A 72,089-nucleotide genomic window follows, 5' to 3' on the forward strand; every position below is an offset into this window, starting at 1 on the left:
TACATGTTATGATCCGGCAACCCCGAAGTGACAATAATCAGGATCACTCCCGGTGATGACCGTAGTTTGAGGAGTTCATGTATTCACTAAGTGCTAATGCTTTAGTCCGGTACTCTAATTAAAGGAGGCCTTAATATCCCTTAGTTTCCATTAGGACCCCACTGCCACGGGAGGGTAGGACAAAAGATGTCATGCAAGTTCTTTTCCATAAGCATGTATGACTATATTCGGAATACATGCCTACATTATATTGATGAAATGGAGCTAGTTCTGTGTCACCCTATGTTATAACTGTTGCATGATGGATGCCATCCGACATAATTATCCATCATTGATCCATTGCCTACGAGCTCGTTTCATATTGATCTTTGCTAAGTTAATTCTCCGTTGCCACTGTTACAGTTCCTACAAAACCGCTACTATTACTTTTGCCACGGTTACCGTTACTTCCATACTACTTTGCTACTAAATACTTTGCTGCAGATATTAAGTCTTCAATGTGTGGTTGAATTGACAACTCAGCTGCTAATACTTGAGAATATTCTTTGGCTCCCCTTGTGTCGAATCAATAAATTTGGGTTGAATACTCTACCCTCGAAAACTGTTATGATCCCCTATACTTGTGGGTTATCAACATGGTTCGGTCTATGATGAGCAAATTGGATTTACCCTTGTCATTATGGGGATACGCTCTAGAAACTGCAGCTTCCACACTTAACAGGGTACCATCAAAATTCATAGACAAGACACCACATGAGATGTGGACTGGGAAGAGTTCCAGTTTGTCTTTTCTGAAGATTTGGGGTTGTGAAGCATTTGTCAAGCGACTTATGCTAGACAAGCTTACACCAAAGTCAGATAAATGCATATTCGTGGGATATCCGAAGGAAACCTCCGGATATAGCTTCTACAACCGGGAAGAGAACAAAGTGTTTGTTGCTCGTAACGGGGTTTTCCTTGAGAAAGAGTTTCTTAGTCGGGAGGACAGTGGGAGGACAGTCCGACTCGAAGAAATTCGAGGACCACTCGAGGATGGTTTAGCTGATGATGAGATCATACAAGAGTCAGTCCAGGAACCTGTAGTGGAAGCGGCACCGAAACCACAAAGGTCAAAAAGATTGCGCAGAGTGTGTGATGTATTGTTGCTATAAAGCGATGAGCCGGCCACCTATGCGGAAGCGATGGTGAGCCCAGATTCTGAGGCATGGCTAGAGCCATGAGATCCGAGTTAAAGTCCATGGATGAGAATCAAGTATAGGACTTGGTTGATCCGCCTCCTGGCGTAACGTCCATTGGTTGCAAATGTTTCTTTAAGAAGTAAACCTATGTGGATGGAAATGTTCAGATCCACAAAGCTCGGCTTGTCGCTAAAGGTTATCGACAAGTTCTACGACGAGACTTACTCGACCATAGCGATGCTGAAGTCGATGAGGATCGTACAAGCTAGCTGCATATTTCAATTACGAGATATGGCAGATGGATGAAAGACGGCTTTCCTTCACGGAAATTTAACCAAGGACATGTATATGATATAGCCCGAGGGTTTAGTAAGGTATCCATGCTCAAGAGATCAATTTATGGGTTGAGGCAAGCATCTCGGAGTTGGAACATTTGTTTTGACGAGGTCGTCACTAGTCTCGGTTTCATCAAAAGCAAAGAGGGCACTTGTTTATACAAGAAGTTAAGTGGGAGCTCGATAGAGTTTTGATCTTATAGGTGGATGACATATTGTTGATTGGGAACGATGTTTCGATGCTGAACTCGGTCAAGGAGTCATTGAATGGAAAGTTTTCGATGAAGGCCTTGGTGAGGCAGTGTATATTTTAGGCATTAAGATCTATTGAGATAGATCGAGGAGGCTGCTTGGCTTAAGCCAAAGCTCACGTACATAGATAAAGTGTTGAAGCAGTTCAACATGAGTGAGGTGAATAAAGGGTTCTTGCCACTCTCACATGGTATAAGGCTAAGTGAGACTCAGAGTCCTTCGACATCTGATGAGTGAGGCAGGATGAGTAGGATTCCATATGCCTCGGCAATCAGATCCATCATGTATGCCATGATATGTACAAGGCATGATGTTGCTTTTACAATAAGCCTAACAAGCAGGTACCCGGCTAACCCCGGTGAGAGTCATTGGGCAGCGGTGAAGAATATTCTAAAGTACCTGAAAAGGACTAAGGAAATGTTTCTAGTTTGTGTAGGTGAGGAGGAGCTCTGTGTAAAGGGTTACACCGATGCTAGTTTCCAAACCGACAAAGATGATTGTCAATCACAGTCCGGATTTGTGTATGTCATGGACGAAGGAGCAGTGAGCTGGATGAGTTCCAAGCAAGATACAATGGCCGATTCTACCACAGAAGCCGAATACATTGCGGCTTGTGAAGCTGCAAAGGAAGGTGTTTGGATCCAGAACTTTCTAGATGATCTTAGTATTTTCCCAGCCTCGGTAAAACCGTTGGACCTTTATTGTGATAATTCTGGTGCCATCGCACAAGCCAAGCAGCCGAGAAATCACCACAAGGTTGGACACATAGATCAGAAATATCACCTGATACGAAAGATCATAAATAATGGTGATGTAGAGTTATGCAAAATTCACACGGATGCAAATGTTACAGGTCCGTTGACTAAGCCGCATCCACAGCCCAAGCATGAGGGGCATGTTAGAGCTATGGGCATTTGATGTCTATTTGATTGAATCTAGTGCAAGTGGGAGGCTGTTGGAGATACCTGAAGCTGAAATTTCCACCATGCTTGCAAATTATTCTTTTAAGGGTGAAGTACCTAAGAAACTAGGAGATCCAAGAATTCCCACTATACCATGCTCCATTAAAAGAAGTTATGTCAAAACTGCTTTATGTGACTTAGGAACCGATGTTAGTGTTATGATTTTCTCTTTATATAGAAGACTTGATTTGAATGAGCTCACCCCTACTGAGATATTTGTGCAAATGGCTGATAAATCAACTGCTATACGGAATTTGTGAGGATGTGCCTGTTGTAGTTGCAAACGTTACCATCTTAACAGATCTTGTTATACTTGATATGCCCGAGGACGACAACATGTCATTTATCCTTGGAAGACCCTTTTTGAACACAACAGGGGCTGTTATTGATTGCAACAAAAGCAAGGTTACTTTTCATGTCAATGGTAATGAGCATACGATATAGTTTCCAAAGAAACAAATTCAAGTGAATGGTATCAATATTACTGAAAAGAGTGCAATGATCACTATTGGAGGTTTCAAATTCCCTCTCCCTTCAATCAAAAAGAAATATGAAACTCTTATTATTGGGGAGATGCATATCCCCGTTGAGGTAACCCAGTGTTATATGAAGATTCTTTAGTTTCAGGTCATTCGAAAATCGTTTGTTAATAAGACTTGATCAACCTTATTAATGGATTCTTTTTGAGGGGCATGTGGTCGATGAATTTAGTAAGCACAACTTTCTATACCCACTATTTTCTCTCTATTATTTAAAGCTAACAAAGTAGAAATGCCATGATTATCTTGTTTTCTGAATTTTTGTGCGATAAAAAATGACCCAAAAATAAAAGTTCTCAAAACGCCCTAAAAATTTAGTATGACTTTTTGTAGAATATTTTAGAATTTTCGGCACTGAACACACCCCAGGGGGTACACCAGGGCACCACAAGCCTGGGGGGCGCGGCCCCCCCCCCCCCCCCCCCCCAAGGCGCACCTAGTAGACTTGTGGGTCCCACAGGGACCCACTCACTTATCCCAACCGCCCACTCCCTTGTTCTTCCTCCAGAAAAAATCGCTAGCTTGTTCAAGCCCATGTCCTTGCTCCTTTGCCTGCAAACTTCGATCTCCTTCCTCAGAACTCAGTTTCTGAAACTGTTTTGAGAGATTACTCTTCGGTGTGTCTCCTCCATTAGTCCAATTAGTTTTTGTTCTAGTGCTTTATACATTGCAAATTTTTACTTCTATGGTGACCATGTTCTTGAGCATGGATTTTGAATTCATATGGTCCAAGGTAGTTTTGATGCATGATATAGCGTCTAGACACTTGTGGGAGTAGTTGATATCAATTTTGTTGAGTTTGGTTCACTTTTATTTTCAGTCATTAAAAATTTCAGAAATTTTCAGAAAAATAAAATGCTCAAGTGGAGGTTGAGAGGATCTTCAAGCCAGAGTCCTAAGGAGGCGTCGAAGCCCAAATACCATATTCCCCGTGCAACTGAGGTGCGACCATGCGAATAGTCGTGCAGCACGTTCTTGAGGATGCGGGAATTCTCAACGATTTTTATCATTTGGTGAACAATGCCGGTATTATCCCCTTCCTTGAAGATAAGTGTGGTTAGTACCTCCTCCTCACAAATACTTTCATACAAAGTTTTCACTTTCACTCTAGGAGAGAGCCACCCACTATTACATTCAACTTATATGATATTCCTAAGGAGACGACACGTGATGAGTTTTGGGAGGCTTGCTCGATTCCACCAGAGGGAAGCCCTATAGAGCCACACCGTATTTTATATCTGAAGTTACTGTAGGGAGACAATAGAAGTTTCTGAGGCTAGAGTTGCTAGTCTACATTTTTTCCGTTTTGCACTATTATTCATTATTTGTCGAGAGGTGTTTGACTAGACGGTGGGAGAGTGGATCACTCAGCTCGCCTGACCTTGCTATTTTGTGCCATGCTCTTTATAGTGATAGAACTTTTAGTTTGGGTGCTATGATTGCTCGACAGTTACACACTAACCGCTCGAAGGGGGTCATTTATGGTGGCATTTATGCTTCTCTCCTCACTAGATATTTTGAGATTACTATTAGGCATGATGAGGTTGAGGAGAAGCTTTTATCTGTTAGACACCTTGATTAAGCTAGCATGTTTCGACATGATTTTATTAATAATGGCAAGCCGCAATTTTAGTATAACTTAGTTTTCAGTCAGGGCACTCATGAGACTATCACCTTTCCTGCACCTTCTTTGTTTGATCTTTCTCTAGATAGGTACACTATTACGCCAAATGAAATTTACACTTATTGGGGCTTGGTGCCGCACCAAGTGGACGAGCCAGAGCTAGCACCTGAGATTGAGCCGGCCATAGAGCCTATTTACCAGTGGGATCCACAGGACCCTGTCTATCAGTGGGACCCGTAGGATCCCCAAAACTAAGGCGGATACTTTGACCCATGGCCATAGACAAACTTAGGCCAAAAGCCTAAGCTTGGGGGAGTATGCATTTCCCACCGACATTACATTCATGTTCACACATTTCATTCTAGTTGTCGGCATTCATCCTTTTTCATTGTAATATCCATGTTAGTTTTATTTTCTGCTTTCTTCTTTTGGTTTTGAAAAACTTTGAAAACCCAAAAATATTTCTCGTTTCTTTTTGTTTTTTCTTTCCTGTTTAGTAGTATGTGGTATTAAAAAGAAAACCCAAAAATATTTCTAGTTCTTATTTTTCTTGTTGAGAGCATTCCCGTGTAAATAGTTTTCTTGTCTTTTGTTTTCTTTCCTGCATTAATTTTCTTTCTTGAAGAAAAAACAAAAACTCCAAAAACATTTCAGTGTGTTTCTTTGAAATTATTTTCTTTTATTTGAGTTGTCGCAAGAAGAAGACCACGATGAAATTGTTGAGTGGCTCTCATATGCATTATTGTCGATCTAACAAAGAGCCCATTTTACCTTGTCTTCTCCTTTGAATAATTTTTTTGTAGATTCCAGCTTAGTCCATGACACACCTGCACTATTATTATTTTCATATCATTCAGTCATGCAAGTGAAAGGCAATAATGATGATGATTTCATGAAGTGATTGAGGTGAAGAAAAGTTGGTATGAACGCCTCATGTTTTTGTTTTTGTAAATATGTTTAGCTCATCACTTTTGATTCAACTTATTATGAGTAAACATGTTGGTGATGACAATTATAGATTATAGTTGCTCATGCTATGCTTAAATAACTAGGAGTAGATAATTATTTATCTTGAGTTTCAACATGCATTAAAATGGTTATGATATGGTATGATAGTATGGTATCTCCCACTGAATGATTTGAGTGGCTTGACTTGGCACATGTTCACGCATGTAGTTGATTCAAAACGAAAACATAGCCTCCACAATATTTATGTTCATGGTGTTTGATATCCTATACTCATGCTCGTATTCAATGTTAATTATTCTCAATGCATGTTAATGACCGTTTTCACACTCTGGTTGGTCGCTTCTCAATCTATTTGCTAGCCTTTGCCTATACTAAGCAGGAATACTGCTTGTGCATCCAAATCCTTAAACCCAATGTTGTTCCATATGAGTCCACTATATCTACCTATATGTGGTATTACTCTGCCGTTCCAAGTAAATTTGCATGTGCCACCTCTAAACATTCAAATAAGCATCTGTTTTGTGTGCTCGTACTGCTCATGGAGCGACAGGGGGTGGCCAGTATCTTCCATGCTAAACGGATTATTCTCATGATAAGTGTTTATTCACTTGTCCTTACACAAGAATGGTTGGTATTCGGGATGCCCAGTCCCATGATCAAATCACAAATTAATGAAACAAACTCCCCCAGAAAGTTGTTGGTATGGAGTGCACCCGAGGATTCGGCTAGCCATGGCTTGTGTTTGTCGACTGAGGGGACTAAACTTTACCTTTCCACTTGGGAATCACCACTAATGTGTTTAGCATGGAAGATATTGAAAACTCTTGGTCGTGATGTTGATAGTAAAATCATACATCTCAAAATTATATTCATCTATGTTTTAAGTTTTGAGCTCTGGCACCTATGCAAATACCTGCTTCCCTATGTGAAGGGCCTATCCATTTGCTTATGTCATTTTGCTTTGTTGAGTCATCACCTTCTCATTCAAGCACCAGCTAGAGAGCACTATTGTCATTCTTATGCATTGAGTATAGTTAATGTTGAGTGTGACATGACTGTATCTCTTTTACCATGAATTATAATGTTTAGTCATTGCTTGAAATTCAGAGGTGCTTTGCATTTATGTTTTGCGGACTCAGGAAGGGCTAGCGAGATACCATGTCATCATATTATATCATGATTGTTTTGACAAATTGTTGGCATCTGAGATATCTTATTATCTTTCGCTAGTTGGTTATGTCATTGGTATAAGTAAATGTGAGACCTAAATGTTATCATGAACATGGTTAGTTCATATTTTGTGCTAAAAACTTGATCATTAGTTAAGCATATATACAACAACAAGAACAAAAAGAGTTTGTAAAAGGTTTTCTTCAGAACTTTCAGTTTGTCAACTGAATTGCTTGAGGAGAAGCAATGAGTTAAGGTTGGGGAGTTGATACGTTTCAAACGTATCTACTTTTACAAACACTTTTGCTCTTGTTTTGGACTCTAATTTGCATGATTTGAATGGAACTAACCCGGACTGGCATTGTTTTTAACAGAATGTCGTGGTGTTTTTTTTTGCAGAAATAAAAGTTCTCGGATTGAACTGAAAACTTACGAAGAATTATTTCAGAATATATAAAAACACTTGTCAAGAGAAATACCAGAGGGGGCTACTAGGGCGCCATAAGCCTAGGGGGCGCGCCACCCCCCAGGGTTCTCTTGGCAGGCTTTTGGGCCCCTGGCAGCTCCCGCAACCCTAACTCCAACTCCATAAGTACCTATTCATCCAGAAAAAAATTAGAGAGAAAGAATCATCGCATTTTACGATATGGAGCCGCCGCCACCTTCCGTTCTTCATTAGGAGGGCTGGTCTGGAGTCCGTTTAGGGCTCCGAAGAGGGGGATTTGATGTTGTCGTCATCATCATCCATCCTCCATCACCAATTTCATGATGCTCATCAACGGGAGTGAGTATTCCTTCGTAGGCTTGCTAGACGGTGATGGGTTGGATGAGATTTATCATGTAATCGAGTTAGTTTTGTTAGGGCTTGATCTCTAGTATACCCACTATGTTTTGAGATTGATGTTGCTATGACTTTGTTATGCTTAATGCTTGTCAGTAGGGCCCGAGTGCCATGATTTATGATCTGAAACCTTTACGTCTTCACGAATATATTTGTGTTCTTGATCCTATCTTGCAAGTTGTATTAGTTATTACATGTTATGATCTGCATACCCCAAGGTGACAATAATTGGGATTCTTTCCGGTGGTTGCCGTAGTTTGAGGAGTTCATGTATTCACTATGTGTTAATGCTTTGTTCTGGTTCTCTATTAAAAGGAGGCCTTAATATCCCTTAGATTTCCTTACGGACCCCTGCTACCTCTTGAGCACTGCGTTGGTTTTCCCTTGAAGAGGAAAGGGTGATGCAGCAAAGTAGCGTAAGTATTTCCCTCAGTTTTGAGAACCAAGGTATCAATCCAGTAGGAGGCTCCACTCAAGTCCCTCGTACCTACACAAACAAACAAGAACCTCGCAACCAACGCAATAAAGGGGTTGTCAATCCCTTCATGGCCAGTTGCGAGAGTGAGATGTGATAGAGATAAAAGGATAAGATAAATATTTTTGGTATTTTTATGATATAGATTGAAAAGTAAAGATTGCAAAATAAAGTAGATCGAAAACTTATATGATGAGAAATAGACCCGGGGGCCATAGGTTTCACTAGTGGCTTCTCTCAAGATAGCATAAGTATTACGGTGAGTGAACAAATTACTGTCGAGAAATTGATAGAAAAGTGCATTGTTATGAGAATATCTAGGCATGATCATGTATATAGGCATCACGTCTGTGACAAGTAGATCGAAACGATTCTGCATCTACTACTATTACTCCACACATCGACCGCTGTCCAGCATGCATCTAGAGTATTAAGTTCATAAGAACAGAGTAATGCATTAGGCAAGATGACATGATGTAGAGGGATAAACTCAAGCAATATGATATAAACCCCATCTTTTTATCCTCGATGGCAACAATACAATATGTGCCTTGCTGTCCCTGCTGTCACTGGGAAAGGACACCGCAAGATTGAACCCAAAGCTAAGCACTTCTCCCATTGCAAGAAAGATCAATCTAATAGGCCAAACCAAACTGATATTCGAAGAGACTTGCAAAGCTAACCAATCATACATAAAAGAATTCGGAGGAGATTCAAATATTTCTCATAGATAAACTTGATCATAGACCCACAATTCATCAGATCTCGTCAAACACACCGCAAAAAGAGTTACATCGAATAGATCTCCAAGAAGATCGAGGAGAACTTTGTATTGAGATTCAAAGAGAGAGAAGAAGAAGCCATCTAGCTAATAACTATGGACCTGAAGTTATGTGGTAAACTACTCACAACTCATTGGAGAGGCTATGGTGTTGATGTAGAAGCCCTCCGTGATCGATTCCCCCTCCGGCGGAGTGCCGGAAAAGGCCCCAAGATGGGATCTCACGGGTAAAGAAGGTTGCGGCGGTGGAAATAGGGTTTCGTGGTGCTCCGCGATGTTTTGAGGGTATGCAAGTATATATAGGCGAAGGAGGTTGGTCAGGGGAGCCATGAGGGTGGGGGCACGCCCACCCCCTAGGGCGTGCCCTGGACCCTCGTGGCCACCTCGGCTGCTTCTTGACGTCCCCAAGTCTCTAGGATTGCGTTTGTTCCAAAAAGATCGCTGCCAAAGGTTTCATTCCATTTGGACTATATTTGATATTCCTTTTCTTCAAAACACTGAAATAGGCAAAAAAACAGCAATTTGGGTTGGGCCTCCGGTTAGTAGGTTGATCCCAAAAATGATATAAAAGTGTAAAGTAAAGCCCATAAACATCCAAAACAGGTAATATAATAGCATGGAACAATCAAAAATTATAGATACGTTGGAGACGTATCAACCCCACTGCCACGGGAGGGTAGGACAAAAGATGTCATGCGAGTTGTTATCGCAAGCACGTATGACTATATAAGGAATACATGCCTACATTACATTGATGAATTGGAGCGAGTTCGGTGTCACCCAAGGTTATGACTGTTACATGATGAATATCATCCAATATAATCATCCATCACTGATCCAATGCCTATCAGCTTTTCGCATATTGATCTTTGCTAAGTTACAAATGTTGTTACTGCTGTTACAATCACTATAAAATTGCTTCTATTTCCACTTCTATCAAATTATCATATTACTTTGCTACTAATCACTCTGCTGCAGATATTTAGTTCTCCAGGTGTGGCTGAATTATCAACTCAACTGCTAATACTTGCAAATATGCTTTGGCTCCCCTTGTGTTGAATTAATAAATTTGGGTTGAATACTCTACCCTCGAAAACTTTTGTGATCCCCTATACCCGTGGGTTATCAATTTAATACATCTTTCTCTATGTGAAATTTGAACTGACGTTACCACTTGACATGTCCTGATGGTTGTTCACTCCCCATTTCAAAATCTAGATGCCACGCCCTTTTGTACCTCCTATAGACACTACTTCCATACCCCTAGTGCACACATGTTCTCAAAGATTCAAACAACTTATTGTAGATGTGTTTTCTCACTCATTGTGGTACTTCCTTTTCAATTTCCATGTACTCATAACCATTTGAAAATCAAGTTGGTACGCCCTTTTGTACCTGCTACTAACACTACCTCCATACCCCTAGTGCTCACATGTTCTCCTTGATTCAAACAACTTATTATAGATGTGTTTTCTCATTCATTGTGGTGTTTCCTTTTATTTTCCATGTACTCATAACCATTTGAAATCAAGATGGTACGCCTTTTTGTGCCTACTACTAACACTACCTCCATACCCCTAGTGCTCACATGTTGTCCCTGATTCAAACAACTTATTGTAGATTTGTTTTCTCATTCACTGCAGAATTTCCTTTCATTTTCCATTTACTCATAACCATTTGAACATCTAGATTGTACGCCCTTTTGTACCTCGTACTAAAACTACTTCCATAACCATACTACACACATTTTCTCCTTAATTCAAAGAACTTATTATATATGTGTTTCATCATTCATTTTGGTATTTCCTTTCAATGTCAATGTACTCATCACCATTTCAAAGTCAAGATGCTACACCCTTTTGTACCTCCTACTAACACTACTTCCATACCCCTAGTGCACACATGTTCTCCTTTTGTACCCCCTAGTAACACTACTTCCATACCCCTAGTGCACATGTGATGTCTTGATTAAAACAGCTTATTGTTGGAACTTTTATATGGACAAAAGTGGTTTTCTTCATAATCATGATTCAAAATTTGGGTTTTTTGTATGGGGTATTCATATCAGCTTTTTAAACATGTACAGAATGTAGAGAAGAAAATGCAAACTCTTTGGGTGTAGTTTGCTTCGTAACGCGTACATGAATGAACCAAGATATGTGTGTAGTGTGCACAAGTAGAAGTAAGATGCATGTCACATTGGCCATGTCCACTTGTCAAATACATATACCATTCACTGTGATTGCTTGTTGTTTTATTAGAAAATTCAGTTGCAATTTCAGAAATTGGACATGCCTACTTCAGAACAAACAAATGACAGTTTTGTCACCACGTCAAATTTGGATAAATTTTGAAGGCATTTGCTACAATTGGTTGTTTATTTGTAGAAATCATATGGCTTTGTGCTCTTCATATGATTGAATAAAATAGGTTAAAGTCTGGATGGGAATATCAACATTTTCATCATAAAGTTCACTTTCTATTTCAGAAAGTGGACATGCCTACTTTAGAACAAACAGATCGCACTGTGGTCGGCATGTCAATTTTTGATGGATTAGCAACACATTTGCATGCTATTTTCAGTCTAAAGCACTCAAAGAGATAACGCATTCATTCCTCAAACTTTTTGGGCACGAATCTGAAGATAAAGGGTAAATACACTTGAGAGGAATTTATCCTCTACTCAAAACGTGCCCCCCCCCCACTAATACTACTCCTCGGCGTCTGCAACTACTTTGGTGTACTACCAGCTTTCATTGCCATTCCTTCCTATTCCCGGTGAGCTTGGCCGGAGATGTTGCAAATGTCATCGAGGGTGCGTTGTTCGTCGGCATAGAACTTCCACCTTGCTTCATCAGGGCCGTGGAAGTCCTGCAAGGCAATTTCGCAGGACCAGTGAAGGACGGAGGAGTCCTACTCACGATCAGTTTGATCACTAATGAGAGTCTCAAACAACGCCTACAAGGTGGCGGGCATATGCAGCTCCTCCTCCACCATTGGAGGTAGCTCCGCCACAATCGCTGGAACCAAATTGCTGACTGCGTGCTCATCGTTGTTGTACTCGTAGTTGTCGTCCTTCATCTCCATCTCCTCATGCTCGTCGTCAGTGTCCATCCTCTCATGGTCCTCCTCCATCAACGCCTCCTCTTATGCAACCTCACTCCGCATGGCTTTGAGCTCCTTCGGAGAAGGATCTAATGGGGCATATGGGGAACAAGGTGGAGAGGGGCATGGAGATGGACGACTGGATATTAGGTGATTCCATCTACCGGCGATGTTGTTGTAGGTGGTGATTTTCAGCCAAATCATGGTCGGGGTTTGTTATGTGCAAGATTTGCTCACCGGGATTGTTTGGCGCGAGGAGGTTCTATAGGTGGACAGGTGGCTAAAAATAAGGGAAACGCGTGAAGCAACTAGATGAGGGGAGGGAAGCTTCAAGATTCATGGGTGACGGCGCATTGGGGCGGCGACATGTGGTTAGTCGAGTAAGCCATAAAGGATGCGAAGAGGCATCCCATATCGCAAGGAGCAACTTCCTTACCGATAGCTCATCTAACAGAACTCCGAAGTTAAGCATGCTAAGGCTGGAGTAGTCTTACGATAGGTGACCGGATGGGAAGTGGCCTCAAGGTTAAATTAATTGATCGGATGGGGCACTATAAACATTTAAGCGTGTTAACCTCGAGGTCCTATTTTGAAATCTTGACAATTATTTTTTTGTTTTTTCAACACATGTTAATTGTCTTAAATAAGGTCTATCAGGTTATTTTATAACATGTTTCCAAAAAATGTGATATGAATTTTGTCAACTTACAAGTCTTGTCTGTCAAATTAACCTCCAAGTACTTGTTCTCAAAATTTTGAGAATGATTTTTTGTCAGCGTTTTAGTCATGTATGTTAAATTAACCTCCAAGTCATCGTTTTCACAATTTTGAGAATGATTTTTTTATGTTTCAAGGCATGTTTACTTGATTCTACACTAATGTAGGGTGGTGCTAACATGACACATGTATCAGAGACCTTTCGACCAAACTGTGTGTGATGCATTAATCGCAACAGTATACTAATGAAATTGTCACCAATAAGACGAATTGTGTGTGATGGCGGAGACATCAAATACGATTCAAAAAAGAGTTGCGTGTGCGATACGTGGCGTACAATTGATACATACAAATTGTTTGCGATCAGCCCAAACAACAGAAATGATTAGCCAAATTAGGGTGTGTGTGATTGGCAACATAAGGTCACTCGGATGAACTATTTGCGATGAGCGGAAACAGCACAAATGATTACCCAGGACAACATGTGTGCGATAGACGGCATACAAGTCAATCAGATGAACTATTTGTGATGATGCAGAAGAACACAAATGATTCGTCTTAACAAGATGTGTGGGATACCCAGCAAACAGGCAACTCAGATGAACTATTTGCGATGATAAAAAATAGCACAAATGGTTAGAAGTAACAAGATGTGTGTGATACCAGGCAAACAGGTCACTCGGATGAACTATAGCAACCCAACCCGAAATCGGTTAAGTCTCTGTGTAGCTGTACCATCCCAAGATCATGCTGGCACACATAGTACATTGATGAAAAGATTCAAAGTTCAATCACACCTGAATTTATTACACGATTCTCATATCGAGTCTTTATTACATCATAATAAATTTAGCCGAAGGCCAACTCATGAAAAATAAGCTTAAATAAAGCTGCGGAAGCGTAGACGAATAGCGAGTCCATCCGACTCCATAGGGCAATCGCCAAGCGTGGATCGTAGCCTCACTCCTGGTCGGAAAACTCCTCTACAACATAACACGTTGCAGCCGTGCAGGTCAGCATTTTGAATATGCCGGCAAGTCATGAAGAGAGAACAACAACGATATTACTAACACTATATGCAATTTGGCTGTGGATCTCTAAGTTTTATGTTTTTGCGAAAAAGCCATTTTTTCCTACAACAAAGGACTTGCTTGCAATTACTACAAAATGTTGGTTGTTATTGAGATGGTTCTGCCAACCAATGTATCATTCCCAATTATTAAATAACCCGTTAATTAATTTATTTTGTTCGGTGTTGAGATTTCAAAATACTCCAATTTCTAGAGGCTCAAATGTCCATAACCGGGGACACGGCTAATCGATTAGGTCTTCACTCTGCAAAAGTCTTGTGCACTTTACCCGCAACAATCGTTCCCTCCTTTAAGTCCTCGCACTACATGGTGTTTGAAGACGGGATGAATGAAACAGGGTCTTCCGAAGAGTTCATGTGGGCCACTGTCGGTGCCCATCCAATCCTAACGTTCTTCTATATCTCATAGCACCATTTCGGCAGAGTCACGCCTAGGGTCGACCAAGCCAGAGCCCATAATGGCTTGCGGCTGCACAGGTAAGCATCCGGTCAAGGGGTATCCATCCGTCTCTTCGTGGCTGGATGAAGCTTTCCGCAAGATGTCATGGCGCTTCTCCATGCATCTCGGCCATTCGCTGGTTGCTTCAGGGTGCCCGTCAACCGTCCTCCACCCAGTAGTGAATTTGAAGTCCATCTTGAGCTTGAAGTCATGGGGTTGTCATTATCTTGAGTCTCACATCTCCCTTATGAATCACTCAACCAACCCCGTCTACGAAAGCATAGCAATCAACTACATCATCCCGGGCATTGGTAACAAGGGGAAAAGGGTTCATCCTACCACATGATACTACTCAAGAACATAACTTAAAATTCTCCTAAGGCATGCATGGTGGGGAGGAACAATTCTAATGCAACAAAATCATAGGTATTGTAAAAACATGATCAAATGACTTGCTTGGTTGACGGTCTTTGAAAGCTAGCGACTCGTAATAGCAGGCCTCGCACTACAGGAATTCTATCGAGTCAAACATAACACAAATAAGTATACCACTATATAACATAACAACAAGCTAATGTAAATCACACAAGCACTCATACCAAAACCAAAGAGAACTCGAAGAACTCAAATCAAAGTTTTCATTACTTCAAGCAAACAACTAGGAAATGATTTTATCCTACTAAAACTTTTCTTAACGGAACCAAAATAAGGGTTTTGCTAACTAACACAAAGGAAAACAATACAAAAACTTGGTGCAAAAAGAATCACATTAAAAGATATTATAAAACTCCTTTTATGGCTAAAACAAAACTAGAAAGAAAAAATAAAACATTTTATCTTGTTGTAAATAAAAGTTCACCCTCTGTATCTACAAAAATTAATCTAAAATAAAATATAACAAAGGTAAAAACAAAATTTGAAAATAACTAAAGTAACAGAAAACAACAGCAAGCTAAAATAACTAGAAAAGCTTGTTTTTGTGTAAAACTAATTTTAATAAAAACTAATAATACCCAAATAAATTCCTACTGCTAGGCACGGTAAAAAAAGTAGTGGAAAAAGAATGTTTAAAAAAATCCTAGCTCAGTTTATAGCAGAAAAACTAATCTGACTAAAACTAATATAAAACAATTTTAGAAAACTTAAACATGGACGAAGCTATTTTCTACAGAAACTATAAACTAACAACAAGTAATCAACTAAAAATAATAAATAACCTAAAAGTTATAGCTTTTACAAGATCAGAACTATTCTGTTTTAAAAACAAAAACTAAAAAAACAAAAAAACTAAGCAGGCGCTACTGGGCCTACCTATCGCTCAGGCGATCATCAAGTAAAACATCCGCGCGGCTGAAATTGAAAAGCCGATCGGCCGGTTCAACTAACCCACTAACTAAACCGGAAATAAAATAACCAAACTAACTAGAAAAGACCATAACTAAACTGCTTTTCTAAAGAAAAATATAACTATTAGCTAGATCTAATCTCACGCATTGAATATCAATCGGATGGTGGAGAGGGGTCCGGTGGCTTACAACGGTGGCGACGGCGATGATGGATGACGGTGGCTCGGGCGACGGTGGCGATGGCGGCTCCGGTGGTCGGCGAAGGCGGTGGAGTGGTCGGTCGGGTGCGGCGTAGCAAGTGGAAGTCAGGGTGGAGTTGCTAGAGCTCGGAGACGACGGGGGTGGTGGCGACGTGCTCGAGTGAGCTCCTACTCCGGCGGGCGGCGGTCGAGCTCAGCGACGATGGCTTCGGGGTTTCCTGGGTGAGGAGTTGACGTCAAGGAGGTGCGGGAGATTGAGGGCAATCAGATGAAAGTGTTGGGAGGGCAGGGGGTTGCTCACTGGCATCGTAAGCGGCGGCGAACCAAGGCGGAGGCGGCGAGATGCGTTTGGAGATGGTGGTGGCTGTGGTCAGGTTTGAGCTAGGGTTTTAGGGGGGATCGAGAGAGGAGGCCGAGGGGTTTATATAGGGCATAAGCTGGGCGAGGGGTCGACTCAAGATCACGATCCCGAGAGGATTGGAACCGCGACGCCCTCTGGACGCGCTCCGAGCGGCATTGCGTGCGCGAGGGGGAAAGAGAAGAGGTGGGGCCAGCGGGTCAGTGAGAGGGAGAGGGAGAGGTGTGGTCGGGCGACCGAGATTGAAAAGGAGTCGGGCGCGACACTGCACTGGGCTGGCGCTGGTGGGCCTGGGCGCTGCTGGCTGGCGCCTAGCGTGCCGGGGTTTCTCTTTTTTTGAATTTAGAGAGAGAAAAAATAAATAAAGAGAAATATATAATATTTCTATATAGGACATATATATATCAATAAAATCATAAAACTAAATCCTACAACGTGAACATTTTTCCAAAGGCAAAACAGAAACTTGAAAAAAACATTTTTTGAACCAAATAAAATTTGAATTTGAATTCAAACTCTTTGGCAATATTTTCTTCTGACATTTTTGGAGTGTCATGTTTGCTGTTCTCATACTTCTGCACAAGTATTTGTCAGGTATTTTTGAAATAAATTTCAGATGCCAATTCAAATTCAAATTCAAATAAAACTCAAATGCCTCTGGACTTTCAAATGCCACTCAAATTCAAACACATGCATAGATGCTTAGCTAATAATTGTAAAACATTCCAAATTGGAAATTTGGGATGTTACATGAAGTATTTTGCGATGATGAAAAATAACACAAACGATTAGGCGTAACAAGATGTGTGTGATATCCGGCAAACAGGTCAGTAATTAGAATTGTGTAGTAACATAAACCGACAATAACGCACACGATCCCTGCTAATAAGCACGTGATTCAGAAAATGATTGCACAATTTATCGTTTGTACTCATACATAATCAACCAAATACATAATAGCAACATTGCATATCGGCAAGATTTAGAAAACAACTAAATATAAACAGCTACTTGATACGTCTCCAACATATCTATAATTTTTTATTATTCCATGTTGTTACATTATCATTCTTGGATGTTTTACAATCATTTTATAGCAACTTTATATCATTTTTTGGGACTAACCTATTGACATAGTGCCCAATGCCAGTTGTTGTTTTTTGCTTGTTTTTAAATTCGCGAATATTAGTACCAAACGGAGTCCAAATGCAGCAAAACTTTTTAGAGATTTTTTAGACCACAAGACACCCAGTGGGCCAAAGAAGTACCAGAGGGGAGGCCAGGGGTGAGCACAAGACACCTGGGCATGCTAGGAGGCCCAGGAACGCCCAGGTGGGTTGTGCCCACCTCGGTGACCTCCCGCACTGTCTCTTCACCCTATAAATTCCAAAATATTCCAGAAACCCTAGGGGAGTCAACGAAACACAACTCCAGCCGCCGCAAGTTCAAAAACCACGAGATCCAATCTAGACACCATCACAGAGGGGTTCATCATCCTCATTGGTGCCTCTCCGATGATGTGTGAGTAGTTCATCATAGACCTATGGGTCCGTAGTTAGTAGCTAGATGGCTTTCTCTCTCTCTTTTGATTCTCAATACAATGGTCTCTTGGAGATCTATTTCGTATAACTCCTTTTTGTGGTGTGTTTGTTGGGTTCTGATGAAGATCGAGTTTATGATTAGTTTCTATCCATGAATATTATTTGAGTCTTCTTTTGATCTCTTATATGAATGATTGCTTATAGTCTCGTATTTCTTCTTCGAATCTTTTGTTTAGTTAGGCCAACTAGGTCATTTTTTCTTGCCATGGGAAGAGGTACTTTGTGATGGGTTCGATCTTGCGGTGTTCTTTCCCAGTGACAGAAGGGGCAGCAAGACACGCATGTATCGTTGCTATTAAGGATAACAAGATGGGGGCTATTCCTACATGAATAGATCTCGTCCACATCATGCCATCATTCTTATTACATTACTCCATTTCTCCATGAACTTAATACACTAGATGCATGCTGGATAGCGGTCGATGTGTGGAGTAATAGTAGTAAATGCCGGCATGAGTCGGTTTACTAATCTTGGACGTGATGCTTATATAATGATCATTGCCTTGGATGTCGTCATGATTATTTAATCTTCTATCAATTGCCCAACAGTAATTTGTTTACCCATTGTATGCTATTTCTTGAGAGAAGCCACTAGTGAAATCTACGGCCCAGGGGTTTACTTTCCCATTATATATTTTCAGATCTATATTGACATTTTCCTTTTCTTTTATTTGCATATATTATTTTCAGATCTATATTACCAAAAACCCAAAAATACCTCGGTGAATTTTATTTGCCGTTATTTTATTTGCCTGTACAAATCTATCTATTTACCAATCTTTTACCCGAGAGGGATTGTCAACCCCTCTTACGCGTCGGGTTGCAAGTATTTGTTCTTTGTGTGCAGGTACCGTTTACATAGTGTTTCTTGGTTCTCCTACTGGATTGATACCTTGGTTTCATAACTGAGGGAAATACCTACTGTAGTTGTACTGCATCATCCCTTCCTCTTTGGGGAAATACCGACGCAGTTTCAAGCGACATCAAAAGGAATTTCTAGCGCCGTTGTTGGGGAGACATCATCAACATCTATCAGGTTCCTAATCAAAAATCTCATAGCCTTGCAATTTACATTATTTGCCAGTTGCCTCTCGTTTTCATCTCCCCCACTCACAAAAAAATGTCGTTTTATTCGCCCTCTTTTTGTTTGCCTTTTTATCGTCAGATATGATCAAGCAATCTTGTTTGCGTAATCACGATGACTCAAGAAACACCAAGTTGTGTGATTTTTCAAATACCAATAACAATGATTTTATTAGCACTCTGATTGCTCCTCCCACCACTAGTGCGGAATCTTGTGATATTATTGTCGCTTTGTGCAATTTTTTCATGAAATATCAATTTTCCGGTACTCCTAATGAGGATGCCGCGTCCCATATAAACACATTAGTAGAATAGTGTGATATGCAAAATAAAAAAGATGTGGACAATGATATTGTGAAGTTGAAATTGTTTCCTTTCTCCTTGAGGGATCATGCAAAATTTTCGTTTTCTTCTTTTCCTCGCAATAGTATCGATTCTTGGGATAAGTGAAAGATGCTTTTACTACTAAGTATTTTCCGCCCGCGAAAAATATTTCCCTTAGGACTCAAATCATGAATTTTAAGCAAATTAAGCATGAATATGTTGCACAATCTTGGGAAAGAATGAACCTACTCATGGTTTAAATCTTTGGATGATCATACAAATTTTTATGCGGGATTGAACTTTGTTTCTAGAAATCTTCTAGATTCCGTCGAGCGTGGTACTTTTATGGAAATTACTTCAGGTGAAGCTACTAAATTGCTAGATAATATCATATCAAATTATTAACAATGGCATACCAAAAGAGCGCCTACCAGTAAAAAAGTTAAATTCAGTTGAAGAAATTAATTCTTTGAGTGAAAACGTTCATGCTCTTATGAAAATGGTTGCAAGTAAAAGTGCTCCTATTGATCTTAATTATGTGCCTTTGTCTACTTTGATTGAGCAAAATAGTGATCTCGTAGATGAATTTTGCCTTGCGAAACAATTTCGATAACAATGCTTATAGAGGTAATTTTCCTAGGCCTTTCCCTGGAAATTCCTCTAATAATTATGGTAATTCCTATGGTAATTCTTCTTACAATAATAATAAGAACTCCTCTGATCTTGAGAATAATATTAAAGAATTTATCAATACTCAAAATGTTTTTAATACTATGATAGAAGAAAAGTTGAGTAAGATTGATGATATGTCTAGAAGCATTGATAGAATTTCTCACGATGTAGAGAATCTCAAGCTAAAAAATTTTGTACCCAAGGTTGATGAATCAATTAAAGCTTTACATGTTTCTATGGATGAAAGTAAGAAAAGAACCGCTATGCTTAGAGCTAAAAGAGAATTTTGGGAAAGAGCGTTTTCTAGTGATTGCTTTCATAAAAATGATGAACATCTTAAAGTAGTTGGTGTTTCTTCTATTGATTCCTTGTTTAGTAAAATTCAAATTGATGATAAAGGGACTAGAGAAGGGTCAACTTTAGTTAGAGGGCATCCTGATAATTCGGAGGGTGAAAATCTTGATGAAAAAATGATAAAAGTGGGTTTGGAGAGGTTAAAACTTTAACTAATGATGTGCCCACTCTTTTGGATTACAAAGACTTTAATTACGATAATTGCTCTTTGATTGAATGTGTTTCTTTGTTGTAATCCATGATAAATTCACCCCATGCTTATGAACAAAATAAAGCCTTTACTAAACATATCATAGATGCCATGATGAAAGCTTTAGAAGAAAAATTGGAATTAGAGGTTTCAATTCCTAGAAAATAACATGATGAATGGGAACCCACCATTAAAGTGAAGATTAAAAATTATGAGTGTTTTTATTTATGTGACTTGGGTGCTAGTGTTTCCACAATTCTGAAATCTTTATGTGATGTGCTTGGTCTTACCGATATTGAAGAGTGTTCTTTAAATTTGCACTTGGAGGATTCTACTATTAAAAGCCTTTGGGAAGAATTAATGATGTCCTTATTCTTGCAAATAGGAACTATGTGCCCACAGATTTTATTGTTCTTGATATTGATTGAATTCCGTGTTGTCCAATTATCACTTGGTAGACCGTTTTTACGCACTATAGGTGTCGTGGTTGATATGAAAGAAGGCAATATTAAATTTCAATTTACGCTAAGAAAGGGTATGTAACACTTCCCTAGAATAAGAACTAGGCCACCAGATGAATCAATCATGAGGGCAACCTATGGATCAAAAACTAAAGATGACAATACTTGAATCTATGGATTATGCCTAGCTAGGGGCATAAAATGATAGCGCTTGTTGGGAGGCACCCAATGAATAAAATTTATTTTTGTCTTTTTCTTTCTTTTTCGAGTGTTTGCACAATTATGCCTCTGTATGATTGTGTTTTTATGTTTTAATTAGTTTTTGTGCTAAGCCAAGTCTTTGGGATCATGTTGAGTGATAGTTGATCTGATCTTGTTGAAAAACAAAAACTTTTGCACCCAGTAGCAAAATTTTAAAAACTCACATAAACATGCTCTGATTTTTTTACAAAATATTTATATACAAATTTCCCACATTGTCCTAATTTCTCAGAATTTTTGGAGTTACCGAAGTATACGAAGTTTCCAGATTACTACAGACTGTTCTATTTTTTACAGATTCTGTTTTCGTTGCATTGTGTGCTTATTTTGATGAATATATGGATTGTATCGGGGGGGGGTATAAGTCATGGTAAAGTTAGAATATAGTAGGTATAATGCAATAATACAATATGAATGGGTTTGCAGTAGTACTTCGAGTAGTGATTTGCTTTCTTATACTAACGGATCTCACAAAGGTTTTGTTAAGTTTTGTGAGATTGAAGTTTTGAAGTTTTGGGTGAGATCACGATGGATGAAGAAATAAGGAGTAGCAAGAGCCTAAGCTTGTGGATGTCCCATGACACCCCAAGATAATATTCAAGGAGAAACAAGCAACTAAGCTTGGGATGCCCTGAGTGTCATCCCCTCTTTCTTCTAACGACCATCGATATTGTACTAGGAGCTATATATTTATTCGTCACATATCATGAGTTTTGCTTGGAGTGTCTTGTATTATATGTGTAACGCCCTCGATTCAATCGTACACTAATCATACACGCAAATGTGTACGATCAAGATCAAGGACTCACAGGAAGATATCACAACACAACTCTAGACACAAATTAAAATAATACAAGCCTTATATTACAAGCCAGGGGCCTCGAGGGCTCGAATACATCAGCTCAAATACACAAGAGTCAGCGGAAGTAATAATATCTGAGTACAGAAATAAGTTGAACAAGTTTGCCTTAAGAAGGCTAGCACAAGAGCAACAACGATCAAAAAGGCAAGGCCTCCTGCCTGGGAGCCTCCTAGCTACTCCTGGTCGTCAGCGGTCTCCACGTAGTAGTAGGCACCCTCAGGGTAGTAGAAGTCGTCGTGGGGTCGTCTAGATCCTGGGCTCCACCATTTGGTTGCGACATCCAAGAAGAATGGAAAAGGGGGAAAAGAGGGAGCAAAGCAACCGTGAGTACTCATCCAAAGTACTCGCAAGCAAGGATCTACACTACTTATGCATCGGTATCAATGAAAGGGGTAGTATCTCTGGACTAACTGCAGAATGCCAGAATAAGAGGGGGAGAAGCTAGTCCTATCAAAGACTAGCATCTTTTGGGAACCACCGTCTTGCAGCAAGAGGGAGTAGAGTAATATAACAGAAGTCATATATATGTTGTTGTCAACGCCCCGGGATCCTTTCTCGACTCCCGGAGCCACATATCCATTTCATGCCTCAGCATCCAATTCTAGTTGTATCGATCGGGATACAACTCCGAGTGTCCGTTACCGTAGGACAGGCTATCGATAGATGTATTCTTCCCTGCGGGGGTGCACTAACTTACCCACCACGCTCGATTAACTCTGACCGAACACACTTTCCTGGGTCATGCCCGGCCTCGGCCAAACAATACGCCGCAACCCGACCTAGGCTTAATAGAGAGGTCAGCACGCCGGACTAAACCTATGCCCCCAGGGGTCATGGGCCATCGCCCCGGGAACTCCTGCATGTTGCGAGGGTGGTCGGTGAGCAGACCTAGGTACCTCCTTAAAAAGGCAGGTGCTTACCAGTCCAACCCGGCATGTGCCGCTTAGTCGCTGATGTCTATTAAGCGTTGGCTGATGCATACAACGCAGAACACCCATACTATGCCCACGATATGGTTAGTGCTATCAGGTCAGAGGCCCCTCGGATCAAATATCCAAATCGTAGTGGATTAAGAACGCGCGATAACAAGTAGAGACTCATGAAATATGTGACCCCATCGCCCCATCTCGAGGACTTGCGGCAAGGGCTAGGAATGTCCGGCCACGTCTCGTAATTATCTCGCGGGCACCTTCCAGGTCAACCCGACTCCAAATCACTCGCAATTAAGCTCATGCAGGTACCCCTCAGGGCCGACACGTCTTTAGTAACATGGTTCAGTGTAAAGTCATAGCAACCATAGTAACTGTGTGTCTAATGCCAAGGGGAACCCTGAGGAACCACCCTTGATGGATTTCACTCGATGTAATCATCAAGGTGAACGTAAGAGGAACCACCCTCGAGGTTCACACTTGAGGGGTTGCATGACAGAGTCATATCGGAAGTGGTTAAGGCGGAATCACCCTCGATGACCACGACCGAATAGCTACACTATAGGGTTAACATCAGAAGTGTTGATGAGGTCTCACCCTCGACACTCAATAGTAACCCAGTAGTGTCGAGCAACTAAGGGGAATGTGATGTGGTGCCGGGGCCCGGTCTTCGATCACATTGATCGAGTCGTCGATGATGAAGCAGGGGCAACAAGGACAAGGTGGGGGTCACTAATGGATCACTAACCAAACTATACTAAGCAGTTTAGGATAAGCAGGTAGGTAACAATAAGCAGGTTACAAAAGCAGGCTATGCATCAGAATAGGAGCAATCAATTACAGTAGCAAAATCTAATGCAAGCACGAGAGAATGGAATGGGCGATATCGGGATGACCAAAGGAGGGGCTTGCCTGCTTGCTCTGGCAAGGAGGGGTCGTCAACACCGTAGTCGTACTCATTGGCATCATCGCCGATCTCGGGGTCTACCGGAGAAGAAGAGGGGGGAAAACAATAAATACGAAGAAAACAAAGCATCACAAAATATAACAAGGCAATATGCGGAGCCATGGGTGATCTAACGCAGGGATAGGTGATACCGGCGAAGGGGGAAACACCCGGGAAAGTATTCCCAGTGTTTCGTGTTTTTTGACAGACCGACCGGAGGGGAACGATTGCAGGTTCTCTATGTTAGGGACATGTGGCGGACGAACCAACTGCGTATTCGGATTCGTCTCGTCGTTCTAATCAACTTTCATGTACAAAATATTTTCATCCGAATTATGAATTATTTTATATGATTTTCTAAAGTTTTAACAATATTTAAAATTATTATAATTAGTTTAATCCGAATTGACCAAGTCAACTTGACTAGTCAAAAGGGGAGGTGGTGGCCCACATGTCACTATTTTAGTAATTTTAAAAAGGATTTATCTAAACTAATTAGATGGGACCCACTTGTCATATGCTAATAGGCTAAATGAGCACTAAACTAGTAATACTAAGCTAAACCTAGCCTAATTAAACAAGGGCCGGCCATTACTGGACATAGCCCAGCCAGCCACGCACACGGCCATGTACAGGGGCTAGTAGCAGCGGCAAGCAGCTTCAAGAACAAGCAATAGCACGTATCGGCAGCATCAGTACGCAGCGGCACCAGCAAGCAGAGCGGCGCGGCTGCTAGCAGTAGAGCAAATCAGCGGCACCAGCTTGCAGTAGCAAGCAACAGCACCAGCGCGGCAACAAGAGCAGCAGCGTAAGAGAGTAGCAGCAGTGTAGAACAGCAAAGCAGCATCATTTAACCAGTGGGCAGTAGGAGCGGCAGCAGCACTAGTAGCAGCAGCGACAGCGCAGCAGAAAGCAGTGGCGGGAGCAGGGCGCAGCGGCGGCCGGCAGCAGCAAACGGACCAGCAACGCAGCAGCCGAGAGCGAGCAGCAGCAGCGTAGCAAGCAATGCGGCCGTAGCAAACATCAGCAGACACAACGGCACAGGAGCAGCATAGCACGCACACACGCGTACGCGGATGTTCGGGCTCGACGGAGATGGCGGCCTACGGCGTCCAAATCGAAGGGCTAAAAGAGGGACCCGAGGGAGAAGCTCACCCTTGTTCTCGTGGAAGAGGTTAGAAGGCCAGAGGCGGCGCGGAGCAGTGGCAACGACGACGAGTTGGTGATGTCCGCGGCGGAGAAGGGCTCGATGTCGAGCACTCGGACCATCCCGGCTTGAGCTGGCCCCCGGAACGGACGGATCCGGCCGCGGCGGACATCCTGTACGTGCTCCCGCACACCGGAGACGATGGTGGCCGCGACGATGACGGCGAGGGCCGTCGGGCGCGAGTGGCAGAAGGAGAGGGGGCGCGAGGGGATAGGGGTTAGGGTTCTAGAGGAGAGGGGGCGCCCGGGGTCGGCTGAATAGGCGGGAGAGGGGGCCACCGATGGCCGCCACCGCGGCCATGGTGCCGTGGATGGCCGCCACGCACTCCTCTGCTCCCTGTAGCGGGAGGTAGGGGAAAACGAGAGGTGGGTTGGGGCCTGGTTGTTTAGTTAGATGGGCCAAAACGCCTAGTAGGTTAGGTCCTTTTCCTTTTCTATTTTTTTTAAACTTTTCTGTTTTATTTAAGTTTCCAAATTTTTTTTTAGTTTTTTGAAACATATTGTTAGCACCTAAATTAGTAATACTGATTATACAACTACCACATTGACCTTTACTCCTAAATAAAATAGTTTAATAATTTTTATAATTTTAAAAGCATTTAATAATGTTTTTAGCCACTGTTTTAAATACTTAGGAGCAATTAAACGCTTTATAAACATGTTGGTTCATTATGACAAATACCCAGGGATTATTTGCCACACCTCGAACATTTTTTTTCATGTTTGACAAATTTGAATTTTGGACTTTAATTTGAATTTGAATTCGACTAATGCCTTGGATCAGATGAGGATTAACAACAGTAAGAGTGATGACCTGGCATCATTAGCATGATTTACTGTTGTTTAATTATCCAGACGTCACAATATGAGTCTTTGCTTGTTTTGATTTTTAGGTTGTCACAAGTATCCTTGCTGGACACACCTATTTGAGAGAGTCAAAATTGTGTTATGATTTGTTAGAATTGCTCTTTATGCTCCACTTAAATTTTTTTAGCTATGGAATTGCTCTAGTGCTTCACTTATATCTTTTTTAGCACGATGTGCTTTAATAATTTTGAAGAAATCCTCTCATACTTCACTTAGATTTATTTGAGAGTTAGTAAATTTTTGAAGAAATTCTCTCATGCTTCACTTATATTATTTTGAGAGAAGAAAATTTTATGCTCATGTTCTTCACTTAGATTTATTTTGAGCTTGTCAAAAGCAATTGCAATATATAAAACTAGTCCCAAAGTGATAGATATTCAAGAGGGATATAATAAAAACTTTCATGAAGGTCGTTGGACAAAATAAACTTGATTCATTGTAATAGTTTTGGGATATGATGATAGTGATATGTGAGTCATGTTGGTGAGTAATTATGCTTTAGTAAGAATATTTGTGTTAAGATTTGTGATTCTCTATGCAAGCACGAAAGTCAATAGGTATGCAATGAAATTACATCCTACTTATGGTGCATTATTCGGTGTTAGTTATGCTTAATGCTCGCTTATGTGATTTTTCGTTTCTTGGTTGGTTGCTTCTCAATCTTTTTGCTAGCCTCCACTTGTACTAAGTAGAAATACTACTTGTGCATCCAAAATATTTAAACCCAATTTTGCCACATGAGTCCACCATACCTACCTATATGTGGTATTCTTGTGCCTCCTAAGCAAATTTGTATGTGCCACCTCTAATTTTCAAAATGAATTTCCTTTTTGTTTGCTTGTACCGCTCATGAAGCGGCAGGGCGTGGACAATATTTTCCATGCTAGATGTGTTATTCTCAAGATGAGTGTTTATTCACTATCATTGCATGAGAGTATGGAGGTAATAGAGATGCACTCCTGCATGATGCTGCTAATGCGACACTACGATAAGAGACCCTTTGATGAAACTGTGTGTGATGCATTAATCACAAACGGGGATGTAAAAACCCGTCAAAAAGATGCAAAACGTTTGCGATGGCGGAGACATCAAACACTGTTCAGATTTTAGTTACGTGTGCGATGCGGGGCATACGGTTGATGCATACGAACTATTTGCGATGAGGTAGAACAACAGAAATGGGCAGCCATATCAATGTGTGTGTGTGATATACGGCATACAATTTGCTCTGATGAACTGTGTTCTATTAGGGAATACAATAGAAATAGTCAGGCAGATTAAGGTGTGTGTGATATACGGCATACGGTTCACTCGGTTGAACTGTTTTTGATTAGGGAACAGAATAGAAATGGTTCAACTTACCAAGATGTGTGTGATATGCGGCAGACAGTTCACATAGATGAACTGTTTGTGATGAGCCAAAAAAACATAAACGATTCGTGTGAACAAGATGTGTGTGATACACGACAAACAACCCACTCGGATGAACTGTTTGCGATGAGAAAATATAACACACACGGTTACTAGAGTTAATTCGTGTGTGATTCAGTGTGTACTAAAAACATTGAAATGCATACTAGTTGCTTGCGATGGCTAGGAGTATTGTACACGATGCATGTGCGAGTACTCGTGTGCGATGATTAGTAAGTTACTGATACGTCTCCAACATATCTATAATTTTTTATTATTCCATGCTATTATATTACCTGTTTTGGATGTTTATGAGCTTTATTTTACACATTTATATCGTTTTTGGGACTAACCTACTAACCGGAGGCCCAGCCCGTATTGTTGTTTTTTTGCCTATTTCTGTATTTGAAGAACAGGAATATCAAACGGAGTCCAAACGGAATGAAACCTTTGGGAGCATGATTTTTGGAACGAACGTGAACCAGAGGACTTGGAGTGCAAGTCAAGAAGCAATCGAGGCGGCCAGGAGATAGGAGGGCGCGCCCACCCCTCCTGGGCGTGCCCCTGTCTCCTGGGCGCCTCGAGCGGCCACCAACGTACTTCTTCCTCCTATATATACCTACGTACCCCGAAAACATCCAGGGAGCCACCGAAGAAATATTTCCGCCACCGTAACCTTCTGTATCCGCGAGATACCATCTTGGAGCCGTCGTCGGCGTTCTGCCAGAGGGGGAATCGACCACGGAGGGCTTCTACATCAACACCATAGCCTCTCCGATGAGTTGTGAGTAGTTTATCACAGACCTTCGGGTCCATAGTTATTAGCTAGATGGCTTGTTCTCTCTTTTTGGATCTCAATACAATGTTCTCCCCCTCTCTTCTGGAGATCTATTTGAAGTAAACTCTTTTTGCGGTGTGTTTGTCGAGATCCAATGAATTGTGGGTTTATGATCAAGTTTATCTATGAGAAATATTTGAATCTTATCTGAATTCTTTTATGTATGATTGAGTTGTCTTTGCAAGTCTCTTCGAATTATCAGTTTGGTTTGGCCTACTTGATTAATCTTTCTTGCCGTGGGAGAAGTGCTTAGCTTTGGGTTCAATCTTGTCGTGTCCTTACCCAGTGACAGAAAGGGTTGCAAGGCACGTACTGTATTGTTGCCATCAAGGATAAAAAGATATGGTTTATATCATATTGCTTGAGTTTATCCCTCTACATCATGTCATCTTTCTTAATGCGTTACTCTGTTCTTATGAACTTAATACTCTAGATGCATGCTTGATAGCGGTCGATGTGTGGAGTAATAGTAGTAGATGCAGGCAGGAGTTGGTCTACTTGTCATGGACGTGATGCCTATATACATGATCATGCCTAGATAATCTCATAATTATTCGCTTTTCTATCAATTGCTCGACAGTAATTTGTTCACCCACCGTAATACTTATGCTATCTTGAGAGAGGCCACTAGTGAAACCTATGGCCCCCGGGTCTATCTTTTATCATATAAATCTTTCAATATACTTTTATTTGCATCTTTACTTTTTGCATCTATATTATAAAATACCAAAAATATATTTATCTTATCATACTATCTCTATCAGATCTCACTTTTGCAAGTGGCCGTGAAGGGATTGACAACCCCTTTATCGCGTTGGTTGCGAGTTCTTTGTTTGTTTGTGTAGGTGCGTGGGACTTGTGAGGAGCCTCCTACTAGATTGATACCTTGGTTCTCAAAAACTGAGGGAAATACTTACGCTACTGTGCTGCATCACCCTTTCCTATTCAAGGAAAACCAATGCAAGCTCAATACGTAGCAAGAAGGATTTCTGGCGCCATTGCCGGGGAGGTCTTCGCTCATGTCAAGACATACCAAGTACCCATCACAAACTCATCTCCCTCGCATTTACATTATTTTCCATTTGCCTCTCGTTTTCCTCTCCCCCACTTCACCCTTGCCGTTTTATTTGCCCTCTCTTTCCCAATCTCTCTCTCTTTTTCGCTTGCCTTTTTCTGTTTGCTTGTGTGCCTGTTTGTCCTTATGGCTTTGCCTAAGAGTACCGACCTCCTTCTGAGAAGGTTGGAAGAGATTGAATCGAATATTAGAAGCTTTAAGACTTTGCAATTTGAGCATAATAATTTCTTCAGAAAAGAACTTAAAGAACAAAGAGGTTTTTTGGGGTTTATGAATAAGGAGCTTGTTGATATGAATAAAAACTTTTATGGTGTGAACTCTCAAATTACCCGGCTTGAGGAGGCTATAACCCAAATTTTTGATAAGCAAGCCACCTTAGTCAATAAGATGGCTGCCAAACCAGAAAAGTTAGATGAAAATAATGATGAAGATCTTAAAGTTATTGATGTGTCTCCTATTAGATCTTTGTTTTGCAATATGAATCTTGATAATAATGGGACTGGAGACGAGTCAACATTATTTAGAAGGCGTCCCAAGAATTCGGAGTTTTTAGATCTTGATGCTAAATTTGGTAAAAGTGGGATTGGATAGGTCATAACTTTAAATAGTATTGAACCCACTATCTCGGATTTCAAGGAATTTGATTATGATAATTGTTCTTTAGAAAGTTGTATTTCCTTGTTGCAATCCATTGTTAATACTCCTCATGCTTATAGTCAAAATAAAACTTTTACCAAACATATCGTTAATGCCTTGACGCAATCTTTTGATGAAAAACTTAATTTGGAAGTTTCTATACCTAGAAAACTTAATGATGAGTGGGAACCTTCTATAAAGATTAAAATTAAAGATCATGAGTGTTTTTCTTTGTGTGATTTGGGTGCTAGTGTTTCCACGATTCTGGAAACTTTGTGATATTCTAGGTTTCCATGATCTTGATGATTGCTCTTTAAATTTGCACCTTGCGGATTCCACCATTAAAAAGCCAATGGGAAGGATCAATGATGTTCTCATTATTGCAAATAGAAATTTTGTGCCCGTAGATTTTATCGTTCTTGATATAGATTGCAATCTTTCTTTCCCTATTATTCTTGGTAGCCCTTTCCTTAGAACGATTGGTGCGATTATTGATATGAAGGAAGGGAATATTAGATTCCAATTCCCATTAAAGAAAGGCATGGAGCACTTTCCAAGAAAGAAAGTCAAATTACCTTATGAATCTATCATGCGAGCTACCTATGAATCAAGTGCCAAAGATGGCACTACTTAGATCTATCTTCGCTTTTATGCCTAGCTAGGGGCGTTAAACGATAGCGCTAGTTAGGAGGCAACCCAATTTTCTTTGTGTTTTTTGTTTTTGTTACTGTTTAGTAATAAATTTTGCATCTACCTTCTGTTTAGATGTGTTTTTATGTTTTAATTAGTGTTTGTGCCAAGTAGAACCTATAGGATAACCTATGATGATAGTTGATTTGATTCTGCCAAAAAATAGAAACTTTGCACTCACGAGAAACAATTCAATAAATCACAGGAACGAGCTTTTGCATTGATTCTTTTTGATGCTGATCAATAAACAACTTTTCCAGGACGTCCTATTTTGGTAGGAGTTTTAGAGTTCCAGAAGTTTGCGTTAGTTACAGATTGCTACAGACTGTTCTGTTTTTGACAGATTCTATTTTTCGTGTGTTGTTTGCTTATTTTGATGCATCTATGGCTAGTATTAAGTGGTATGAACCATAGAGAACTTGGAATACAGTAGGTTTAAAACAAATATAAATAAAGAATGAGTTCATTACAGTACCTTATGTGGTGGTTTTGTTTTCTTTCACTAACGGAGATTATGAGATTTCCTGTTGAGTTTTGTGTTGTGAAGTTTTCAAGTTTTAGGTAAAGCTTTGATGGACTATGGAATAAGGAGTGCCAAAAGCCTAAGCTTGGGGATGCCCAAGGCACCCCACGATATTCAATAATAGCAAAAAGCCTAAGCTTAGGGATGGCCCCGGAAGGCATCCCCTCTTTCGTCTTCGTTCATTGGTAACTTTACTTAAATCTATATTTTTATTCGCCACATGATATGTGTTTTGCTTGGAGCTTCGTGTATTATATTATTCTTTGATTTTTAGTTTACCACAATCATCCTTGCTGTAACACACCTTTTGGGAGAAGCCTACTTGATTACAATTTATTAGAATATGCTATGTGCTTCACTTATATCTTTTGAGCTAGATAGTTTTTGCTCTAGTGCTTCACTTATATCTTTTAGAGCACAGCGGTGGCTTAATTTTATAGAAATTGCTAGTCTCTCATGCTTCACTTATATTATTTTGAGAGTCTCTTAGAACAGCATGGTATTTTCTATGGTTATGAATTTGGTCCTAGAATGATGAGCATCCAAGTTGGGTATAATAAAAACTATTATAGAAAGTGCATTAAACACTAGGATCAGTTTGATGCTTGATAATTGTTTTGAGATATAAAGGTAGTAATGTTAGAGACATGCTAATGGGTAATTATGAAATTGATAAATATTTATGTTGAAGTTGGCAAGTCCCGTAGCATGCACGTATGGTAAAAGTTGTGTGACAAATTTGTTGCATGAGGTGCTCTTTTGATTGTCTTCCTTATGAGTGGCAGTCGGGGACGAGCGATGGTCTTTTCCTACCAATCTATCCCTCTAGGGGCATGCATAGTAGTACTTTGCTTCGAGGGCTAAGTAGACTTTTGCAATAAGTATATGAGTTCTTTTTGACTAATGTGAGTCCATGGATATACGCACACTCATCCTTCCATTTAGCATGCACCCATTATTTACCTTCCTCAAAACAGCCACCATACCTACCTATTATGGCATTTCCATAGACATTCCAAGATATATTGCCATGCAACTTTCCACCGTTCCATTTATTATGACACGCTCCATCATTGTCATATTGCTCTTTGCATGATCATGTAGTTGACATCGTATTTGTGGCAAAGCCACCTTCATAATTTTCATCCATGTCACTCTTGATTCATTGCATATCCCGGTACACCGCCGGAGGCATTCATATAGAGCCATATCTTGTTCTAGCTTTGAGTTATAATTCTTGAGTTGTAAATCAATAAAAGTGTGATGATCTTCGTTATTAGAGCATTGTCCTAAGTGAGGAAAGGATGATGAAGACTATGATTCCCCCACAAGTCGGGATGAGACTTCGGACTTTATAAAAATAAAAGAGGCCAAAGAAGCCCATAAAAAAAGGAGGCCAAAGAAGCCCACCAAAAAGAAAGAAAAAAGAAAAGAAAAAAGAAAATAAAAAAAAGGAAAATAAAAAAAATGAGAGAAAAAGAGAGAAGGGACAATTGCTACTATCTCTTTTCCACACTTGTGCTTCAAAATAGCACCATGATCTTCATGATAGAGAGTCTCCTATGTTGTCACTTTCTTATACTAGTGGGAATTTTTCATTATTGAACTTAGCTTGTATATTCCAATGATGAGCTTCCTCAAAATGCCCTAGGTCTTCGTGAGCAAGCAAGTTGGATGCACACCCACTTAGTTTCTTTTGTTGAGCTTTCATACATTTATAGCTCTAGTGCATCCGTTGCATGGCAATACCTACTCACTCACATTGATATATATCAATGGGAATCTCCATAGCCCGTTGATACGCCTAGTTGATGTGAGACTATCTTCTCCCTTTTGTCCTTACAACCACCATATACAACCATAGTGCTATGTCCATGGCTTGCTCTCATCTATTGCGTAAGAGTTGAAAAAAAGCTGAAGCATGTTAAAAAGTATGAACCAATTGCTCGGCTCGTCATCGGGGTTGTACATGATGGGAGTATTTTGTGTAATGAAAATGAAGCATGGCCTAACTATATGATTTTGTAGGGATAAGCTTTCTTTGGCTATGTTATTTTGATAGGACATGATTATTTGTTAGTATGCTTCGAAGTATTATTATTTTTATGTTTTATAAGCTTTTATCTTGAATCATTTGGATCTGAACATTCATGCCACAATAAATAAAATTACATTGAGAATTATGCTAGGTAGCATTCCACATCAAAAATTCTGTTTTTATCATTTACCTACTCGAGGACGAGTAGGAATTAAGCTTGGGGATGCTTGATACGTCTCCAACGTATCTATAATTTTTGATTGTTCCATGCTATTATATTACCTGATTTGGATGTTTATGGGCTTTATTTTACACATTTATATCATTTTTGGGACTAACCTACTAACCGGAGGCCCAGCCTGTATTGCTGTTTTTTTGCCTATTTCAGTATTTCGAAGAAAAGGAATATCAAACGGAGTCCAAACGGAATGAAACCTTCGGGAGCGTGATTTTTGGAACGAACGTGATCTAAAGGACTTGGAGTGCAAATCAAGAAGCAATCGAGGCGGCCAGGAGATAGGAGGGCGCGCCCACCCCTCCTAGGCGCGCCCCTGTCTCCTGGGTCCCTCGAGCGGCCACTGACGTACTTCTTCCTCCTATATATACCTACGTAGCCCGAAAACATCCAGGGAGCCACCGAAGAAATATTTCCGCCACCGTAACCTTCTGTATCCGCGAGATCCCATCTTAGAGCCGTCGCCGGTGTTCTGCCGGAGGGGGAATCGACCATGGAGGGCTTCTACATCAACACCATAGCCTCTCTAATGAGTTGTGAGTAGTTTACCATAGACCTTCGGGTCCATAGTTATTATCTAGATGGCTTCTTCTCTCTTTTTGGATCTCAATACAATGTTCTCCCCCTCTCTTGTGGAGATCTATTCGATGTAAACTCTTCTTGCGGTGTGTTTGTCGAGATCCGATGAATTGTGGGTTTATGATCAAGTTTATCTATGAGAAATATTTGAATCTTCTATGAATTCTTTTATGTATGATTGAGTTATCTTTGCAAGTCTCTTTGAATTATCAGTTTCGTTTGGCCTACTAGATTGATCTTTCTTGCCATGGGAGAAGTGCTTAGCTTTGGATTCAACTTGCGGTGTCCTTACCCAATGACAGAAAGGGTTGTAAGGCACGTATTGTATTGTTGCCATCGAGGATAAAAAGATGGGGTTTATATCATATTGCTTGAGTTTATCCTCTACATCATGTTATCTTTCTTAATGCGTTACTCTGTTCTTATGAACTTAATACTCTAGATGCATGCTGGATAGCGGTCGATGTGTGGAGTAATAGTAGTAGATGCAGGCAGGAGTCGGTCCACTTATCACGGACGTGATGCCTATATACATGATCATGCCTAGATAATCTCATAATTATTCGGTTTTCTATCAATTGCTCGACAGTAATTTGTTCACCCACCGTAATACTTATGCTATCTTGAGAGAAGCCACTAGTGAAACCTATGGGCCCCGGGTCTATCTTTTATCATATAAGGCTTTCAATCTACTTTTATTTGCACCTTTTATTTTTGCATCTATATTATAAAATACCAAAAATATATTTATCTTATCATACTATCTCTATCAGATCTCACTTTCGCAAGTGGTTGTGAAGGGATTGACAACCCCTTTATCGCGTTGGTTGCGAGTTCTTTGTTTGTTTGTGTAGGTGCGTGGGACTTGTGAGGAGCCTCCTACTGGATTGATACCTTGGTTCTCAAAAACTGAAGGAAATACTTATGCTACTGTGCTGCATCACCCTTTCCTCTTCAAGGAAAACCAACGGAAGCTCAAGCGTAGCAGTTACACATATGTTTCCTTATGTTAACACGTGTCTGGTAACACATGACACCGCATATGGTTGTCGGGTTGTGAGCTCAAGTCTTCCCGCGCTACAGTGAAGGATTCCCGCGCTCCAGCGAAGGCTTCCCGTGCTCCACAGGAGTGAATTGTAAAATCCCCAATCCCCTAGCCTGATACTTGCTATAAAAAACCACAGCAATGGCCGCCGCCGGTGACTCGCTACTGATCCACTTGCTAGCTAGTTACCCACACATACCGACATTACCCCCAACGGCCCACGACATGATGGAGTTGCGCGATGGGAACGGGCGCTGGAGATCATAGTTTAGGTTAATTAATTATACCTCCAGAGCCGTATGATTCCGGCACTGGATGTATAATTAATTAACATAATCTAAGATCAAATAACTAAAGATTTCTCAACCGCTAGCAGAGAGCGCGCGGAGGGACGACGCGACCCGAGGGAGACTTGGCACCTAAATGGCGAGGAGAGCGCGCAGAGGGACGCGGCCCGAGGGCGCCTAAACGGTGAGTAGAGCGCACAGAGGCAGGCGAGTAGAGCGCGCCGCGGCCACCTAAACGACAAGCAAGCACATGCATAACTATTTCATATAGCAAATGAACATAGCCGAGAATGGCCGTCCAACAATATTATTTTCGATGACATGCATTAATATATTCATAGTTAAATCTAAGGTCAAAGTTTGGTATTACAAAATACAAAGGGGGCCAATAAATAATAAACCATGACAGAGGTAGTACCTATAGGAACACAGACGCCCAGTATGAAAGAAAATGTGGGTCAAACCCTAGTTCAAAAGGGCAACAATGTCTAACTCCAGCTTACAAAAGGTACAAAAGCATGACGATTAATTGTTCATCAGGTTTACACATAACCTGGATTGAACAGGGCAATAACATCTAACTCAACCAAAGTTTTTGGCAGTCACAATCAAATGGATCGGTCCGATCCATAAAATCAAGATCCCGGTACAAAAGTTCTACTAGTCCATAATGACGACAAGTTGTTGTAAATATAAGCCAAGCAAGATCAGAAGCCCTTAGGTCCACCTGAAACTTCTTTTTTATGTTGTTCCACATACAGTAGCGTGAGAAATTTCTTGTTGAAAAACTTAATCCTCATGGACAAACACGCTCTCGCATTCAACACGAAGAATGTGAAAAAGCTAGTGTTTGCACTGTTGGATGCATATCCTTCCAGCGTTACTATCTTCAAACGAATGTCATGAGATATGAGAAAATCCCGGTGCTTCTTGAACCATCGATTTGTTATACCTTTTTCTCCATGTGTTAGTGCCTAAATAGAGATGAAGATTGAAAACAGTTAATGTCTCAAAAAGATTATGTTGAAAGAGCGATAGTTGAACGATTAATTATAGTACATTATATATGGTCTTTCAGTGTGCATGAAATCATCACCTTTATATGTTGACATCAAAACACCACATACTGATATATAAGGTCTTGACGGAATCCACCACCACTGATAGGATGGACAAGATCTTCATTGAGCATAGAAGATAATATTAGCACTGAAAGTGTACTCCAAGATGATACTTAACTTATGTGCACAAACAAAAAATGCAAATTACAAAAGTGTACATGAATAATATACAGTACCTCAATAGGTGTGGAGGCAAACACCATCTCGAACCATTTGAATGGATCACGAATTGCACCCAAGGTTTCCAATTTAGGCGCAGAGACCACAGTTATTTGCGAAGGTCTATAACAACAATCAAGGAGCATCGCAACAAATTCCAATGCTCACAAGGTGAGGCGACTTTATTTTGAGACAAGGGATATGGATTCCATTTCCAAAGACAAGCATCAAATGCTCCATGGTAAGGCAACTAGACTGGATGATGTTGTGCAGTGAGACCTCCGATAGATGAACCAACACAAGAGCAAGTTTTTTCAGCAGTGGCAGTCGAAGCATTTGTACCAGATTGTCTCCTAGATGGCACCGGGTCAAGGTGGAGGTGTGGAGGAGGAGGAAAACCATGAGATGGGAATCGGTGGTGAGGGCACAGATGCGGCTATTGGTGGCAACCTATCGCTGTAGTGATGGTAGAACTCAAACTGCTGGAGTTTATCGAATTGGCGGGATGTCAGCCAGGCAGCCACCATGCAAGGTATGTCCAGCAGGTAGCATGCCGGGATGCGGATGCGTTGAATGGAGCCCTAGTGGGAGGAGATGCTGGCCCCGGGGAGTTCAAAATCATCATCGACAGATAGTTGACGATAGTTGAGATTAAGAGGTGCGGCACGCCACTGAGTGCGCCATCGAGATGCGAGGACTTGTGTGCGGCAGCCATCCTTGGTGGGGAGAAGGGAGATGATCTCCCCAAGGATGCCATCCGGGAGATCGCTGACGCGGTCCGTCGGAGATTCTACTGGTTCCTTAGGTCCAGGGGTGTGGCCCCTTCTAGCAGTGCAGCCGGGTCCAAGATCTACACCCGACGGTGACGCTGGTCGGAGCCTCATTTGTGTACATACCAATCTGAAAGAAAGAAAATGGCAGAAACATACATGTAGGACATTCAAAATCAATTCTCAAGATCTGAAAGAAAAAAGGCACAAACATATATGTAGGACATTCAAAATCAATTCTCAAGATCTGGCCATGAATTAATAGCACGCAAGCTAACCCTAGTCGGATTATTAGCAAAAATCATTTGTACAGAACAAACAATTAATCACTAACTCTATAGGGATAACATTCAAACAATCAATACACTACATGCATCTAACAGATCTTAATTACTCTGATTTCATGGACTGAGAGAACATAACCATAGGATTTGTATTCCAAAAAAATTATAGAGGGGGAGGGGTAACCAGAGAAAACACAAGATATCTTTGCCGCACAAATGGGTATATAGATGACTAACCGGTTTTCCATCGGAGTTGTAGTCATTGCCGGAGTTGCTATTGACCTCCGGCTCCAGCTGGGGGGGGGGCACGACTTCGCCAATGAAGTCAAGGTCGTGCTACTGCCTGCGCAAGACCTCATTAGCGGCGACGGCACCCTCTGTGCCCAGCTTCACGTGTTGCGCGGGTGCTTCACCAGCCCCGGCATCGCCACTCCCTTCGATGGTGTGCTTCAGTGGCATCCTCATCCACTCCATAGTCCAGACATTGGTGACCACTGTGGACCGGGGGTGCGGCCATGTATTATGGCCGGTGGCTCGGGCACGCAATTAATACAGACCAGTGGGAGCGAAGCGGGCAGCGGTCAAAGGCTGTCCAGCCTCTTGGCGCGCCTGCACGGCGGACTTCTGTCATTCCTACCATCATTTCACATAGCTACTCGCACGCGCAGGCTCATAGGGAGGCGAGACTGCTTGCATGCGTCCTGTCAACTCACGCCTACTTGCACGGCACACGGGGCATGTGGAAGCACGTATATTTTTTGGTTTATTGATGATTCATTCTTCCGCTTTACTGCTTAACTGAAGCATTGCACGGTCTAATGCACACGGTCTGAATAAATAATCTGTATGAGATAGTGGTGGCCATTTTTTTATAATCTCCCGTCTATAAGAAGATTACATCAAAACAGGTCTCAAATTTGACAAAAAATAATACAATATCACAGTCTACTGGTGTCCATATATGACACCACAATAAATTTCATGAATTTCAACAAAGTTTTGGATTTACTGAATTTTAAAAATCTATATTCTCAATGTTTTGAAATCTCTTGCACAGGGAAACATGCACCCGGGGACACATATGATTTTGAAATCCATTTTGGTGCACACATATCTCAAATTTGATTTTTGCACATTAAATCCCTAGGAAATCAATCAATGTATAAAAATGGTCGAACGATGTCTATTTTTTTAATTTTAACACGACACTTGCTACGTCTTGAGCTTGCGTTGGTTTTCCTTGAAGAGGAAAGGGTGATGCAGCAATAGTGGCGTAAGTATTTCCCTCAGTTTTTGAGAACCAAGGTATCAATCCAGTAGGAGGCTCCTCAAAAGTCCCACACACCTACACAAACAAACAAGAACTTGCAACCAACGCAATAAAGGGGTTGTCAATTCCTTCACAGCCACTTGCGAAAATGAGATCTGATAGAGATAATATGATAAGATAAATATATTTTTGGTATTTTATAATATAGACGCAAAAATAAAAGGTGCAAATAAAAGTAGATTGAAAGCTTTATATGATAAAAGATAGACCCGGGGCCCATAGGTTTCACTAGTGGCTTCTCTCAAGATAGCATAAGTATTATGGTGGGTGAACAAATTACTGTCGAGCAATTGATAGAAAAGTGAATAATTATGAGATTATCTAGGCATGATCATGTATATAGGCATCACGTCCGTGACAAATAGACCGACTCCTGCCTGCATCTACTACTATTACTCCACACATCGACCGCTATCCAGCATGCATCTAGAGTATTAAGTTCATAAAGAACAGAGTAACGCATTAAGAAAGATGACATGATGTAGAGGGATAAACTCATGCAATATGATATAAACCCCATCTTTTTATCCTCGATGGCAACAATACAATACGTGCCTTGCTGCCCCTGCTGTCACTGGGAAAGGATACCACAAGATTGAACCCAGAGCTAAGCACTTCTCCCATTGCAAGAAAGATCAATCTAGTAGGACAAACCAAACTGATAATTCGAAGAGACTTGCAAAGATAACTTAATCATACATAAAAGAATTCAGAGGAGATTCAAATATTTCTCATAGATAAACTTGATCATAAACCCACAATTCATCGGATCTCGACAAACACACCGCAAAAAGAGTTACATCGAATAGATCTCCAAGAAGATCGAGGAGAACTTTGTATTGAGATTCAAAGAGAGAGAAGAAGACATCTAGCTAATAACTATGGACCCGAAGGTCTGTGGTAAACTACTCACAACTCATCAAAAGAGCCTTAGAAATGATGTAGAGGCCCTCCATGGTCGATTCCCCCTCCGACAGAGCGCCGGCGAAGGCTCCAAGATGGGATCTCGCGGATACAGAAGGTTACGACGGTGGAAATAGTTTTTCGTGGTGCTCCCTGATGGTTTTGGGGTGCATGGGTATATGTAGGAGGAAGAAGTAGGTCGGTGGACGCTCGAGGGGCCCACGAGGGTGGGGGGCGCGCCCACTTGTAGGGTGCACGTCGGGCACCCTCGTGGCCGCCTCGCTTGTTTCTTGACTTCCACTTCAAGTCCTCTGGATGACGTTTGTTCCAAAAAAGATCGCTCTCAAAGGTTTCATTCCGTTTGGACTCCGTTTGATATTCCTTTTCTTCGAAACACTGAAATAGGCAAAAAAACAACAATTCGGGTTGGGCCTCCGGTTAGTAGGTTAGTCCCAAAAATGATATAAAAGTGTATAGTAAAGCCCATAGACATTCAAAACGGGTAATATAATAGCATGGAACAATCAAAAATTATAGATACGTTGGAGACGTATCAAGCATCCCCAAGCTTAATTCCTGCTCGTCCTCGAGTAGGTAAATGATAAAAACAGAATTTTTGATGTGGAATGCTACCTAGCATAATTCTCAATGTAATTTTCTTTATTGTGGCATGAATGTTCAGATCCAAATGATTCAAAATAAAAGTTCATACTGACGTAAGAAATAGTAATACTTCAAGCATAATAATCAAAGCAATCATGTCTTCTCAAAATAACATGGCTAAAGAAAGTTCATCCCTACAAAATCATATAGTTAGGCTATGCTTCATTTTCGTCACACAAAAATGCTCCCATCTTGCACACCCCCGATGACAAGCCAAGCAATTTGTACTTCAATAATCTCAAACTTTTTTCAACTTTCACGCAATACATGAGCGTGAGCCATAGATATAGCACTATGGGTGGAATAGAATATGATGATGGAGGTTGTGTGGAGAAGACAAAAAAAGAGAAAACCTCATATTGACGAGGATAATCAACGGGCTATGGAGATGCCCATCAATTGATGTCAACATGAGGAGTAGGGATTGCCATGCAACGGATGCACTAGAGCTATAAATGTATGAAAGCTCAACAAAAGAAACTAAGTGGGTGTGCATCCAACTTGCTTGCTCACAAGAGCTAGGGCATTTGAGGAAGCCCATCGTAGGAATATACAAGCCAAGTTCTATAATGAAAAATTCCCACTAGTATACGAAAGTGACAACATAAAAGTCTTTCTATATGAAGAACATGGTGCTACTTTGAAGCACAAGTGTGGAAAAGGATAGTAAGATTGCCCCCTTTTTATTTTCTTTTCCCTTTTTTTCTTTTTTTATTTTTTTTCTTTGGCCTTTCTTTCTTTTCTTTTCTTTTTGGCCTTTCTTTTTTTATTTGGGGACAATGCTCTAATAAATATGATCATCACACTTCTATTTATTTACAACTCATGAATACAACTCAAAACTAGAACAAGATACGACTCTATATGAATGCCTCCGACGGTGTACCAGGATGGGCAATGAATCAAGAGTGACATGTATGAAAAATTATGCATGGTGGCTTTGCCACAAATACGATGTCAACTATATGATCATGCATGGCAATATGACAATGATGATGCGTGTCATGATGATGAACGGAACGGTGGAAAGTTGCATGGCAATATATCTCAGAATGGCTTTGGGAATGCCATAATAGGTAGGTATGGTGACTGTTTTGAGGAAGATATAAGGAGGTTTATGTGTGATAGAGCGTATCGTATCACGGGGTTTTGGATGCACCGGCGAAGTTTGCACCAACTCTCAAGGTGAGAAAGGGCAATGCACGGTACCGAAGAGGCTAGCAATGATGGAAGGGTGAGAGTGCGTATAATCCATGGACTCAACATTAGTCATAAAGAACTCATATACTTATTGCAAAAATCTACAAGTGATCAAAAACCAAGCACTACGCGCATGCTCCTAGGGGGATAGATTGGTAGGAAAAGACCATCGCTCGTCCCCGACCGCCACTCATAACACTACAAAAAAAAGACACATCCATGACATTTTGGGCCGAACAAATTTTTTTTCTGTCATACATATGACACTTCTATGACGATAACTGAGACAAAACCCGGTATCATCACAGATGTGGCGGGCTCCTACTTCTATGACAAAAAATCATGACAGAAAATGGGCTTTTCATCCTGGGCGGGCCAGAGACGCAGCTGCATGACATTCTTTGGGCCGTCCATGACAGAAAAAACCATGGTAGAAGCGAGGGCGAGGAAAATTTCAGGGAGTTCCCGGTTATGGTGGGTGGTCGGGGGCCGAGCGATGCGCGTTTCTCTCATACACGTACACGCGTGTGTGTGAGGCGTTGGCTCTAACTGAACCCGAGCGAGGCGTTGGGCTCTAACTGAACCCGAGCGATTGCATTGCAGGCTACGCGTTACTAAACCCGAGTAATTGATCGATGGCTGTTAACTGAACTTGATTGAGCGATTCCTTCGCTACTGGTGCTAACTGAAGTCGATCGATGCTGCCTCTCTAGATGAACAGTGAGCGTTGCGGGGATGGGGGTGGGTCAGATGAACAGTGAGCGGTGGCGTTGCCTATGGATGAACAAGACCCCGTGGTGTGGAGGGCTGGATGAATAGGACGACCCCGTGGAGGGCTGGATGAACAGTAGATGGTGGAGGGGTGCCTGTGGAGGGGTGGTTGAATAGTAGCCGGTGGAGTAGCACGCGGTGGAGGCTGGATGAACAGGAGCCCGTGGAGGCTGGAGGAGGTCGACGGTAGCCCGTGGAGGCTAAAGGAGGTCGATGATGGAGATGAACAGTAACCCGTGGAGTCCCGTTTTGCGGTACCCACACCCCTCCCGATGAACAGGACCCCCGTTTCGAGCGTAGCGCTCCAACACAAGTCCGTTTTGTCCGTTTTGCGGTACGCCACGCCCCTCTCGATCAACAGGACCCCCGTTTCGACCGTAGCGCTCCAACACAAGTCCGTTTCGTCCGTTTTGCGGTACGCCACACCCCTCCTGATCAACAGGACCCCCGTTTCGACCGTAGGAGGTCCGTTTCCTCCGTTTTGCGGTACGCCAGACCCCTCCGGATAAACAGGATCCCGTTTCAAACGTGGCCGGTCGAACACAAGGCCATTTCCTCCGTTCTGCGGTACGCTAGGCCTCGTTTCCATCGCCTGTTCTGTCCAAGCCCTCCCGATGAACACGACGATGCATTCCATTCCGACCTAGCCGGTTGGCTCCCACACGTTCCTTTGCCTCCCGATGAACATGAAGCATTCTGTTGCCTCCCCATGAACACGACGCATTCCGTTGCCTCCCCATGAACACGACGCATTACGTTGCCTCCCCATGAACACGACAACGACGCTGTTTCTCCGTTCTGACCCAGCCATGTACACGAGCCCTGGCCGTACATATGCGCGAGTAGGCGTTTGAGACCCCACCCGTATGTACACATACGTGGCCGTATTTTCTTTCTTGCACACTAGCCACTATAAGTACGTGTACATGCTACATGCGCGCCTCTACTAAGACACGTGCACGCCTCTACATCGACCAGTATATATGCACGTACACGTTCGCGACCAGAATGACAATGCTACGTACGCTTCAACCAGGTGGGTCCCGACTGTCAGGCACATCCTTGCATGCGAAGATGTAGCTGGTGGGTCCCAGCAGTCAGGGGGGCGAATCATTTTTTTTTTGCCCGGACGCACTTCCTTGCGTGCGAAGGTGTAGCTGGTGGGTCCCAGCAGTCAGGGGGAAACATTTTTTTCACGAAATACGGTGGCCCGTCCGGTGTGTCCCCGCTATCAGGTGGAGGAATAATTATTTTGCGCGTAATAAGGATGCGCTTCCTTGCGGCTGCCGTGGACCCAGCTGTCAGCCTCGCCACGTATAGTACTCTTCCGATGGAAGTCGGTCATTAACCACATTGACCACGCCGCGCCGAGAGCACCACGGTGGTGGAAGACGGCAAGGCCTAGGAAGGGGACGATGCGGAGTCGGGGAAGACGCAGCAGTGGATGCCCACAAGAAGAGGAGTACGAGGGTTCACTGGTTCGACTATGATGTGAGGCTGCCATCGCCGCAGAATAAAAGGGGGTGTGGGTGAGTAGAGGGATGGCCTGGCCAGCGGTGGGAATAGTAGGGGCGGTGAGGCCTCCGCGGCAGCACAACCGACCATGGGAGGCAGGAGTAGGCGGCACGACCGGCGCTGCTTTGGGCGGCTGGAGCAAGAAGACCAAAGGTTGAAGAAGCACTACGACCGTTGGATGGACATCGTACGGTCACTGGAGCTAGAATCGTTCATATTGACTAAGTTGACAAAGCCCTCTGTCCCCGTCAACTTAGTAGGCCCACAAGTCAGCCTCCCACCAAGGTGGGTCCCAGCTAGCAGGGGGAGTATTCTTTTTTTGTGCGTAATAAGGAGGCACTTCCGGTGGGTCCGAGCTGACAGCGGGGGAACGTTTTTTCGCGAAATATGGTGGCCCGTCCGGTGGGTCCCAACAGTCAGGGGGAAATGTTTTATTCACGAAATAAGGTGGCCCGTCCGGTGGGTCCCTGCTGTCAGGTGGAGGAATAATTATTTTGCGCGTAATAAGGAGGCACTTCCTTGCAGCCGCCGTGGACCCAGCTGTCAGCCTCTCCATGTATAGTACTCTTCCGATGGAAGTCGGTCATTGACAACGTTGACCACGCCGCACCGAGAGCACCAGGGGGGTGGACGATGGCGAGGCCTAGGAAGGGGACGACGCGGAGCCGGGGAAGATGCAACAGTGGAAGCCCGTGCGGAGAGGAGTACGAGGGTTTACTGGTTCGGCTGCGGTGTGAGGCTGCCATCGCCGTAGAATAACAGGGGGTGTGGGTGAGTGGAGGGATGGTCTGGCCAGTGGTGGGAGTAGTATGGGGGCGGTGAGGCCTCCGCGGCAGCACAGCCGGCCACGGGAGGCAGGAGCAGGCGGCACGACCGGCGCTACTTTGGGCGGCTGGAGCAAGAAGACCAGAGGTTGAAGAAGCACTACGGCCGTTGGATGGACATCGTAGGGTTACTGAAGCTAGAATTGTTTATATTGACTAAGTTGACAAAGCCCTTGGTACGCGCCAACTTAGTAGGCCCACAGGTCAGCCTCCGAAACGGTGCGCCCCAGATGTCAGGGGGAGGAATCATTTTTTGGGCGGCCAAAGCTAAGAATATCCGAGATTGAAGAAGAAGCACGACATCCGTTGGATAGACATCCAACGGCCACTGCTGCTAGAACCGTGTGTTGACTATAGTAAGTTGACAAAGCCTTGCATATGCGTCAACTTATTTTTTTTAGGGGACGGTCAACTTAGTAGGCCCACAAGTGTGTGGCAGAGAACTTATAGCCCATTTGCGATTTGTAAGAATGTACAGCCCATTTTTGAATTCTAATAGAATTTACTACATCCCATTTACAGTTTGTTCAAAGTACAACCCATTTTCTAGCTAGGACAATGATTAATAATTTCAACAAACCGTTGAAGACAGAATTCAATAAGTTTTCCCACATTTTGATGGGATCCAAAATATTTTTATCCCGAAATTTCTAGTCAGGTTAAATATAAATTTGTATTACGTAAAAATCCAACGAAACATTGCACGTGCAACAATGAAAATTTAAGATTTTCAAAATCCATAAATAATATTTTATAAACTAATTTCGTGTTTGGTGCATTTTTTATAATTACTGCCCAATTTTTTTAAATACATCCCATTTATTATTTTTTAAAGCCCATTTTCCTGTTAAGCCTAATGCATCCCTCCTAGGAAAGATTTGCAGCCTAGCGGTGCGGAGAATAACAAGTTGACCTTGCCTAGGTATTCCTCAAAAAAACGTATATCTTGAAAAAATTAGTATCTGGGCTGGATATCTGGCCTGGGCTAGACGAGCCACAGCCCACCCAGTTAATACCCTGCTCTCCTCTGAACAACAACGAAATCATCGCCAAGAAAAACTCTGTAGTGCTCACGCCTCAAAAACACAAATACTGCTCGAGCTGCTTGGTCCCAACTGTCGGCCACACCTTGTGCAATTCTCTCGTTTATATTGACTACATAGGTTGACAATGGTGTGGGACCGTGATGTCAGGAAACCAGGAGGAAGCAAAAAAAAAGTTGTACATAATAAGGAGGCACTTGCGTACATACGGCTATGGCCCTAGTGGGTCCCTAGTGTCATCCAGTCAAAATAAAGTCATCTCCTGAAACCTCATGTTCGTTGACGATGTTAACAATGCTCGGCGCCACGGTGATTGCAACAACTCAAAGGACGACAGAGCCCTATGGATGGTCTGATACTGCGCCCGCTGCTCTTTCAGGAAGCCAGGATCATCGGACACCTATGAGCACCTTCGAGAAACTGAGACAACATGAAATGGTAAGGCCGCGCTTGGGAGCTCTGGTTTATTTCAAACCTGTATTAACATACAAGTGTAATTTACTCGTCATTAGAAACAACGCATAAAATACAGGCGTAATGAAACCGAGGGCCCGAGGTCTGTAAGTAAAACCGGCGGGTTACGCGTGTAATTTGAGAGACCAATGTATATTTTACAAGCACTGCTATATGGACGACATTACTAGACGATACATTCACGACGTGCGTATCATGCCATCCATGGGCAAGGCTGAAACAGTAGCTAACGACTGGATTAACAATCGTCTGAGTGTTGTTCATCGTTTTTATCGTGTGTGAAGTACTTCCGATATTTTACTAGTCGAAATCGACCAACCAAGCGCTTTGCCCGAGACCATATGCTTTTATTTAGAAGCGTCAGTTTTACAAGCGGTTTTGGTTGGAAAACGATGATCCAATCACGGCCTAATATCATGAGTTGGTCGAAAGATCATATGGTTTCACATCTAACCTACCTGACTTGTCGTATAGGCTATGAATGAAACATAAGACGATGAACTTCTTAAGCACAGAAACAACAGAAGAGGGTGATCTTATTAACAAGCAAATCACTGGCATTAGATCGACATGCAAAACAATATGAAGCATTATTCTCAGGAGGCACGGTGAACAGCTCGTGATGCCACATGCCACAACATTCCAAGCTCAACTTTGCAATCAAACACAAGGCCTGGCATTACATAGACAATATTCAAAACAAACTCTTAACACTGGAATATCTCAGCAGAGTAACTATTTACTTCTAAACTGAACACATGAATAGGAAAAAACAATCGACGCTGCTCACAGCAAGGGCGTCCCACTCAAAAATATCAAATGCATGTCTTCTGGCTAACATCAATGAGCAAATTTTGACAAGGTTTTCCAATTCCAATATATTAAACTAACGTCTTCTTGCTAACATCAATGATTAAACTTTGACAAACTTTTCCCATTCAAAATATGTAATGCCTATGATCGTGGAGTCCTATCGTAGCTTCTTGTACTTGTTTGGGCACTTTTTGCCTAGTGCACTCCACGTGTTGTTAAATTGCCAATGCTCTTTGCAGACTAGTCATGTCACCAGCGTCTAATAATACTCTGTAAAGCTTCTCGGTCATTCCTTCTGTAATGTAGCGCAAACAGTGACTACTTCTTTCTGCAAAGTGGAACGACCAACTGGACCCAGTAATGCAGCAGTTTGCCTTGGACACATTGGCTCCTTTTGTGCAGTTCAACTAAAATCAAAGTCAGAATAAAACTGAGCTTTAATTTTGATATCCCTGTAAGCAATAATAGGTATAAGGGAAACAATTACTGAGAAATAACGGTTGATGGCTTGTACTCCCAGAAGAAAAGCATCTACTGATCTACTTTATCTTAATGGGAAACAAAGCAGGAGAGTAGCAATTCTCCATCAGTGTGATTCATTCATATTGACTGCGGCATTATCTTAACAATGCCTTGTTTGAACATGTATAAAGAATGACAACACAGAAAAGTACCATTCCTAAAACAATGCAACTGATTCATTTTAACAGAGACATTATCTTAACAATACCTTGGTTAAACATGTAGAAAGAACTGCAAAGCAGGATAGTACCATTCATAACAAGTATTGCAGTTTTGAACTAAGATTCAGTAGTTAATTAATTCTGAGAGTGGCATTGCTTAATTTTACCAGCGGCATTAGATTAACGAAAAGCATAAACAATTCCAAGGGAGAGTGGGCGCAACAACAATATGTGCTTCCATCTACTTATAAAGGGGGTGATGCAGAGTTTGTTGTAACAAAGCAACAAGCATCATGTCTGGGTTGGTCCCATTTTTGTTCACTACTTAATGGGAAAAGATAGCAATACAATAGCTTCAATTCAACATTTATTTAAAATAGAACCAATACAAGTAGCACAACATCTCAAAGCACACTGCACAATCATGTGGATGAAGGCCTGTACTGACCTTTCATGAGAAGACCAGGATAAAATATGAATCTGCCAACATGAATAGGAAATCCAATATCATTTCATGCAGTTGCACTGAAATCAAGCAAAGTGTTTCGCGTAGCGAAGAAAAATGTCGCAATAGCAACAAGTTGAATAGATATCCCTGTTTAAACAGAGGCAAAAAAGGAATCAATTACTGGCTAATCAAGGAGGATGAAACATGCGGACACAAAAATGGTAATCCCGCCAATCCCTAACAAGTGTTGCAATTTTGAAATAAGATTCAGTAGTCATTCTGAGAGTGGCATCAATTACTGGCTTATAAAGGGGGTGATGCTGAATTTTTTGTAACAAAGCAACAAGCATCATGTCTGGGTTGGTCCCATTTTTGTTCACTACTTAATGGGAAAAGAAAGCAATACAATAGCTTCAATTCAACATTTATTTAAAACAGTACCAAAACAAGTAGCACAGAATCTCAAAGCACACTGCACATCATGTGGATGAGACCAAGATTTGAAACAACTCGCCACGAAGACTGGCAACAAATCTCGATCTCCTTTTGTGTAGTTCCACCAAAATTAAGCAAAGTCACTGGTGTGACATTCAAGTTGAACTGCACAAAACACTCTTAAAACTTAAGTGTTTCGAGTAGCGAAGCAAAATGTCGCAATAGCAACAAGTTGAATTGATACCCCTATTTTAACAAAGGCAAAAAAGGAAACAATTACTTGCCGATAAAGGAGGATGAAACAAACGGTGACAGAAAGAAGCATCTAACTTATCTTGGATGGAAAACAAAGTAGGATAGTAGCATTTCTAAAATGGTGGCATTGATTCATATTAACAGAGACATTCTCTTGAAACAACATTCGTTAAAAATGTAATTTACTTTTAACAGTGGCATTGCTTCAATTTTCCGGCGGCATTCTTAGATTAACAACAGCAAAATAGTTGTATGGGACATGCCAGCACCATGTGCGTCCACACATATAAATGGGTGATGCAGAGTATGTAGCCAAGCAGCATATATGCGTTGGTCCCGTATTTGTTCTCTTTGAACCTTTTTCCTATGTGAGGGTAGCAAATCTAGTCCTGCACAAAATACCCGACCCCCCAGTTTCTTTCCCTTTTCAACAAAGAGATCGGTTCCTTACAGATGTGTGTACTGGGTTACCCCCTTTTTCCCTTTTCGACCAACAAAGCGGCTGGATAGCCAGTCTATACTACTTTCCGTCCCTCCTTTCCTCATTGAACCACGTCCTAGATTCTTGCTCCAGCCCACCGCACCCTTCTTTCCACTTTGAACCAAGACCTAGGTTCGACTACAGATCAAAAAAGGTCCACATGCAGCTAGAGCAATGATGGTTTCAAAGAAACTTATACCTTAGGGTCATCGGGATGTGGCAAGGCGTGCGGCGGGAGGCCGGATCTGCCCACACTACATACGGCAGCGAGGAAGAAGGGGTCGGTGGCCCTCCCACACAGGCGTTGGGTGAAAGAGAACAACACAGCCGGCAGTGAATTGCCTCCCTCGCCGAAGGCGATAGAGTGAACGCTACACCTCCTCCCCTTCCCAGTGCGACGGGATACATATGCCTCCTTCACCAGCTGTGAGGGGGGAGAGAGAGACAAGAGGCCAACACAGTCTTGTTTAGATCTGGTGAAGAGAGGGTGAGAGACTGTGAATATAGCAAACCCTAGCAAATGAACACTGAGCCTCCAGTGTGTATACATATATGTAGTGCGGCGAGAGTGTGGAGAGTGCAAACCCTAGCGAACAAGCGCTGAGGCTCCAGCTTATATATATACTACTGTAGTACGGACTGAGCTCCGGTGCCTTCACTGCAACTGCTTTTGGTTGTATGATAGGTGAGTCAGACACATTTTGGGCCCACCTGTCATAAACCCAAAGGCAGGTGCACTAAGTCAATGAAGTTGCATCCATATAGTACTCTCGTGGAGTGGTTTTCTTATTCTCTCCATAACAATCATTTTAAATTGTGTAAGTACGAAACGAAACTCTTTATTTGACATACAATAAAGAAAACTACTACTACTTCCGATGAACTAGCGATCCACGCCCACGCGTCCTGGTCGCACTTCCTGTCCTTCACGTGCGGTACACCACCCTCCCTTAAGTGAACAACCACACATGAGCCAAATTATCGGAAACGTCTGAGAGTGTGTACAAATAAAGAATTTTAATTTCAATTATCGGAAAGGTTTGAGAGTATTACAAAGTTTGACTTCAGTCAAATCTAATATGCGGAGTAAATAAAAATGGAGGGCTACTACGTCCATCCGGGTTTTTAGTCCATACCATTTTTTAAATCAAAGTTAATAGCTGGACAAATAAAATTACAGGGGAGCTGGAGACAAAGTTGTGAGAAGTCTTAGAAATCAATACAAAACTTATGCTCTTAGTACCAACATCGATCCTTCTTCGAGGAAACATTTGGTTCATAGCCAATTGTGTGATAAAATTACACCAACGTGAAAGACGGCTGCGTCTGCGACGCAACCAAGGTGAACTGACGAAGGATATCGTCTTTGTGCATAACAAGCAAAGAGCACTCATGGAAGACAGCTTGTTTTTTGTTGAAAATCGATCAGCTTCACCAGCCGACGCAACCATGAGGCGCAACCATGAGCATCGATAGGTCATCGTGGTGATGCATCATCCATTTGGCATCAAGTTTGGGTGAGGCACCTATGAAGTTCAACAAATGCTCACTGTGGACTGTTTCTTCTCAGTAATCAAGCTCGAGGAAGGAAGAACCATGTGGCAGAGGACAGTGAGGCGGTACAACAATGGCCATCCAATTTTGTGCAGTTCCACTAAAATTGAGGAAGACATGCCCGGGTATGGAGATACGCATCGCTGTTTCCAAAAATATAAAAACGGGATATAGTGCTGTTACTTTGTTTTACAAGATTAGCAACGACATCTCAATTGTCAATAAGAATTAATGAAAAGTACACCAACAAACAGAAGCATCATAATTATCCTGATGGGAACTAAACCAGGATACCCGAGAAAAAAAGCATTTCTTCATTTAACCAGTGATAGTACTACCACCATATGGATAATGGCTGCACAACCACCTTGTAGTTTTTGTCGAAACAACATGTATACCTCCACCGAGGCATAAATCAGGACAACTTTTCAAGTGGCATTTCCTCTATAATAGTACTAGTGGGTGATGTTGGACCAGCCGACGAACCCTAGCTACTATACATGGGGAGCTGGGGAGTAGTCGCATAGAAGAAAACCCGCACACAGCGACCTGGGGAGCTGGACCAGTACAAGAAGTTATACCTCAGGTGGGCGAGATGTCGTTTAGGCGGGCGGGCGGGATCTGCCCACACGTCGGCAGCGAACAAGGGCACGGAGGATCTTCGTCCGCGCCAGCGCCGACTCCGAGAGGACGGTGCGCATCGGCTTCCTCCATTGCCGACGACGACAATGTCAATGCTGCACCTCCTCACCTCCCACAGCGGACGGGATTCGGCTAGATCTGTGACCGCCGGTGAGGAGAGAGATAGAGTGGACACTGTCATCTTGTTTTGATATGGAGAGGGTGAGAGAGCGAGACGCGAGAAACTCTATCAAACAAGAGGCTATAATGGAGTAAAAAATCTCTCCATAGCAGTGGTTTTAAATAGAATACGCGCGTTCCCAGAAAAAAGAAATGAAAACTGGAGGATAATTTTTTAAGTGTCTGTCTAGGACACATCTAGATGTGACATAGTTATGTCACATCTAAGTTGATGTCCACTCTGTTTGTGGTCTATTTTTTTGTCCTAGTTTTTTTGTTTCTTGTTGCTACATTATATACTTGTGGGAGCTTAGATGTGATATCCTTAAATAACATCTAGATGTGAATTAGACAAACTGATTTTCTAACGTACCATGAAAGAAAACTCGATCAAAAACACCCTCCCTCTTCTAGGTCGCGAGGGTCGTCGCGCACACACACATAGACATACACGTGCATATTCGTGTTTACGTAAAATTCCATTTCCATCTCCATCTCTAATCATATTTGTCTAACTGGCACATTATTTACATTGTTAATTATATACGTAGCAATATTAACATACAACATCTCTTGTTTGCGAACGTCCGGACTGCTGCCACGGCCGGTCCTGACCAACCCGAACCCTCTTCATCACCCGCGCGTGCTTACCGCCGGAAACGGTCAGTGCCGCATTCATGCCCGGCCAGAGCGGACGCGACCTCTCACTCGCGCCGGCATTGAAGCGGCACGCTGGCCGAGAGAGCGTCGCCCGTGCCGCTTCCGGGTGCATGCGGCTGCTCCGCGTTCAAAGGTCGCAATAGCCGACTACAACATGCATGTAAAAATTTCTTGGGAGTCCGTGCTACAGCTAGCTGTCCTCCCCCAACTCGTCAATCTCTTCCAGTAGTGCTAGTACTCCATGGCGTGATCCATCGACAAGCAGGAGAGAAAGTTATCATATACTCGGTTTGCCGTGAGTGGCATGCCGAGCGACCGTGTGGGGTCGAGCCGTGGAGGAGGGTGAGACACGAACACGACAGACGTGATTTAAATGTTGGTTTTGCTCAATGGCGCGATCCAACGAAACGAAACGTTGGTTTCTCTCTGTTTCCATTTTTTCTCCGGAAAAACGGAAACTTTCCACTCCATTTTCATTCCTATTCCAAGGTTGCCCCGTTACCCATCAAATACAAAGGAAAACTAACACACATGTTGATGCATCTCAATGATTCACAGATCATAGCCAATATTAACTTCACAACTAAAGAAAAAAGTTGTGAGAGTGTGTACGAAAGAAAAACTACTGATGGGGTCACTACGACTTAAACCCTAAACCCTAAACATGATTTAATTTCCTGGCCAGGTAGAACCTACCGAAGGAAAGACGACTGGCACCCTCGGATCATACGATGCTTTTGTGCAGTTCCACTAAAATCGACCTGAGCATCCCTGATGGCAAAGATATTGAAGAAGTGTGATTAGAAATAGTACTGGCACTAGTTCATGAGACATAAACTCATCACAAGTAGAAGCCGGTAGAAGTAGAGAAAGATCGACATGGAGATGGAGCTACGGCAGTGGAGCAAGCCGGCTCCAAAAGGAAGATGGACTACCTGGGACGTCGGGCTGTAGCTAGAAGGGCGGTTGGGACGCGGCATCGGCCCATACAGCGGTGACCCCCGATTGGGACACACCGACTGTGGGTTTTCTCCCTCGCCGATGTCGACCGTGTCTACGCAGAAAATTGTTCCCTTCCCCCAGCTGCAGGATCAGGCCCGTCGTTCTATGCTTGTGAAGAGAGCAACCTAAGCAAGCCGGCTTGTAGCTTAGGCTCCTGCTAGTGGTTTTCTTTTTCTCTCTATATCAACCATTTTATATTGCATACCTGTCATTGAAGAGTGAAATGATGGTTGCTTCTTCTGACTAACTTACTGTGTGATTTGACTGCTCCTTAGTGGCCCCTACGCGTACTCCCCCTACGTGTATGCAACAGTCACACGTACACATGGACGCAAAAACGCGCGCGACGCCCTAATGCATGCATGTCCGAGCACACGACGGAACACACACGGTCACGCTCAAGTGCTCAACCTACACGTGCATGCACACACATACTCCGTCAGGGTGAGCTAATGACCGTATAAACACCGAAAAATATATATATTGAGCGCAATGAGCGTATTATGAAGTCCATTGACTGTATTTTTACAAATATACAGTGACAGACAGTGTATTTATCTTGTTTGAAATTAAGCCATATTAACCGAAGAGGAGGCAGTATGGACTAGCATTACTTTGTTGTGTCCCGTCAACTTGCTGAACAAGGAGAAGGTTGCAGGACGGGAGAAGCTTGCGCGCGGTGGCTCGCAGGACAAGGAGAAACTTTTGACTAATGCAAGCTCTCCCTCGCCCAGGCGGTGGACGTGCAACAGTTAATTTAGTGTCAGATTGCCAGAAGCATACACTATACTACTAGTGATTTTATTGTTCGACTTCTCGAATAGGCAAACAGGCAAGTGCAAAGTTTACTAGTAGTACTAGTACTACTACTATAGTCTATAGAGGTATGTACTATACTAGTACTAGGAACCGGATGGAGGAGCGCCTACACTCTTATTATGATTTTAAAATGTGATAAAGCAATCTTCAACACATTTGGTTATCTTCAAGGGTTCTCGCATGTGATAATAGAAGTTGATTGCATGGAACACTCGCCACAATTCTCGCTTAACTCTGGCTCACATACTGTTACAAATAGGAGCGCTCAGTAATATTTCTTCTTTTTTTGTTATTCAGCATGTAAACAGGTAGCAAACCTTGCAGCGCATCTTCGTGCAAACCGTGCTTGCTGCACTTTGAATGTGGCCGAGAGCTGGCTTGATGAAACACCTCGCTTCCTACTTATTTTTTTGTGGGGTACCTCGCTTCCTAGTGACTAGTGTCTTGGCTGATCGTCCTAAGATATATGAATAAAGCTCTCTCATTTACCCACAAAAAATATTAAGCCATATTAACCGGAAAGGAGGGAGTATGGACTGGCACTAATTTTTGGTGTGTCCCGTCAACTCGCAGAACAAGGAGAAGCTCGCTTACGCCTTTTGACTAATGCAACCTACCCTCGGTGGACATGCATCAGTCCATTCGGTGTCAGATTGTCAGAGGCATACACTGTAGTACGCAACATGCAGGTGTTTGGATAGCAGGGTTAGATGGAGCACGGATACGGCGTGGCACCTTTACGGGAGGTGCGAGAGGGAGGGAGGGAGAGGATGAGAAGCTTCGAGGAAGTGGGAAGGGATCTATCGAGGGAAGAGCGAGAGAAAATTATGTTTTTTAGTGACCCCGAGAAGAACTAACCCAAATAAGCACCTCTTGAGTGGGTTAGATTTTTTGGATGAGTTAGATGCATCAAACCCAAACTAACCCTCTTGTTTGGATATTTTTGGGTTAGTTGAGTCCAAACTAACCCAAACTAACTCTAACCTATGGATCCAAACAGGTCCGTTCGACTTCACGAAGAGGCGAAGAGCCAAGCGCAGTAGTACGAGTAGTACTACTACTAGAACCGCATGGTGGAGCGTCTATACTCTTATTTTTTTTATCTCTGATAAAGTACATGTTTATTCCGGAGAAGGGCGGAAAACAACAACCCAACATGTAATGAATGATATCGATCAACCAACCATGCTCGAATATATCTTGGCCTCCGTGCGAGCTCGTCTGTGTGTTCTCGCTCCTCGTCTCTCTCAAGGAACGGCGGGTTGGCTCTTTGCCGTCAATTGAGAACGGTTTGCTCACACTCCTGTCCCACATGTCAGTGATATGCCAAGAGGAGGTGCGTTAACCGACTGGCCATACGCGTACTTGGTTTTGCACCTTCATACTACTCCTCCCTCCGTCACAGTTTACAGGGCGTGCTTCATTATGATGCATTTCTCTCAATGCATTTCCACCACTAGAGAGACTTTAGACGCGTTTGGTTTAATGCTCAATTAATTAGGGCGTGGTAACCGCAATCAAGTCCACAATTTTCTCTCCATGTACTTACTACTACGGAGTGGAGTAAGTGCATGCATGTGTGTACCCGGGGTGGAAGCACTGCATGCATGTGTGTATGCATTATTCCTTCTAGTAATAGATGCCGTGCTATAACTACCAATGCTATTTTTCAGGCCGATCGCTAGTCGCCTTGGTCCCACAGATTTTTCTTCTTTTTTCTGAAGCGCGCTCTATAAACAGTGACGGATGGGCGTATTGATGGTTGCTTCTTCCGAGCAACTTACAGTGGGAAAGGTGGGGCTTATGATTTGACTGCTCATTACTCACTATTAATGTGGCGCAACGACTGGGCTGAGTCTCCCATGCGGTTGTGCACTACCCCCTCGGTTCTTAAATATACTCCAGAGTATTTATCTTTCTAGAGATTTCAACGAGTGACTACTCAAATATTTGTCTTTTTAGAGATTCAAATGGACTACTCAATACTACATATGGATGTATATAGACATATTTTAGAGTGTAGATTCACCCATTTTGCTCCGTATGTAGTCACTTGTTGAAATCTCTAGAAAGACGAATAGAGTATTTAGGAACGGAGGGAGTACACATACGAAGCAAAATGAGTGAATTTACACTCTAAAATATGCCCATTTGAAATTTGTAAAAAGAAAAATATTTAGGAACGAAGGAGTATAATTTTGTGCATGGCACATGGACCTGGATGATGAAGAGGCTTCTGGCAATGCTATCAAGCTTCCATCATTTGTTTACATAATTGACGTACTATTCAAATAATTTTCCAGCGACATGAAATTGTACAATGGTGTGAGCTTTCAGCTTTTGTTTTGTGTGTCTTGCCATTGATGCTCTTTCAGAAACAATAAAAAACTAACTTCCTTGCAAATGCATGTCAATTATTAGCAGATCAGAGCTAACAATTACATCACAACTGAAGACAGAGTTGTGAGAAGGTGTTAAATTAAAATTGATCCATGCTTTCATTGGCAGCAACGTCCCCCCAGCTCTATCTAAATCAACAAGGCTTGTTAGGAAAAAAGTAGTTGTCTGGAGCATGCAACATTCCGATCATTTTGTGCAGTTCCACTAAAATAGAGCTGAGCGTCCCTATTCCAAAGATATTAAAGTGTGATTATGATAATAGAGGACTGCTGATGAAACAATAAACACACAAATAGAAGCCGGTCACCTTTGCAGTCTCTCTTAATACTAACCAGTTGGAGAAGATTAGGCTCGGAGTTGGATGAGGAGGATAGAGCAAAACCAATCTCCCTTTGTGCAGTCGCACTGAAATGTAGAGACGTTGCCCGTGTGACATTTTAGTACAACTGCACAAAACACTCTTAAGAAAAAAGTAATTTGTGTAGTTCACCAAAAGGTCGCAATAGCAACGAGGTGAAATGGATAGCCCTGTTTGCAAAAAAGAGGTAGAAAGGAAACAATTACTGGACAATAACAGTTGATGACACATGCGACGACAAAAAAGAAGCATATTCCTTGTCCTAAGGGAAGATAACAACACGGTTGTGTTTGTCTAAAACGGTGTGAGGACGAGATTGCAATATGGAAAGTACGCCAGACGAGCTACGTTTTGGGCAAAGAACTATGGAAGATCCACATGCAACGACGTGGGAAGACGGGCGGTGGAGCAAGGCCGGAGGGGATACCTGGAGGTCGTCGGGATGTAACTAGGTGAGCAGCGGCGGGCGGAATCTGCGAGCAGGTGGCGTAGGCCCTGCCGCACCGGAGCTTGGTCAGAGAGAACAACATGTACCGCAGATCGAGACGTGCTACCTCGGCGCTGTCGAACGGAGAAACGATGCACTTCCTCCCTTTCCCCCGGCGGACGGGATGCGGCCGGATCAGTGACCAACGGTGAGAGAGAGAGGCCACCGCACTCCCTTTCCCCCGACGGACGGGATGCGGCCGGATCAGTGACCAACGGTGAGAGAGAGAGAGAGAGAGGCCACCGCAGCCTTGTGTGAGATACTCTGAAGAGCGACAAACCAGGCAGGCAGGCTCCATTGTATATAGTTGAGCGGACTACCTTTTTCTCCATAAAAATAATTTTATATTCTGTATACGTTCCATTGAGCGCTATAGCTTTACATAAAAATAACGCGGCAATGCGTCAAGTCGAACTTTGTTTCGTGCACGTGGGGTACACGACCTCCCTAGGTAAACAACCGCTACAGGGGTTCAAATTAGCACGTGGGCTGCCATTTCGTAAAGAAATGAGCTCCATTGTGTACCCACGCGGGTGTGGCTAGGCACGAAGCGTGAGTACGTGCACGATGCACCTATTCTCTTCTTGTATACATACACCACCTACGTGGGGTTGTGTGAGAGAGATACAAACCTAGAGAGATATAGTGTGTGGGTTCTTGAGAGTTTTTTTGGGGGGGTCAATCAAAAAAATGTAACATATGCAATGTGTGTGAAATAGAGTCATGGATATAACATATATATAGATGGGGCGATCCACGAGAAGAGAGTGGAGGTATCATCGGCTTGAGGTGTCCATAGAATCGAAGAGAGGGATGATGTGTGTGTGTGCGCGCACACGCGATTGATAAAGAGTGCCATCAAATTTGTGTGTGCCCACGTCAAAGATATAGAGTGGCTGGCCTACTAGAACGTGAGAGGGGACATGTGCAGTTTGTCTCTGTGGCATGGATACCTACCTGTAGTGCTCGACTATCGGTGTGTGGTGGGGGAAGAGGGAGGCCCAATTAACTATAGAGGTACAACGGCTGGTATATGTGGGGAGGAGGAGAGAGGCCTACCTCATGTATTAAGGAGATCGATCTGCCTCATGTATTAAGGGAGATCGATCGGCATCCATGCATATGTGCAGGAGAGGAATAAGGTTGGGAGAGAGACAGAGCTAGAGTGTTGGAGGGTGTGGTGGTGGAGTTGCTTCTAACAAATGGTGGGATAGGCTTGCTAGACAAACGGAGGCATGCCCGCAATATTAATAAGAGAGGAGATGGCTGCTTGTTGTCTGTGCACGTGCGTGTGAGAGACGGGTCAGGAGACATGCACGAATGATGAGGGGGGACGATATGGTTGTGGTAAGCAGACGTAACTACATAGGAAGATCAATCGCCCTTTGTTAGAGAAAGGAGAGACATAACTTGTGAGGTACGTTGATCGATGGGGGGATAGTTAAAGTCGATATAGGTATATGTTGGGAGATCGATCGGTATACATGCATGTGTGTGTTAGAAGAAAATGAGGCACGGGGAGAAGGATAGAGAGAGAGGGATGCATCTAGGAGGTGGTACGAGAGGCATACTATATCGAGGGGGAAGGAGTGTGCGAGTACGAGATCAATGAAAAGAGTGGTGGGAGTGAGGCATGGACGGTGACAAGAGAAGAGGGGAAGCTTGTGTTTGTGCTAGGCACACCTGGCTAGAGAGGCATATCGATCGATGTGTGTCGTAAATAAGGAGCTGGGGGGCCTACACACACCGTGGGTGAACGACCTAAAGTGAAAAGATGAATTTGTGTGATGGAGCTAGAGAATGCCGAGGGAGGGTGAGAGGGATGCGGGCGTGTGCATGACGAGAGAAAGTTAGCGCTAGCTACAAAGATAAGAGGGTTGTGTGGGTGTAAAAGACGAATAGAGATCATATATACTTCATTATAAAAAGAGAATTCAGATATTTGAAGAATTTATCATAGTGTTTTAAACCGACGCATGTGTGAATATATGTAACGGTGATACACATGGTGTGGTTATGAACATGTTATACTACATATAATATATTTTATCTCTACTCTTATAAAAAACAGAGTTGTTAATGATGGTGTGCCTACCATCCTGCAATATAGGTCGTCTGATTTATATCCGGCGGATAGGAAGGAAACTATGGCAACTTTGAAAAAAGATACCCACATCCCTCTCCATATTTGCAAATTAGGCCCCTTGATCATGTTGATGTTCTGTGGAACGCATGGGCATCTTGCTAGTACTACGTATAATACATAGAACATTGATTATAATTTGGGCTAATGTGTGGCTTTTGCAGCTCAGGTCTAAATACTTGTCATAATGTAGGGGGCAGGGCACTATACTTTGTGTGATAAACACGGTGTATGTATGGGACATGGTTTAGATTATGAATATATAGTTAGTACATCAAATGTACTATTATTTGGAATCAACATCAAGTGTATTCAAAAAATAGAATTCGAGTTCATGTAGTACACATAGTTCATATCTATCTCTATAGTAATCATGTGGTGTGTTATTAAGGTAATACACGAATGATGGTTGAAGTTGGCAACAATCATGATTGTAGATTCTTATTGAAATAGAGAAACGGATTCAAATTTAGTTCGAATTGCAACGGTAGTATAGACATTTGGAATGCACTAAAATGTTGGTATGAGTAGGTTACATGCATTATACAGCAAGCGAAAAAATTTATTCGGACATACCATGGATTCATACTCCCTCCTTCCATCTATATAGGGCATAATGAGATTTTTAACACCGCCTTTGACTATTGACAAGATTAATATTACATGACATGCACAATGTGAAAATTATATCATTGAAAGAACCTTTCACAGACGAATTTAACGGTGTGCTTTGTGTAAGTTGCATGTCATATATTATTGCTCTAATATTTGGTCAAAGTTAGCATCGAAAAACGCATTAGGCCCTATATAGATGGAAGGAGGGAGTAGCTTTGAATAGCATTTGTATAGTAAAACGGGGCAAGACTCTCTCTTTGTGTGGTGTGAATAGTTCTATTTTTTTCGTTTTCTTTTTGGTTGAGGGAAGTGTGAATTGATTTGGTATGTACAAGTACAATATTACTACACGTTAGGCTTGTCCCTAAAATTCAACCTGCATCTTGTTAAATCCCGAAAATTCAGATATCGTGCTCCCAAAACTGGCGCCTTCACAACCCGCGCCTTGCTATCCCGAAATTGCAACGCGTGTGAAAACTCCCTCCAGCTGCCAAATCCCAACACGCGAAATCCCCCTTCTAACCCTGAGCCGAAAGGACTGCTAGTTCAAATCGGTGGGGGGGTACTTTTGTAACACACCCTACATTTTGGACAAGCGTGTCCCTAAGTCATGCTTCACCCCCGGCCATCGCCCCCTTTTCGCCATTCGAAATCCCAGGCCGCCATAACCTCTCCGCTCCAGCCGCGAAACCCCACCCTCCTCCGTGCGCCACCTCACCACTGCCTAGCCGGAGCCTCTTCCCCGACGATGTCGTCCACCGCAACAGCTCGACGTCCCTCGTCCACCTCCCTGGATGAGGATCCGTCGTCCATCTCGTTGTCCCGCCGGTTCAGCCACCCCGTCCTCCACCTCCAAGGAGCTGGTCCGATGATTGCCTTGTCTATCGTGGCTGCTCCATCCCCACAGCGTCGCCTTAACCTGCTCCACCGAAACCGCAGCATCCTCATCGACTCTTCGGACGAAGCCGAGGCCTACGCGGCGCCACCAAAGAGGTTGTAAACTCATCGCATCGCACCTTCTCCTTAACTCGACCTCCCGGCAACGACGGTGCTCCATCCCGCACCCCCATGGAGCGGCTACCTTGAAGCCGGCGCCGCGGGCGTCATCTCCATGGCGGCTCTCCCCCAGTGCGAGGCCCCTTTGAGGGCGGCGTCCATACCAGCCGGATCTGCTGCTGCTGCTCCAGCTCTCGCTCGCTCGCTCGCGCTGCTGCTGCTGCTCTGGCTCTCGCTCCATCGCTCGCTCGCCCAACTACTGTTGCTGCTCTCCCCCTTGCTCGTGCTGCTGCTCTGCTCCGATTTAGCCACACTTCAGTCGACTGAATCGACTTTTGGGTCAGTCGATTTTCAGGGGTTGGAGGGCTCGCCGGAGTTAAGGAAGAACCACCCGCAGCGGGGACGGGGGCTTGCCGGAGAGGTACCCCACTATCTATCTTAGGGTTCAGGGTGGGGGCGGGGGGCCTAGAGGGCTGGCCGGGGCGGCAGTGGGGAGTTTTTTCGAGGCGGCGAGGCGGCGCTGGGGCCGGCGGTTCGGCCGGTGGTGGATGGCGGCTCAGGGGGGTGCAGATTGAAGATGAACTGCAGGCCCTCCCTAAACTACATGTCAAGCGTCTCTCTTCTACCATTGTGTCCAGTTTCGACAGTAGCATTCAGATTCCACAGTAAATTTTAGTTTTGACAGTTAAGTTCAGAGTCAACAATTTTTCCTCATCTCTTGTAGTCAGGTGGTTTTCTGTGATGTAAATTTCACATCCATTTTACATCATCTATTGGAGATGCTATTAGAATCCCACTTGAGATTGACGATGTCTGTCTTGTGTTGCTTCAGCCTTGACGTCTTACGGCTCATCGGAGCTGCTCCAACGACAGAACGATCCATCACAATAGAGCAATGCCCTGGACACCGTCTATAGATTCCTCAGATCTTCCTCCACACCTCCGACAGCCACCTATGCCTCAACTGCTTCAGCGACCAATGCAATGATGCTGAGGTCGACACGGCTACGGCAAAGAGGTTGTACACTTGTTGCATCACTTATTACTATACATTCATCTCGATCCATTAGGGCTATTTTGGTTCAACGTAAAAACATAGCAATAGGGAATTTTCCAATGGCACTCTACTATTCAATCATTCATGCATTTTGTTGAAAGGAATGAAGCAAAACATCCACCTGGACCTACTTTTCAAAATCCTATGCATTAAAACAAGACCAAGTGCATTAGTGTCAGAATAACATTCTAACTGTACACGCTTTCATATGGTTTCACTTTATTTTGGCCATGTTTCTTTGCATTCCTCTGCTCTTCCAATTCCTGTAAACCAAACACCCAAGTTGACAGAAATCATGTGTTTACAAATGCTCTGTTTACCATGTGCATTTTCCTATCCTATTCCGGTGTTTTTCCTATCCCTGCATTTTAAGAATCATGCAAGCCAAATGAGCCCTTGCAGAATTACTTCAGTTACAGGTACATGTTGAAGGGAACTTTGTGTGGTTTGTCCTGCTCCTCCCGCGACGTCGTCCACCTCACCTGAGCTGCTCCATCGACAGAAGCATCCACCAAACTAGACATCATGACTCCTGACCGTCTTTCGCCACCTCAGATCTCCTTCCCTGCCGCCGGCACCCACCGCAACAGCATCACCATCATCGACTCAACAGATGAACCTGAGGAGTACACGGGTCCACAAGAGAGGTCGCACTCTTTTGTTTCTGCTGATGTTATGCATTGCTTAAACTTACCTGCTACTTTATCGTCATGTTCAGCTCTTGGACTCCCAAGTCAGGTCCAAATTAATGTTCAAACTTGAGTTATAAATTAGTTTTGGGGCACATATCGAGGCAGCAATGAATAGTATGTCTGTATAATATCTGGTTCACCTAGGATATGCCTATGTTGTTCATCTTGGGTGGGAAACAAATAGTAAAGCAATCATCATCTGTCTTTTTATTATTTTAAAGCAATCATTAGCCTGCTATCATTATTTTCGGATCCATCCACTGGTTGTTACCATCACTCTAAATTTCTGCATGCTCTCCTTACATAATCTCACCATATTTTTTTCGTATGCATGTCAGATATTGTACACAGTCATGCTGAACATGTAGAGAAAAAGAGAAGAGTTATGCGCGGCAATACAATGTCATGCACACATCGCTCAATGGTGGGTTCAATGGAAAACCCTCCCCACCCCTCTCCAGATTGTAATCCAGAGGAAGATATCTGTTTTGAGGCGGATTCAGACGTCGCTAACCACTCCTATTTACCCCCAAGGTGTTTGCTCTACCTTGGCATGATGATGTTAGTCATATCATGCATATGTTGCCTTGCAGTGCCTACTTTTGACATCATATATGTCATCTGCTTAGTTTAGACATGTTTTGTAATGCCACATGTTTAATTTCTATGTCATATATCGGAATTATGCAGTCTCATGTCTTTTAGTCAGCCATAATATATGCGAAATGTGCAATACCATCCTGTTTCACCAGGCATCATATATTTGAATGATATCTTGCCCATCCTTTTCTTCATTACATTTCCATTTGTCGACAATGTTTGTACATTAAACTACTCTTCCTGTGAATCAGCCATTTGGGTGGGAGATGGAAAAATCTGGAGTGAAAACAAGGCCTTCAGAGCAGACTGTGCTACCTGTCGAAGCAGATCTCTTGTTGGGTCCCGATAGCTCCTCAGAGATGGATTCAGAGACAGATGACCAGTCCTATTCCCCCACCGAGGTGTATGCTCAAACTTGGCATGGTTATACTGCTCATATCATGCATATGGTGTCTCGCATTGCATAGTTTAGACATCATATACACAATATTCAACACCATGTTCTTAGTTCAGACATCATATCAAATGCTCTATGTTTAGCATATGAATCACATGTGTGAATTAAATGATGCAATCCTGATTACTTAGATACCATGTACATGAATTATGTCATGCGATCATGTTTAGTTATTCATCATATCTTTGAATTATGTTATGCTATGTTATCCAGTTTAGATAGACATCATATATGTGAAATTATGTCATGCTATCCGTTTTACTTAAACAATATACATGTCAACTATTTCACGCCTTTTTCCACACTATCTATTGCATCTGTCTCTCATACAATGTCTGTACATTCAACTATGTTTCCTGATTATCAGCCATTTGAATTGGAGCGGGTGATGCCAGTATCCATCGGACTAAAAACACGGCTTCAAATAAAACAGTGCTACCTCTTGGTGGAGATAGCACCCCGGTTGTATATGCACAAGAACCATCCCTACCACACATAACCCAAACTCTCGCAGATTGTGCCCCTACTGCGATGGACAGAGAACCAGCTGCACCCAATCTAACCCCAACCCCAGCAGATAGTAACCCAGTTCATGTTGACACAACACCATCTCCACCACAGAGCTCCCTAACAAGAGCAGTTAGTAAGGCAGCTCCAGTGCCCAAAGGGCTAGTACTACCACGGCGAACCCCAACTCCACCAGTTAGTACGCCTATTCATGTGGAGGAAGCACAACCAGCTAGTCGTAGTTTAGCAGCTATCACATTCACTACTAGAAATACCACTACTAATGGCGCTCCTAATATGGCCATTAATGGCGCATCACTGGTGCGCCATTGATAGCACGCCATTAGTAATTTTTACTAATGGCGCACCAGCTGGTGCGCCATTAGTATCTGGTATACTAATGGCGCACCACCTGGTGCGCCATTAGTATATGCAAGGGTGCGCCATTAGTATGCCTCCCAGTTGGCATGTATACCCAGGTGCTTTGGCATACTAATGGCGCACCACCTCTGGATGCGCCATTAGTAACCGCAGCATACTAATGGCGCACTACCCGGTGATGCGCCATTAGTATGCACTGTCATACTAATGGCGCACTGTCGTGTGATGCGCCATTAGTATGAATATTAGGTTTTTTTTATTTTTTTATTTTCTGTTTTTTGCACAGGTTACAAAATGTATAATTTGACAAAATATAGACAGCACACATCAACAATAGATTCATCAAATACAATAGAAGATTAGTCTTTGAATACAATTCATCATATTAGTCTCCGAATACAATTCATCATATTAGTCTCCGAATTAAAAAGACCGAACAAAGATAGAACATTATATTACAAGTCTCGAGACCGCGAGTAGCGAGTTTGTCTTCGCATTACAAGTCGATATCGATCATCTAAACTACCATCACATAGAAGAGAGCTACGGTCATCACGATGAGCATCATCATGATGAAATTCGTCTTCATCCGGTTCCTCCAACGCTCCCTCCCCTCTCCCGCTAGATAGCGGGCGTATCTAGATTCGGCCTCGGCCCTAGTGGTGTACCCTTTGTAACTGTTACCGCTGAATCGGTGAACCTGTCTCTGACACTCCTCCCAGTCATCGTAGACTCCGGGAACCTTACCCTTGTACACGACATACGTCGGCATCACTATGCACTAGCCAAACGAAACGTTAGTACCAATTCATAGACAATACATAAGCAATATATAATTATGCAACAGAACGATCGGAAGAGAAAAGCAAGACATTAATAGCATCGATTACATCTAAGTTGAACGACTCTCGAAACCAAAGAGACATACTACAAGTTCATTAAAGTTTAATTACAACATGAGCCAATCGATGTTTCAGAACTAGACAACTCGACTCAAGGGACCGGAGCATGGATGAAGCCGCCGTCTATCGTGGGAGTCATGAAAGAACGGGCGTTGTCATCCTGCATTTGTAGCATTGTGTCGATGTCACTGTTGGACGGTTGATTTCTGAGGTAGAACTGCCCCGAGGTACGAAGGACATCTTGATGGATGATTTCCGCAAACTCCGACTGGATGCGAAAGAATTCTTGTCGGAGGTCTGCGTCCTGGATTGCCGACACGCTCGCAGCCCAATCTTGGAGTTTACTCGGTAGCAGAAGTTGATGGTGGTCCCGTATGATCGCCCGCATGTGATGGATGGCGTAGTAGGCACCCTTCTGACCGCCAGGCGGCTGCTTGACGCAGCAGAACGTCGTATTGTGGGAGAACACGTGCTTGCCGTACTTACGAATAGGCCTGGTGAAGGTGCCTCCAGATTGGGCGTAGCCGGGGAGAACATCATCAAGAACCTTCTTGACATTTGTGTAGTCTACGTTCGACTGACGGTCCGGGTTGAAATACGTGGCCATGGAATATTTGGGGCTTAGGAGGATGAGCGTGCAACGTGTGTCACTGCAGAAAACACGGAATGTTAAAAGAAAAACGATCGAAAAGTAAGAATTCATATGTTACGGGCCGGTTGAGGGGAGGACTTACTCGGGAAAGTAAGGCACGAGGAAGTTATCCTTATCTTGGTTTGCCAGAATGACGCCTTCGAGGTAAGAACTCGCGACTTGCCGGTCCCCAGCGCTGCCCAAGATCTTGGCACGCATGTAGAAGGGGTCGACTATCACGATGTCCGGGGTCTTGTCGCGAATGATCCGCATCTCCATACTCAGCGAAAATAGCCGAATGAAGGTGTAGTGCAGCGGATGAAGGTTAAACATAGCAAAGATGTCATCAAACCGCAGGACGATCGTACCCCCAATGTCGCCATCCACAAAGCCCTTGCCCTCTGGCACCTTGGCCACGAAAACCGGGTATGCCACATCCTTCTCTCTGAGACGCCGCTTCTCCAAAGAAAGAACACTGTCGTGCAGACTCCGCATAGCACCGGTTGCAGCATTGAGCATATTTGGTGGTAGCATCGCCCTACCCGCCACATGCACCCTCCTCGAGATATCCTGCGGTGAAGGTGGCCCGTCCTGAGCACGGATCGTACTCGGTGCCGGCTGGCTCGCACCCTTCTTAGTCTTTCTTTTGCGTGCCTTCTTCTTCTCCTGTAATGGGACCGAGTTCTGCTCACAGACCGCCTTCTTGAGTGTGTTGGGGCTGATAATATTTCGCACGTCGCCTATCTGAGGCTCGGTGAAGTCGGCAGCTGGAGGCGTCTCCTGAGAGCTGAACGCCAGACGGCGCCTGTTGCAACTTGGCTTCTCCGCGGTACGAGCTAGATCGCACACGTCTTTTGTTGGGTTTGGTTCTTGAGAAGGAGGCCCCATGAAGTCGCCATCGTACCCATGCTCGGCAAAGTACTGATCGACATTGCCAAATGTATCATCGTCGTCGTCGTCGTTTTGATCCTGTGCCATATGCATGTTTGGATCCAGTGGCATAGGGATGTCCGGCACCGTTACGGCGGTCTTGCTATGGGGCCGACTTGGCGCCGGCACGACTAGCGGTGTTGTCTTTGGGGTGGTGTCCCCCGCCCCCAAACGAATCTGGCTCTTCGGCCAAAGCAGGGGCCAGCTCAGGCAGGCGCTGAGGGTTATCACGTCATCATCGTCGGCCCCGACGGGTCGAATCGGAGGTAACAAGTCATCGCAGCCTGGCAGCACCCGAACCAGTTGAACCCTAAACAAGTTGGGTGGCATCTGGGTACCGTGGAACAAGGGGTCGCCCGGTTGAACGATTTTGCCCTTGGCGACATCGACCAACTCGTTGTTCACGAAGTGGAGGAGAGTGCACGGAACGTCGGCGGCGCCCTGCGAAAACATGTAGGGCGTCAGGGATGCCCAGTCAAAGGCAAGGAGATGAAGTCCTCGGCCGAGAGAGGCTTAATTAGTTACCGTGATGATGGCGTCGAGCTCGGCTAATGTCGAGGCACCGCCAACGGCGGGCGTGCAGTTGACGGAGCGGCCGCTTGCTGAAGAGGTGCCGGCCGGCGTACACCCGGGTGCATTAAGATCCCGTGCCGGCGTCGGAGACACCAATGCCGCCTCCGCCGGAGGCACCAATGGCCCCGCCATCGCATTATGCGAGTTGCTGGCCGTGAAGCTAGGAATCGGGGGCGGCCCCTGTTGGCCGCCCGCAATCCACGCACTCAACCCCGAGATCAAGGTAGGCACAAGGGCGGTGATCGTCGCTCCGAGTCATTGTTCCACTTGCTCTTGGACAATCTCCGGAATCCGCGCCACCTGTGCCTTGAGTTCTTGAACCTCTCGCGCCTGGCTTTCTGAGCTGGTCTTTTTCTCCTTCCGCACACCAGCGGTATAGTATGACCCCCATTTTGTCGACAAGCCTTTGCCGGCCACACGACCAGCTGACGTCGGCTTACTGAGCTTATCCTTGTTCTTCATTATATTCAACCCCCTATTTAGAGTGGTGTCCCAAGGGTTGCTCTGAGTCGACCCCGCGCTACTGCTTTCAGTCGCCTGAGGAAGGAATGTGAACCATTTAGAAATTCGGCTTCATTAATTGGAATGCAACCATATGGAGCTAATTACGCGGGGGTGTATTCCTTACCAGAACAAGCTCAAGCCGCCTGGTCTTCGGATCCGTGGTAAGCTCCTTTGTTTTCGGGTCCTTCTTGTACCGGGCCCTGACAAAGTTCCTGGTCTGCTTGTCACCGTATATATCGAAGAGGGGCGGTAGGCCTTGCTCGGCACGGTCCGCCTCCTCCTTGTCCCATATAGGCTCCGCCACATTGTAACCGCCGGGACCGAGTGTGTGTTCCCCTATGTTCAGCTCCCGCATTTGTTTCCCCCACTCACTTGATTGGGAGCTTGCGGTGCTCGAGCAATTGATCTTGAAGTCGTTGTAGTCATCTTCGGTGATCGAAGGATTTTTCTCCTTGATCTTCTCATAACTCTCACCTTTCTCGATCATTCTCTTCACATTGCTTTTCCAAGTAGACAGGGCCTTGCTCATCTTCGTGAGGGCAGCATTGTTCACTTTATTCCCTTTGAGGCTTGTGTTTTCGAATTCAGCGGGGAACTTGTATCGTTCATGCAGCTTCGTGAAGAGGAGGTGGCGCAAATTCCCCCGGTCAGGATGCCTCAGGTTCTCGGTGTTGATCGAGACGGTGCTCCGGACAATGCACCCGAGCTGAAGCGAGTACCCCTTGACTATTCGTTCGGGCGCCGTTGGATTCCCGTTGGAGTCCACTTCAGTAACTTCCTCCTTGAGGGTGCGGAGCACGATCGGGCGCCGGTCCTTCCGTTGCCTCTTCGGCTGGCTGCTATCTATGCGTGCGCCGCCATCATCAGTGGTGGCATCCTCGGCGGCACCATCAGTGGTGGCATCAGTGTGGTCATCCTCGGCGGCACCATCCGTGGTCTCAGGATCGGTGGGGAAGGCGGCGGCCTCATACAAGTGAGGTTGTTCCTCCATCTCCTGGGACAGCTCCCAGAATGCCTTGCCGCCCGAACCCCCGGCCTCATCGTTGTGGGCCATGTTTCTCTCTAAATAGAAACAAAGTTTGGTCAAAAAGTTGGTTATTGTCAAGGAACAAGATCATGGTCTCATCATTTAGGGTTTGTCGACACCGAGGCATCCTAAAATCTAAGCTTTTATCATTGAGGGTTTTTCGACGCAAAGGCACCCTAAAAGCCTAACTTTTCATCATTTCGGTTTTTATCGACACCGAGGCACCCTAAAAGCCATGCATTAGTCACAAGTACGCCGGGGCACTTGATCCTACTTAATTAACTACTAAGATACCCCGGCCTATGCATTAGTCACAAGTACCCCATATGTCCTATTTTTAGCAAAGTCATGCTAAAATTCACGGAAAATTTCAGCATGACCTTTGCTGAAAATAGGACATATGGAGTACCCGAATTTGCCGGAACGGAAGTTAATCGACATTCCGGCAAACTCAAGGGCCTCTCGGGGTACCTGCAAAATCATCACGACACGATGGTCGGAGACAAAACCCAGCAAACTAGCAAAATCATCACAAATTGTTTTCTGTTAAAGATGATCATCATCTTTACAAGTCTTTCTCAATGTGATCACAAGTAATTCAGAGGCATCACAAGTAATTCAGAGCATCACAAGGCATTAGTAGTTCAGTACATGAACAAGTTTTACAAACCCATATAAGAACAAGTGAATTCTAGTCCCATTGACACTCTTGGTTTTCTACAAACACCAAGTACTAGGGCACACAAAAGTTCTGAAATTTGTGTGCCTAACTGAATTAACTGAGCTGATTGACAGTAGTTTTGTTCACTGTTATGTTGGCCTAACTGGATGTTGGCTATCTTTTATAGTGTCTCTGTTACATGCCAGTTTGGTCATTGCTAACTCTTGATGTAACTGATATTTTGATTCCTGAACCCCCGATATGCTGTTGTGGTTAATCCTAAGAGAAGATTTTGAACAATGAGAAGTCCATGGATATGTTGTGTTTCTGACTTCCGTTGAGGATCATGGAAATTGGATATGTGAGTGGTCGGTGGACCAACTTTTCACTAAAAATAATAGAAGAGTCCTTTGTTTTCCACTAAAATTATCAGTGTCATCTGGTTTCATGGCAATATTTATCTAGCATGTTCCGTATTGATTTCATTGTATTTTCTGTTCCATCATATTTCAGTTAGTACTAAGGTTCTTTTTTTAGGGAACTCAGTTAGTACTCAGTTTACAGAAACGGTTCGATGTCTATCATATACAACCATTTTCCCTGTTATAAAAGACATGAAAGATCACAACAATATTGATCTGAAAAGAACAGAAAAAAAGAGAAATAGTATGTATGCAGTGGTGATTCTACCTTGCTTTCTCAGCCGTGGGTGATGAAGTGCCTCTGTTCTGTTGTGTCTGCAGTGGTATGGAGATGAATGAATTGGTATTAGGTTCAAATATGATCGATGGATACTCTAACTGTCCCAGAAATATTGAGTTTACTTGATCAAAATTTTAACTGGTAAAGATATATATCCTGTTAAAGATATATATCCTGTTCATGCATATGTTCACTTGTGTTATTATTATACATATGTAGACTACGGCACGGCCCATGATGAAGAGTGCTTTGGTGAAATGACCCAGATGTCTCATAGAGAAGGAACATAGGTGTTATAAAACAATTAAGGGTTTGGTTTGAAGAAATGTATAAACAAACTACTCGTTTAGTTTTCAAACACAAATGGTAAATATGTTGAGGCCCAAAAACTAAGTGTACCAACAACCTAAGCTAAACAAGATGAGCACAAGATGTATAATAATAACACAAGTGATAAATAACCTAAAAGAAGATAAATAACTTGAAGCACTAACAAACAACTTCAGCGGCACGATTTTTGCAGAACCACAACTTCAGAGATTTATAACACAGAAGCACAACTTCAGAAGAAAGAGTAACACATAACCCAAGTTTCCAAGTTAGAGGAGTTCGACAACGGATCTGACAGAAATGGCCCTGCGATGTCAGTGATGATGTGGAGTCTCAATTTACTCAAAAGACAGTGTTGTAACGACAGTAGCTGAATCTGGTTGCAGAAATACAATTTTCTCCATAATGCGCAGTCAACAACTTAATGAGTTTAGCAGAAGGTTTTAACTAAATATTCTGGAGGTGTGAGCATCAACAATAAATCTTCTCCAATGCTTTACACTTCCCAATGACAAAACAAAGTTGTATCTCTAGCCAAGTTTCAACAGGAGCCAACCTCAAATCCTTCAACTTCTCACAACAGAAAATCATATCTATTCAGGTTGTGAGCGTTGTACGAGGAATCATAACCCACA

Source organism: Triticum aestivum, chromosome 6B, assembly GCF_018294505.1.
Source record: "Triticum aestivum cultivar Chinese Spring chromosome 6B, IWGSC CS RefSeq v2.1, whole genome shotgun sequence".
NCBI classification, from domain to species: domain Eukaryota; kingdom Viridiplantae; phylum Streptophyta; class Magnoliopsida; order Poales; family Poaceae; genus Triticum; species Triticum aestivum.